We start from the raw sequence: 72089 nt of genomic DNA, 5'->3' as shown, positions 1-72089 counted from the left end.
CCCCGATTCAAACGGGGTATGTGTAAGTCATCGCGCGCTTACAGCTACATACCACGGCAAGCGAATGTAACAAAGTTCCCAAGTAACATCGCTATGTAGAAAAAAAAAAAAAGAAAAGAAACCTAGTCGAACTCTCTGAAATTCTGTAGTGTCCCACAAAGACTTAACGTTCGCTTTCTTGATGTCTCCATACAAAAAATTAATGCCCTATCATAAACTCTTTACCAAAACAGCCCAGAATTTCATCTTTTCTGCTGTACGCCATGCCTAAATACTAAAAACTCTCTATTTTATCGTCTCAAGACTATCGAAATGATTTGCTTCAGCGTTTACAAAGCTAAACTAAACATAACAAAGACTTGTCTTAATACCAGCAACCTAGAATTACATCTATATAGCACCACGTTCGAAAAAATCACTAAGCTCACAGACTTTGAGCGGGTTGCAATAAATCCTTGATCAAGAATGTATCCAACTGCATCCTCTTCAGATGAGTTCGTAATATACACGCATCCCTTCCGATTCAAAGGCTAAATTCAGTATCACACAGTGTGTATACCAAACAGCATAATCACTCGTAGTATGAATTATTTAGCTGTAAATTGATAAATTATCATAGGCTCAGTGCTCCTGGAGTTACTGGAAGCATCTGACTATTTCAGCGTTCAGTCACTAGGGGTGCCAGTGAGTCCATCCCCAAAATCCTCAACACCTATTGGTTCACGCTCAGATCACTTGATACTACGCCATCAAATCTACATAAGGAGTCACTCTGCGGCACTCTTTCTCAATCGTACTTTGTTCGTCACCTCGTTCACTTGTTCGTGTGTGAGGCAGCTACTTCGTTTTCCCTGTTTAGATTAAGAGAGTTGACAACAACACCTCGGAGTCTACTGGGAAGAGACGTAGAGTGCAGGATACGGGATGGGCAAGTGCGTAAATAATTTCTATTTTGAGTGCGAATTGTCGTGTTTATGTTAGATTCCCTTATTAATTATATCTCCTTGTTATAGTGAAACTCGTGGATTTCGTCCTCGAATGTGAGGAGCGGGCTGGACAACAACAGGCTATGGAGGTCCAGTCTCTTGTGCTCGATGCGCAGTCGGAAATGCCTTGTGAGTGTAATTTTCATTCTAATTTCTACTTCTTCTTTTATATTAGCCATTCAATTTTTTTTTCTATTTCGTACTTCTTATTTTTTTGTTTCTAGATCACTTAAGGCAAATTCAGATTCAGTTGGAGGCAGAGCTGGGGGATGTTCGACGCAGTGCTGCTGCACTACGTAACTGTGTTCAGCCCCCACCTCTAGATAACTGACAACAGCACTCACATAAGTATAGAGAAAAATATCCATGTGTATGATCTTTCAGTGTCACTAAATATTCAAAATAAATAAATATATATCTCATCCTGTTACAGGAACAGCTCTAGACGATTTGGATTTGGTGGATAGGCAGCTGGAGGCTGTTCATCGACGGATGCGGAAGCAGCCTCCAGCAAATAATAATGAGATGACCAAGCACCATTCTTGTAAGTTTAAAAAAATGTTACTTCTCTCTAGTAGTAATAGTGCTAGTTGTAGTAGTATAGGGAGATCTTTTTCTCTAACAAATTGATTTACATATCTTGTTTGTTCTAGGCGAAGATCCACATGATCAATCACTACTATTCGACCATTGTGACAATTTTTTTGACTGTGTGGTGGAGTTTCCCGAGGAATTGTTTGTGCCCTGGAGCCAGAGCGAAAACGATAATTACTCTCTCCTTTATATAGCCATGTGTGATCATTAGAATCCATTTTCCTCACCACGGCAGCAGCGGTAGACAATGTACTTATTTATTTTATCTCTACTTCTTCTTCTTCTACAGCGGTCGAGCCTCAACATAGCTTCACACGCGTATCGGCGGCAGCTAAACCCTCATCAAAGCAGCGTCCGGAAAGGCCCGAAAGGCACCCGTCACCTATCAAGGCACCGCTAGTCGCTGCGCAGCAAGCCTGCGCCACAGCGACCAGGGCCCCTGCACCGGAGCCCGACCCCGCTCCAGGATGCTCTCACTGGGGACCGGCTGCCACCCCACCGCTCAGGCCTCCACGGGCCGCTGCTCGCTCACCACCACTCGATTCGCAAGCGTCCTCTCCTGCACCATCATGCAAGGTACAGCACGTACCAGCTAGTTTTCGCTCTAGTTGTAGTAGTACTAGTGATGATCTTGTGGCTAGTGGTAGTTCTCTCCCACGTCCTTTTAGTGAAAGACATCGGGTCAGTGCCACCGTACCACAGTTGCAGTACTCGTTGATAGCTGACGCCTTTGAGGAGCGAATCTCGTTCACCAGGATCGAAAACCTCATAGGAGGGTACTGCGATCCTCTGGGATTTCCAAGCGCATGCTTTCCTGTCATGGAAACAGAACTCCTCAAGGTAGTCATTGATCCTTGGTATCCCGCCATTAAATGCTGGCAGTGCTTTGCATTGAATTATCGCACCCCCCCCCCCCCCAGCCCCTCAAAATGGCGAGGTAACGCGGAGCACATCAATCGCCGAGTGGTTTTGTAAACCCACCTTGAGTGCTATACTGGGCCATTTTTCAGAGATGGAAGTGAAGGCTCAGCTAAAGCAGTCAGTCGAATTCTACACCTGGACAGCCATATACATGTCTACGATCCGGTAAGTGGAGGGTCTAGCTATATCAAGCTCCCTAAAGATATAGCTAACAAGAGGGCATGCGTCAGTGTCCAAAATACAAGCGATCATGCTTGTTCTGCATGGTCAATCCCGGCTTACGAAAGAAAGTACAATTACAGAGATCATCCTGAGTGTTCCAGTACATACGATGTGGGTGATAATATTTGTGCATGCTATAACTTTGATGGTATAGAGTTCCCCGTCAGGATTCAGGACATACCAAAATTTGAGGCCCAGAATACCGGCATATCGGTTAATGTTTATGGCCTGGAGAAGAGAAGCAAGTCAGATAAGCAAGACAAGCATATCATCGTCGGCCCCTCCACTTCTCACAATTTGCCAGTGAGCACAAGCTGCATGTAAACATGCAGCTCTTCCCTGAAGGTGATAATTATGGCTATGTTTGGATCAAGGAAATGTTCAGCCTCCTTTGTTTCCAGTGAAGTGACAAACGGTGTAAAAAGCATATTTGTTTAAAGTGCCTCAATTACTTCTCCTCAGACAAGTTATTAGCGTCACATCTAGTAGACTGTGCTTCCAAGAATCTGGTAGGTGTTATTATGCCTACTGAGGAAATAAATTCATAAAGTTTAAGAATGCTCACCACCAGTAGCGATGCCCGTTTGTAGTGTACGCCAATTTTGAATGCCGCCTCGCTTCTGTGACCCACTGTGAAGGAAACCCTACAACCTGACACACCACCTTTACAGAGAAACATGTACCATATTTGGCAGCATACCAAATTGTATCGTCATATGACTCCAACCTTAACTGCTACAAATCTTACATCGGGGATAATCACGCTGTTTGGTTGCTCTCTGAGAGAAATTTTAATGGGAGGGCTTTACAGCGGCAAAGTTTCCTTGACCAAATCGAAGGAGAATCAAGATTTCTATAATAACATCACTGATTGTCATGCAGAGTATGAGCATGCCGAGAATGTCTGGAAGGAATTCAGTATTTCCACTTTAGGAGAGCACGGCTTTATACAGAAAAGCGGAAACTCCTCATAGGGACCACTGTCATCTTATGGGGAAGTTCTGTGGCGCAGCTCACAACCTATGCCAATTGAAGTACCAGTTACCTAGACACACACCAGTTTTCTTCCACAATTTAAGTGTGTATGATGCTCACTATCTAATTGAGTAGTTGCCTGATTTCGGTTTGGGGAAAGATCAGGTGAGTGTCCTACCTGAGAGTGTCGAGAAGTGTATTTGATTCTCCAAATGAATGACACCAAGAATTACTTTACTCTTCCTTGATACGCTACGTTTTATGCTGGCATCACTCCAGAAACTTGTTGAACCTCTACCTTGGGGGATATGCATATCACTCTAGCTGCATTTCGAGATGAGGAAAAGTTTTTACTTGCAACTAAGAAGGGGGTTTTCCCACATGAGTATGTGGATAGTATGGTAAAACTCAACGAACCCAGGCTACCCGACATAATCGCATTCTCTAGCAACCTCACAGGAGATGCCATAACGAATGCAGAGTATGAGCATGCCGAGAATGTCTGGAAGGAATTCAGTATTTCCACTTTAGGAGAGCACGGCTTTACATGGACACAGACGTGCACTTGTTTGCGGACGTTTTCGAGAAGTTCCGGAGTCTATGTATAACCATATATTCTCTGGATCCCGCCTTTTATTACAAAGCACCTGGGTTGTCTTGGGACGCAATGCTCAAGAAAACAAAGTGCAGCATCGAATTATTGACTGATCCTGACATGCTTCTTTTCTTTAAGCGAGGGATCCATGGAGGGTTTTGCCAATGCGTCCATAGGCACGTGAAAGCAAATAACCCACTGATGGGTGACAGGTTCAACGCATCCCTTGGTTCAAGGTGTATAATGTATCTCGACGTGAATGACTTACAAGGGCATGCCATGCAGCAATCACTGTCGATTCGCGAATTTCGATGACTGTCCAATGAGGAATGCAAGGGATTAGGTGGAAAAATCGTGGGGGTATGGCAGATGATTTTGATGTAGGGTATGTGGTAGAGGCAGAACTCACATACCCTATGCATGATGTGCATACAGATTTGCCGCTGTGTCCAGAGCAACTAGTTCCATGAGGAGGTTCTACACCAAAACTAATGACTACGCTGGGGGATAGGCAGAGGTATATTATTCAGTATCATAACCTCCAGAAATGCCTCAGCTTGGGTATGGAGTTGGTTAGAATCACCTGGACTACCTGCTTCAAGCAGTCCCCCTGGTTGAAGGAGTATATTGATTTGAACCTGAGACAGAGAGCTTCCGTGATGTGTTACTTTGAGAAAGTTTTTTTTTAAATTATTGAATAATGAAATTTTTGGTAAAGCTATGGAGAATTTGAGGGGGCGACGAGAAATTGTTATTAGAGTCGAGTAGAATGGGCGTTATGGCGTACGAAAATACACTGCCAGACCAAATTTTAAGCAGTTCACCATATTCAATAAAAACTTGGTTACCGCCGGCCGAAGTGGCCGTGCGGTTCTAGGCGCTGCAGTCTCGAACCGCGAGACAGCTACAGTCGCTGGTTCGAATCCTGCCTCGGGCATGGATGTGTGTGATGTCCTTAGGTGAGTTAGGTTTAACTATTTCTAAGTTCTAGGGGACTAATGACCTCAGCAGTTGAGTCCCATAGCCATTTTGAACTTGGTTACTGTAGAAGTGGCGAAATCTGCAGTAGAGTTCATAAACTTATCTATGTGGGGATGAGCGTACTAGACTATCCGAAGTCCACATATACCTCTGTCATTATGAGTTTGCGAAAACTCATTTCGCATATCCTAAATTACTTTATACGGATACAGATGGCTTCATCTACTGGGTGAAGAACTGCAATCCATAAGAAGTAATTAGGTGCCATGGCAATGAATTCGACACGTCCTCAAATGTGGCCGATAATCCTTTGCTATTATTCTGTAGAACAAAAAGGTTATCGGTCTTATAAAGGATGAGTCAAATTAATTGCTGATTGTGGAGTTTGTAGGGCAACGGTCAAAAATGTATGCAAATCACACATTTGATGGTGCCACCCAGAGGCGAGCTAAGGGTGTGCATAGCATGGCATTGAGAGCTCTACCTATCGAAGACTATTTGCAACGACTGCATGGAGGTGTTCGTGGTGCTGCACCACAGCCACCGAATATGGTATGGCAAACCAGTATTCGACCGATAGAGGTTTACATTGTACAACAGTCTAAAATCGGTCTGTCGCCTCATGATGATAAAAGGGTCAATTGTGATTATGGGACTGAAACTCGCCCATACTCACACTACTCACTTGTAGTGTGAGATGGGGGACTTTGATTGAGAGAGAGAGAGGGGGGGGGGGGGAGATAGAGAGAGAGTGTCTGCAGAGTAGTAGCATGACTCTTTTATCATAGTGTGTGTGAGTGATTATGTGTGATGCGTGTGTGTGTGTGTGTGCTTGTGTGTGTGTTTTGGTAAATATTTTTGTGTACAATGTACATGTGTATATATGTAGAGAATGTGTGTGGAAGAGAAAAGTATGCAGGGATTGTTAGCGAAGAAAATTATTTTATTTCTCATCCAACTTAAAACGAATTCTACATTTTCGTTAGCAGATTCAACAGCACTTTTCTGATACATGTTCTTGAGTCAATGGATAGAAGGACAGTCGTAGAATTCCAGGTCTTGAATAGTAGCGAATTTAAGTATTCGATGCGTCCACGAGATCTTCTCCTTTCCATTGACTTAGACGATGGTGTCCATGTGATCAAATAATTTAAGCACAGTCACCACATATTTATAGGGTATGCCAGGATCATCCCAGTGAATCCCATGGTAGAAATGTTTTAGCAACTTTGCGCTTGTCCTTGTCTTAGCATACCTCACTTGCTTGAAAGATCTTGGTGATGCAATGTTGCGGAGAATGTCTCTATTATTCCTGACTCCTCTGTGTGCGCTACAAACGTGACATCTTTAAATACAAACCTTCTACACTCACCGTCTTAGAAACCCTATGCATCTGCAATGATGTTCACACCATGAGATGTTTGATTTGAACGCTTTAGAGCCGCCCAATTAATTGTTATTATTAAAGTATTTCAGATGTCTGTGGTGGAAAATGTCTAGAGCCACCCAGTTCGAAAAAAAAATATTTGGAGCTACTCAGTTAAGTTAGAACCATGCAAATAAATGTCCATGTTATTAAAGTATTTCAATGAAATGCTCTAGGTATGGAGCAGTACCTATTCTCTGCACAACACCTGTGAGCGGACTGTAGTTGATCACACGGTCACGTAGAACTAAAGTATACACGTGGTGTGTTGTGAGATATTTGTCGATGACTCAAATTCAATCCGAACATCTATAGATCCAGACTTAATTATCTCCTTCTGTTTCGAGCAGTCTTTTACGATGATCGGTGAAAGTTCCATGAACTTACGCGGATCGAGTGGACACCATCCTTTCTCTCCTTCAGCAATTTCATAGGAAGAAGCGCGAAACCTTGCATACATGTCATACGCGAGACTGTATACATTTTGATTCCACTGCAGATGTAAATTGTCATATGGGTAGAATTCTGAATTGCGGTAGACTTTGGCATTAGTTAACTTGCAGTTATCGAACACGGTGGAATCATTTGCTATATTGCCTCTTCTATCAGTCTGAAACGCAAGTATGATGAATCTAGGTGTCTCTAAATGGCTGTAAGTTTCAGTAGCCCATGTTAGTCTGTTTGCTGTCGGTAACACTAGGTACTTCAAAATCTTCCAAGAGCAAATTGCCAGTGACAGAAATGTACCTGAATTCAGAACTTTTAAAAGCTTCGAACACTCCTCGTCGGATACACTGATGTGAGGCATTTTCTATATTATCTTGATGATTGTGATCACATTCTCCTCTTGAGTTCCTTGAATGTATGAGTTATTGTCCGTTTCACTCCACACCAGTATGAGTTCTTGTTTAGCGTTCATAAGAATCTGTCTGATGTCCTCAAAGTATCCCATATGCATTTTTAGAGCTATTCATGTAGTAAATCACTTGTAGTCTGCAACTGTTCATAAAAATGGTTCAAATAGCTCTGAGCACTATGGGACTTAACGTCTGAGGTCATCAGTCCCCTAGAACTTAGAACCACATAAACCTAACTAACCTAAGGACGTCACACACACCCATGCCCGAGGCAGGGTCTGAACTTGCCACCGTAGCGGTCGCGCGGTTCCGGACTGTAGCGCCTAGAACCGCTCGGTCACTACGGCCGGCTCTTGGTGCTGAATGACAATCCTGATTTCATCATTCTTGTTGAACACGGCTGAAGTGTAAGGTTTATGAGAGAAGTATTCCTGACGTATAATTCTCTCACCATACTCTACTGGGCTGATTATATCGAGTGAGGACGTCACTGCACGGCTTCAGGCCAACTGATTTAAGAAATTCGTAGTTCACAAGTGTTATCACTTTGCTCTTTGGTAGCGAAGTGGCATGCTGTGGATTGCGCGCTCTTGTTTTATACTGTACGCCCATCTTGCCTTAGATGCAATTGTACAATGATTTCCTTACCACAAAAGTCAACAAGATGATTATTCTGGTCAACAATATGCAGCTCCAAATAGTCCAATGTCTCAGCTGTCACTGGAAGGTATAATGCATTGGCAAGGGTCTCCACAATCTTATACCACGTAGCAACTGAGGGGAAGAATCCGTAAATTGTGTGAATCAGACTATCGTTGAGATAGGAGTTCGTTGCAATCTTACACTCGACACAGATTGTGCTGATGGGGAGTTTGTCCACTGCCTCATTTGACTTGTAAAATTTACTTGGATCCTTCTTCAACATCTTCCCTTTTGTGAAACCCAGCAGGCGCCATATTGACCCTTTTCTGGTTCAAGTCAATCATTGCATTTACAGTCCTTATTTCAGACTTAAGTGTATTGATGTTTGCACGTAGTTCAATACCTTTTCCAGACTGTTTTAAGACTTCATTTAAAATCGACGATATTGTATGCACCCAGTTCTATTTCCACAATATCTTTGTCACCATTAATATCCAGATGCAGTTTAATGTTAGCCTCAGTGACATTTGGGATGCTCTTGTATGTCTCCAGTCCAATCAATGCGATACTCCATTCACTAACACTCATATCAATTGGCAGGAAGTAGTTTGCACGCAATACAGATGATCGTCCTTTTAATGTCAAAAGTACGACATTGAATCTGAACCTCAACTGATGATTGAATGTTGGAACCTCCTCCTTATACAGCGTGATTCTTCTTCTTCTTTGTGAACTTCAAGATAAACATGATGCATAGGTGCCCACAGAAGTGTGTATTAAAGTCCTGATAGCGTCGATAATTGTAGAGCACATGTCTTCTGTGGGTGAAGTACCGTTGTAATTCTTCTGGTGGTTGCAGGTCACCAAATGAGTTGAAATAGTAGATGGTATGCGCAGTTTTCATAACATATGACACCCATGGGTGCCAGGGCCTCCAGCAACATCTAAATTCAGAATACTGCATTAACCAGTTTTCCACATACTCTTCGGTAATGTATCCTGCAAAACAGACCACGGAATCCTGGCATCTTGAATTTATCTCTAAAAAACTTAAGAATATCTTTATTCGTGAGTGGTTGATCTGATAGAACCGCTAATGATATTTTTATTTATGAATAGAACAAACCCTATCCCTTTTCTAGTCCGCTTCCAATGGCTGCGGCTTCGATTATTCGGCTATGTCTTCTCGCCTCTTCTAACTGTGCTTGGTAGTTTTTCGTGTTCTTGACTGTTCGAGCAATAGCTGCAGCACCACAATCAAGGGAACCTACAGCTCAGAGCGCAGAGAGGGCCAGGATGAGAAATGGAATAAATCCACCGCATGTCTTGGATATTGGTAGAACCCGAGGTGCTTTAACTGATCCTCTTCTTCTTCTTCCCGGTTCTGCTTCAGTGCGAGTTTAGCTGCTTACATCACTGTCAGGACACAGTTCTTCAAACAGCACTGCTTCCCGCCCTTCTTGTTCTTCTTCTTGTTTAGTGTACAACGTGCAGCATTCATAACTCGCTTGAAATTCATCACTCCTACACCTAACTTAATTTTCCCATGCACGGTTTTATCAACAGCAAATGCTGCAATGCATTGATCTATACCAATATCGTTTCTTCTCCGTATCACCTTAGCCTTATCAGCTAAAATCCTATCTACAATGTGAAGACTTGATAGACCTTCATTTGCAGCGTATGCAATGTCGTGTTCCACACACACTTCGTCGAGCGGATTAACTTCCTTATCACCTCGCGCCAAGCGTTTCTGAAGCTTTCTTCCAGGTCCGCAGCAGTTATACCCAGGAATGTATAATTCCACTGGCAGTTTCTATAGAATACCAGAACCTCCTCTAAGGCGTCTCCTAGTAAACATGTTATGCTACTGTCGTGGTTGTGGACAATGCACGCCCATTATGTAGCAAATCGCCAGCCATCAGTCCAAATGTTTTGTGTAGCAGGGAAACAAAGCCATTTTACTAGTGCTTTATTACCCCGACGTTATATGACTCTCTCCACAAGAAAAACATCCGGTTCAGAGCTTCTCTGCATCTCCTCGGTCTAGAGGCAGCCTGCAGTTTCTTCACCTTTACTGTACTTCAATATATAAGTTTTAGGATTCGTTCTTTGCACCTTTGAAACTGTAAATATCTCAGTTGACCAGTTCGGTAGGTATAATTTCACAAATTCCATCTTGTGTTTTGAGATAAACATCAAATCACCTACATAAAATTTCTGTTTGTGTGGATCCAGCATCTTAATGTGATAGTACACCATATCTATGAGTCAATTATCACAAACATCGAATGGTCTCATTCTTATTGTGCTATTTTTTGTTCCATTATACTGAGCAGTATTTCTGGGAGAATATCTATCCATTAGTATGAGCTGCGATGGCTAAAAGTCATCCACATTCGACCTGTTATTGTTTTGTTCGGACGCTCCATGATACTTGCGTTCAGGTGAGTGAATGTCGATTGGTGATGTATTCCATCCTGCAGCATCACGGTCTTGAAATACCTATTGTAGACCTCCCCACAGTGATCGGTTTGGAGGTTGTCTGGGCATCGATTAGTCCTGTCTGCAGCAAACGCTCAAAAACATCGACGCCATTTCAACCCTTTATTTTTGACAGGTAATGCCCAGGCAAATTTGGAGTATGTATCAATAACCATTAAAATATATTTGAATCCATTATTCTCATGTGAATATTCCCTCATATCTAGAGGATGAGCTTGCCATAAGTCATCCAACCCTTTAATCATAACATGTCAGCGGAGGTATGTTCTGTGTGCTAATTCGTGCGGTTCTCGAACTACTGTCTCCATACTTATTCGATGATACCTCTCTCTCTCTAACCTCTGAGATTATTGATACAACCTCATTCGAATGAGCTGTATTACCTGCAGCAGCTGATGCCATGAGCAGCCGTAGTCGCTGTATTAGTTCGTTGGGGTCGTCATAATATATATACTGAGGGATTATGCTCAATGCTTTATGCCCAATGTCAATACAATCGCCGCCGCTGCTGTTGTTGTTTTCGCCTTCAAGTATTGGTTTTATAAAGGTTTTATATTTCTTGTTGCTCAGACTTTTAGTGATCTTGTGTACTCCAATCATGTGCAGCATTTCACGGTACATTTCCCTATCATTAGATGAATAACTTATAGATTTTTGGGTAGGTCTTAAGAAAATAAGATTCATTAAGCTGGGTGTTCTCTAAAACGGACTATCACCAATATATATTGTTTCTTCAGTTACAATTATAGGATGCATACCGAATATGTATGGTTATCCCCTGCTAACGCCGAATGTTCTATCTATCTGACGGGGGTGTGACGAATAATGAATTCATTAATGGCAACACCCTCGTTATCGTGTGTTTTTGCTTTTGCTGAGAGCTGTGAGAGAGATTCAGTAACTGGCTTAAAGGTCTCTCTTAATGTTTGCTGTCGATTCACATCCTCTAACCTCAGCAGCTGTAATTTCTCACGAATTGATTTATGCACTTGAACCACTTTCTGCTTCGTCAACATCTAGGTGTATGCTAATCAGACATCTCCGCAGCGTGAGTCTTTGTATATCTGGTCATTTTCTTCCTCCCCTTATTATGATCCTGATCGCCTTTCTCTACAACAAGAAAGTCTATATCTATTTTCCCCTCAATAGCCCCCACCTCTCCAGTTTCATCGGTTACTTTCTTTCTGACTTGATTAACTAGCTCATTTAACGTATTCACCATTCTCAGAAGAGTCTGGTAATACGTCTCTAGTTCATTGCGCATACCTGAAAATTTATGCGTAATAGCCTGAATTTTTGCATCCATGGACAGGCGAATGTTCTGCCTGTGCACACCCATCCTCTCGGGTTGAGAGGTAGACATACGCGCGAATTTGTCCGTGGTGTAGCGTAGACTGATGTACTAACCCCTCTTACCATGTTATATATGCAAAATCTCTTGAAAGTTTCGCCTGTACGTACCATCACTCACTTTTCTTGTTCTGTCAATAACGAGAAACCCATACTGTGAATGATTCCAGCAATCTGCACTTATCGTTACAAAATCATCGAACGACATGTCCGTTCCGTGATGTGCCTGGTAGCTGTGTTTTAAATTCACGTTGTCTTGTCTGAAGGCTATAATCCCTAACCAACTGTCTGGGGATTCTGGAATATTGTAAAAAAATGGCTCTGAGCACTATGGGACTTAAAATCTGAGGTCATCAGTCCCATAGAACTTAGAACTACTTAAACCTAACTAACCTAAGGACATCACACACATCCATGCCCGAGGCAGGATTCGAAACTGCAACCGTAGCGGTCGCGCGGTTCCAGACTGAAACGCCTAGAAGCACTCAGCGACACCGCCCAGCTGGAATATTGTAGTGGCACCACCGTTGAGGATAGGGAAAGTTAGTTTTGTGCGATATTCGAAGCACGAGCTACAGCCAGGTGCAGGCTGGATTGCATTAAGTTACGCATACCAGCAGTCGCGAAGGCAAATAGAGGCCACGAGGGCATAGAACTGCAAGAGGGGGCGCCTACAGCAGTATTCATGGCGCAAGTCACAGGCAGAAGAGGGCCACTGGCCAACCTAAGTGTTATGCGTACATGAAGCGAAGTGGCGCACTTGGAAAAACAGAAGTGCAGAACCGAGTATAAATAGGTGCCGTTTTCTAACGAGATTTATTCAAGTGTGGCAGCTCTCCTGGAAGGCGGAGCGTGTCACACCGCCAGGCTACACGCAGCAATAGATGGAGCTATAGTGTTCCATGGCGGCATGGTTCGACCCTCTGAGGCCGACGCGGGGTCTGGAGACAGCCAGCGGCGGGCCACACTTCGGCTCGCTACTGTGGGCAGTCGTCTCGGCTCCTGACACATGTTGGAGACTACCGAGGCGAGGGCTGCAGATTCAGACACCGGATCGTGGGTGGTCGTTGCTGCCGCGTTCTCAGCTATGCCAGTGAGGAAGAAGCAGCAGCAGGACCGGCCTATGGCTCCCGACAGAGCAGCGTGCAAAAAACGAGGATGGTGGCAGCTGAGTTGGCTGCTGGCACAGCCATCCTGACGTAATCGGAACTCTGCAGCTGGCGTACCGGTCCGGCACGACACAGCAGGTTGCACTGGACCGCTGGGGTGGTGGCCTCAGCATTGAGGGACCCTGTAATGAGGACCAGGGTGAACAGGGCACTGTAGTGGAAGCAAATGAATCATTTGCAAAGCTCAGATGAGTTTTGATACGGCACCTCCTGCCACCCATCCACTAAATTTGGTGTCTTCCCACTACATTTGGTCATCCTGATACATTTGGCAGCTGACACACAACATTTCTGAGTTAAGTAAAATACATCACCACCCGTATGACGATTGAAGCAAAATTATTTTGGAATTGGGTCCTGGTTTTCCATAGCAACATCGTCAAATATGTAGATGGTATTTGGTTTTGCTTTTTAAAGGTGGAGGGACATCTCCACTTTCACTGACTGTCGAGTATGTAACACCATCTACTCTACGCAATATCTCCTGCAATAGCTGATACTTCGGTTGAAACAATGTTTTTGAGAATACACAAACATGTTCATATCTGACCCCATCTACATGTGATAGCAGAGTCATGAGGACATTAGTCTATCCACAACTGGATGAACCTACAATAATTGCTCATATACACTCCTGGAAATGGAAAAAAGAACACATTGACACCAGTGTGTCAGACCCACCATACTTGCTCCGGACACTGCGAGAGGGCTGTACAAGCAATGATCACACGCACGGCGCAGCGGACACACCAGGAACCGCGGTGTTGGCCGTCGAATGGCGCTAGCTGCGCAGCATTTGTGCACCGCCGCCGTCAGTGTCAACCAGTTTGCCTTGGCATACGGAGCTCCATCGCAGTCTTTAACACTGGTAGCATGCCGCGACAGCGTGGACGTGAACCGTATGTGCAGTTGACGGATTTTGAGCGAGGGCGTATAGTGGGCATGCGGGAGGCCGGGTGGATGTACCGCCGAATTGCTCAACACGTGGGGCGTGAGGTCTCCACAGTACATCGATGTTGTCGCCAGTGGTCGGCGGAAGGTGCACGTGCCCGTCGACCTGGGACCGGACCGCAGCGACGCACGGATGCACGCCAAGACCGTAGGATCCTACGCAGTGCCGTAGGGGACCGCACCGCCACTTCCCAGCAAATTAGGGACACTGTTGCTCCTGGGGTATCGGCGAGGACCATTCGCAACCGTCTCCATGAAGCTGGGCTAAGGTCCCGCACACCGTTAGGCCGTCTTCCGCTCACGCCCCAACATCGTGCAGCCCGCCTCCAGTGGTGTCGCGACAGGCGTGAATGGAGGGACGAATGGAGACGTGTCGTCTTCAGCGATGAGAGTCGCTTCTGCCTTGTTGCCAATGATGGTCGTATGCGTGTTTGGCGCCGTGCAGGTGAGCGCCACAATCAGGACTGCATACGACCGAGGCACACAGGGCCAACACCCGGCATCATGGTGTGGGGAGCGATCTCCTACACTGGCCGTACACCACTGGTGATCGTCGAGGGGACACTGAATAGTGCACGGTACTTCCAAACCGTCATCGAATCCATCGTTCTACCATTCCTAGACCGGCAAGGGAACTTGCTGTTCCAACAGGACAATGCACGTCCGCATGTATCCCGTGCCAGCCAACGTGCTCTAGAAGGTGTAAGTCAACTACCCTGGCCAGCAAGATCTCCGGATCTGTCCCCCATTGAGCATGTTTGGGATTGGATGAAGCGTCGTCTCACGCGGTCCGCACGTCCAGCACGAACGCTGGTCCAACTGAGGCGCCAGGTGGAAATGGCATGGCAAGCCGTTCCACAGGACTACATCCAGCATCTCTACGATCGTCTCCATGGGAGAATAGCAGCCTGCATTGCTGCGAAAGGTGGATATACACTGTATTAGTGCCGACATTGTGCATGCTCTGTTGCCTGTGTCTATGTGCCTGTGGTTCTGTCAGTGTGATCATGTGATGTATCTGACCCCAGGAATGTGTCAATAAAGTTTCCCCTTCCTGGGACAATGAATTCACGGTGTTCTTATTTCAATTTCCAGGAGTGTATTATCAGGAAGAGAATTCTGTTCTTATTTTTCTTCATCAGGTCTTCATTTGCATCTTCACAGGATGAGTCACCGACAACGAAGTCCTTGTGGTGTGGATGCTTCACTCGGCCCACCATGATACTAATTACGCCAGGTACAGACAAGTAGGACACATACAGAAAATTACACTTGAAAGGATAATAATAGTATGTGTAGCCAGTACCATTCCATCATTTAACCAGCTGAGCTATATTGACCACACAGAGAAAACACCTATATATCTTACCCATGAAGAGTAACTTGACCGATGATCATCTCAGCATCTCATTTAGCATTGAAAAAAAATTAATAATCGTAATACTTTGATTATAATGAGAGAGGTATGAAATAAATCACAAACACGGTTTGAGATCATACGTAAATTATTATTGATTTAAATATGATACATGGGGTGTAGTATTTCAGGAATATCGTTACAATCTGTATATATCTTCGTCTTTGGATCTGTACAGTATTTACCAAATAATGTTTTATGACAAGCAATAAATTCAGCATGTATGTCACTCAAGCCAATAGATGAATCACAGTACTCATGTTTCTCACACACACACATTTAATCTGTTTCTCTTTGGGTTTAGCGTTCATGTGCGAACAAAGGTGTTGCTTAAGACCATCAACATGCATACTACGAACACTTAGGGAGTTTACAACATCATTATATGCAGAGTCTATCCTAGGCAACCAACGATTTAGTTTGTCCAGTGCAAGACATATGGCAGTGTCCAGATCGTATAACTTCATAACTGAGGCTTGTCTTAGATAAATGTAGTTATCATCCGATTTCACGCATAATGCCCAGTCATCATACACTGTTGTAACAGAAAGTGCCACACCATTAAGGCGAATTTCTGGGTGAGAACGAGTTAGATAATTCTCTGTAGTCATCTGCTGATTGATGTAGAGCTCTGCATGGCATATATCATCCCAGTTGAACTCAGAAATTTGCACTTTAACACACTTGGATGCATTTTCAATCTAAATTCTCGCATGCAACGCCAAGACATGATGTGCTTCTATGGCAATGATCACACACTTCGATCCACTGGAAGTTTAATTGTTTGTGGAGTTGAAAAGCGTGGGTACACTCGATAGCTGCTTATCCACGGTATCTACACTCTGTGGTTGCACTATCACGGGGGTGTTATTCTGGGATGGGTTATATGTTGGTGACCAGTACTGACCTCCATCTTGTTGTTTCACGCTGCCAGCAGTATCATTCGGTGTGCTGCGGGGGGGGGGGGGGGGCGGGTCTCATGTCCTCACCACACAAATCGATGATTGGGATGGATAACAGCAACTCCCAGTCCTGTTGCATAAAGTATGCTATGTGCGCTACCACATCCCACATGGTCGCTACAGGTTCTGATGAGCTGGGTGCTGTTGCTGCAGGTCTCGATGAGATGGCATCCGAGGTTGCTACAGGCCTGAACGTGGCAGCAGACCTTGGCATGTTGGCGCTCGACCCTGTTGAACAAAGATGAGGAAGCATTAGACATGGATCAAGATGTGATATGGGATGCTTACTTTTCCGTTTAATCATGTTCTCCATGACTGTGCTGGAGTGTGACTGGTGTTGGCGCATCATGATTCTTCTTCTTCTGCTGACTGACTGCTGACTGGATAAGACTGAGGTCCCAGAGCTGCTGAGCCTCGCCTATATCTCCTACAATGACGTCACCAGATACTTCCAGCCTCCTGGCTGAAGTCGAGCACGTGACTGGATTAAGGGTTCATATCGGTTCCCGCCATCTTCTCCCACCATCTTGGATTACATCGTCGACGACAGTGCCCTCTGCTGGTGGTAGTGTGTACTAAGTTAGTTGGAGTCTGGAGCTCGTGGTGAACACAATGCATGCCGCCATCTTGATTAACACTAGTCACATCATCAAATGTCATCACGAATGACAGTGTCCTCTGGTGGTGATACTGTGTACTAGGTCAGTTGTGGTCTGGAGCTTGTGGTGAACACGCATACCAGATGGCTGTACTGCATGAAATAAAGACATCAGTCTGAGTCCTCTTCCCCCTCCAGTTCCTAGGAAGTGGTGAGTTAGGTTACTTCAACTGCCCTTTCTTCCTTGCCATTTTCTTAGTAGTTGTAGTGATACACCAAAATTCAAACTTCCCACCAGCCCCTAGGATGAGGTGACTTAGGTTAGTGGAGGTAGTCCAAGTGCCCTTTCATTCCTGCCATATACTTAGGTGTGCTGCACTGTCCTGATGGAACTTCCCGCCGTTTTATGGGGGAGGGGAGAAAGGGGTTAGGTTAGTGGAGGGAGCCCAATTGACCTATCTTCCCACCAAAATTCAAGCTTCCCACTAAAATCCGCCACCTTGGATAATGTCATCACATTACATCACGGACGCCATCTTGGATAAAGTCATCGCCACCATCTTGAATAACGGTACCTGTGGTGATGTGCCCCTTGTCCCATTACTTTGTCGGGCGCAGCCAAGGTGTGAAGCTTTGTGGCGTTTAGTCATTAAGGGTACACGAGTTGGCCTTTGGCTCAGAAAGCCCATATTGATGATGTTTCGTTAAATGGTTCGCATGCTGACACTTTTGGCCCAGCATTGATATCTGCAGCAATTTGAGGGATTGTTGCACTTCTGTCGCTTTGTACGATTTTCTTTAGTCGTATATGGTCCTGTTCTTGCAGGATCTTTTTCCAGCGACAGTGATGTCGGAGATGTGATGTTTTACTGGATTCCTGATATTCACAGTACACTTGTGAAATGGTCGTAAGGGGAAAATCCTCATTCCATCGCTACCTCGGAGATGCTGTGTCCTATCGCTCATGCACCGACTATAACATAACATGGAAACTTACTTAAATTTTGGTAACCTGTCATTATAGCCGCAGTAACTGATCCAACAACTGCGCCAGGCACTTTTTCCCTTATATAGGTGTTGATGATGGTAGTGCCGTATTCTGGCTGTTCACATATCTATGTATTTGAATATGCATGCCTGTACCAGTTTCCTTGGCCCTTCAATGTATATCTATGAAAGAAGGTAGTTGAAGAATATTAACTATTGTGTAATACGTCCGAAGGGTGTAAGAGGTCCGTGACTAAAGAATTTATTGCTAGAGCACTCGAGCAGATGTAATTGCGATGGATTGCTCACGCACTTCCTGCGATATGCAAACTATAAGAGAATCTCAGAGCAGAGAGCAGTGTTGACAGCAGTAGAAACTGTGTAGCAGTAGGAGTAAGTAGTAGCGAACAGTCTGGTGTATAGATGGGCTGGGCCGGTCGTGGGGAGCGACGGCAGTGCCTGAGCATTGTAGTATAGGGTAAAAGCAGCCTTGCACGTATGTAGTATTATTATATCAAGTCCTACGTAAATGTTTTAAAAAAATCTCTTGATAATAATCTTTCTCATAAAAAGTAACTTTTGAGAATCATTCATCTCAATTTAAAGAATTTACTAATTTCTCCAATCTAAGGTCATTCCGATTATCATAAAGAAAAGTCGGCTGTTTCGTTTTATACATGACAAATCTATCAGCCAGAATTGCACTGGGCTGTGCCACAAAAATTTCTTATGGGATCAGATATATATGCGTTATCCGGCGACTTCATGGAGGTAAGATTTTTCAATTTATTCAGAATTCATTTTCAGGGCCGTGACGCAGTGCTGCTACATCCAAAATTTTACCAGTTTAAATTCACAGTCAGTTATTGAAAGGTTATAAGTGAGCCACAATTTTATCGAGAGATTAGTCACGTTATTATACCAAGGTTACAGAAGTAAACAGTTGGGTAGTTACACTGAATGTGAATTATATAATAATATATACATTTTTTTACTCTTGGGAGGTTGTTATATTTTTTTCTGTTGGGAGGTTACACTAAATGTGAATGTTGTACATAATCTTTTTTTTTTGTTGGGAGGTTATAAGGGAGAATACAGCACATGTTTATACCCCAGGGAAATCGACTCGTATTAGTGGCATTTATGCAGTGACGAGTATCAGCTGTGTGGGAAGCTGAAGACTGGAAAGCACAATATAGTTTTTGCTCTATAGACTGTTGCAACTAAAACAATGCGTTACAGTATGTTTGAAAAGCAGTGATTAGTTATATTGAGAACAAGTAAGAAAGTACGCAGCTAGTGGGATAGGACACATCTTGGAATACCAGAGAATGTCTCATTTCATAAAGCAGAGATTTGAGAGGAATAAAATTTTAAACAGAGAGAAAATCTTGAATCCAACAAACAGGTTCAGTATTGTGTAGGTTTCAGTAGATATTCAGATATGATGAGATACATAAATGATAGATAAATGTGGAGAGCTGCATCAAATTAGTCTTTGCACTGAAGACTGTGGTAACAACAACAACACCAACAACAACAATACATCTTTGAAAAACTGATTAATTATGGTGAGAACAAGTATACTATAAATGTTCTGTCGCAAATGGAAACTGTTAACCATGAAACTTCTTTCTGATACATATATCACACACTGCGAATATTTTCGTCTCGTAACTTATGTTAATTGACTAAACTTCAATTGCAGTGGGAACTGACACCTATCGGCAACTTAACTGAGGTGTTGACCCCCTTCCTCATCACCTCACATGAGTGTGAGGTGTATTCATTTCACCATGGAAGCAAATAGCCTCCAAATATCATCACGAGCCAAATCTCCCCTTGCCTGAAATTCTTTCTTTGTCAGTTCTGAAGGCTGCTCGCTGATAGCTACTAAGAAGTAGTAAATTTTTCCGTGCGTGCCTTACATGCACTATGAGCACAGTTCAGGAGACTGTACATTTACGTTTGTAAAGTAGTTTTTGGTGCTGAACTGCAGTGTGGGGTATTGCATTATCTATCTGGAATGTGTTACTTTGTCAATATGTACCTGGAAGTTATAAGTGGCGGTTTCAATATAAGGGCATCAGAGCTTATAGGAAATTTTAAACAAAGAAATATAAATATCGGCATAATAAAAGAAACAAGGAAAAACTCAGAGAAACAAAAGATTTAAATGATTACATATTTAAATGATTACATATTAAATGAAAGGATACTAAATTGCTAGATTTAGAACTAATAGAAAGCATTTATGCCTCATACCAATATATGAAACTGAAGAAGGAAAACGCCAGATTCTCATATATTGTATGAAGAACTGCAAAAACCAGAAAATAAATATAATGAAACTGATCATTAGTTAATATCTGGAGACTTAATTGCGTGAATAGGGAAAAAACTAATTGTTGACTCAGTAGGGACCTTTACAACAATATCTTTAAATGAAAATGTTAAGACTTTAAGAGATTTTGCTACATTTAATCAATGGAAAATTATAAACACCTCCTTTAGAAAGAAAGTCAAAACTAAAGACAACTCAGATACAAGAGGTCTGCACTACATAATTTTTCACGTAATTGTTCACAAAAAAATAAGGTCTCAAATTTGAGATACTCATGCATTTTGAGATTACGATATAGACTCCGATCACTTCCTAGCGAATATTTAAAGTCCATCTTCTATAAAAAGAAAGCATAAGGAATTTAGATGAACGAAGGCTCACACAACAACTGCAATTGGCTGAAACTAAAGATCATATTGAAGAAAATTGGGAAAGATTACAACCCACAACACTGAAATTAATTAGCGAGGTACTTGGACAACGGAAGTGGTCTCAAAATATGGAATATAGATATAGCCAACAGTATTGAAGAAAAACAAAAAGCTTATATTGTCTATTTACAGCCATGAGTAACGAAGTTTGCGAATAATGCAAGCAGAAAAGAACTCAAGCACAAAATTAACAAACAGATATTATCTTAAACGCTGGGAAAGTTTCATTGCTAATCTTAAAAATGGCACTGATGGAAGACGTAATGTAGTGTATAAACTTACGAAACATACGAGTAAAATGGAGGAAGGTACTGCAAACATTGTTATAACTACCGAAAAACAATGGATACAACATTACAGAAATTAATACTTAGATGAAGATAGTGAATAATGTTGTTAAATAAAAACTGACACTAACATGTGGATAAAACAGACATCAAATAATTAATACAGCCATTAATGTTAATAAGAAATATAAAAGCTACAGGTTTCGATGGAATTGCTGCTGAATTAATCAAATATTGAATAAATATTTTAGAATTTTTCTTCTAAGTTTTTGTAAATGTGTGTTTGATGAACTGTTCCATATCTGAAGAATGGAACAAATCTAAATTTGTTTCCTTGTTTAACTCTCCAGTGAGCACATTCGAAAATTATGTGACTTGGCACTTTACATCTTTCAGTGCCTCAGTTCATTCTACTAGAGTAGTTTACTTCTTTATCGGTTAATTTGCAATTTGTTTGTTACAACATCACAGTGTTATAGTCTGCACTGTTTTTATTATTGGTGGATCATACACATCAAATGAGGATTTGTGTATTATGTAGTGTGGCAGAAAATTCAATATTATTATATACTAGGAGACATTTAGTTTTCCATTGCTTCTTGTTACAGTAAGTTGGTTACATTTAATGATGTACATGTTGTTGTTATTTTTTAATATCAAATATTTTCAGTCCACATGGTTTTAATTTGTTTTTCAAGGAGAACAAACTTCAATACAATGAAATACCTACTCTAGTCTTACTGTGCTTAGAAATGGTCACATCAACACAATATGCTTTCTCATTTTTATCTCAGTTAGCTGGGATGTGACCTGCAAACAAATTTTCCACAGTTACTACAGTTTTTTTATTTTTTGTGTAGATCTCTTCGACCCAAAGAAAACGATTGTCTTTCATTGTGTGCTGGTGATTCAGATGTGCACTGTGTCCTTTAGGCTTGTAGTCATATCCAAGGGCGAGACAATCACTTTTGCTCGCTTCTAGAGTCTTTTCCTCACCTCTCCTGATTTCAAGTCTGGCTTTGTGGGCGGTGCTACAACCGTATAATCATTGCAAACAGACCAATAATAGCAGTCACATGGAAGAATAGTTCAACGTTTGCTGTTGCATTTCATACTACAGCTGTCCACAAGGAGATCCATGGTGGCAACACCCCCCTCGTATTTACTGTAGCTTTATTACTTCTGGCTTCTTTGCATCACAAACTACAGTTCTTGATGAGTGTGGTGAGGATACGAGTTTTACTGCTGATGACTTCTTTACTACATAATATGATGGAAGTCATAAGGAACAAGGAAATCCAAAACTGATGAATTTACTTGTCTAGAAGGATGTTGCTTCACCTCCTTAGGAATTCCGACCATATATCTCCTTAGGGTTCCCACAACATGGATTTCACTGTCAGCTTACTGATGGTATGCTACTGAAATAAGTGTCAGCTATAATACTGCAGCCCAATTTAAACATTTTGTGGTTAGATCTTTTACAACTCGGAACCATGATTCACTTCACATTGTTGGTTGGATTGTTTCCCCAAGTAATTCATCCATTTGATGGATAGGAGTTTCTAGATTTGTATGCTCACCATATATTTATATCATATTTAGCAGACTTTCTGTTCGAGTATCGTCGAAATGGACATTCGCCTAGTGCTGATGAACAGCTTGTTACGTTTAGAGGTAAAGTCTATTTAGATAATACATGACCAGAAAGTCTGGTGAATATGATATAAATGTATACTGAGTATACGAATCTAGAATTGCCTTTCCACTGAATTTACAGATTACTTGGGAAAACTATAGACGAAAATGGAGACTGGAATACATCTGGCAAATAATTGAGGATGTAGGTTGCATTTAATAATCTGAGATGAAAAAGTTGGAATAGAAGAGGAATTCCGAATACTGATAACTCAAATAAATAAATAATAAAGTTCGGATAAGCTTCATTTCACTAGCTGTGCACTCTCTGAGCCTCTCTGTTAGTTTCCCTTACCATGACAGATACTATTTCTGGGGTAATTAGGAGTTTTATGGCCTCTGTTATGGAACTAATTAGGGGTGGCGCTTTAGGACCAGGTTTATCCCCAATTAAATCATGAAATGGAGTTTGGTTCTTAGATGGAGGCTTTTTATACCAGATCATTCAATTTTTTTTCCAGTGAGATAATCTTACATAGTGTTGTCTTTACTTACCATTACATATAATCACAATTAATGATGTCATATTCATTACCTTCCTCTTCTGTTACGTCACTGCCTTCCCTTTCTTCATTATCTGAGGACAATTATTCATCATCATTCAGGCCAACAATACTTTAATTTTTGACATCAGGATTATTTCACATGTGAAGGAGAATCTTATTGATCCCTTTACCCCAAACATGTGTCCCATCAACCCCTACCAAAAAATTATGTGGATATTTCAATTCTAACCCAAGTTAACAGACAATAGATCTTCCTGTAGTTCCCACAAATTTCGTTATTTATGACTTACTTACGTTATAATGAACTGACATGTTATTCTTTTTGTGAACTGTATCATACATAAATGAATGACATACTGAGCTTACCTAACAAAGCCAGTCATCATCTGCTTCCTTCACAACAATAATGCTGTCTAGAGTTCAACAAATGTGTAACCTTCACTATTAATAAGTTTTGGCAACTTCAGCCATTTTCTGGCAACATTGAATCGGTTAAATCAGCTGTGGACTTTGAAGACCTCAAGTTCCCAATTTCATTCACTCTTGAACTAAGGTATCAGAAATTGAAGATATTAGTTAACTTCATTTGTTTCTTTAGATAACAGCTAGGAAAGAGACGTCAGAGACTACGAACATAGCAGGACCAACTACTAATGAAGCACATAAAGTATAGGGTATAGGGGTTCTCGAAAGACCTCCATGTGCTCAGCAGAGGGCTCAAAAAGGCAATAGTGAAGACAGAGCAGATCATGGGGGAGTAAGTTTACTGAATGCAGTTGGCTCATATAAAATTTATGTGAAAATTCTAGGTCAAAGATTGAAAATTAACACTGAGACAGTAATTTCAGAACAACAATCAGAGTCAGCAAGGGACGTTTGTGAAATAATGTGCTAACGACACATCAAAATACTGAAAACATTGTGGGATTAGAAAGGCATTAATCATTTATTGATTACAAGAGAACCTTTGATAAGCTAAAAACATGCCGTTTCATTGATAATACTTGAAATAAAAGGTTGTCCTAATCACCTCATTGATGCTATGAGTCGATATGGAAATACAAAAACAATTATAAGTTAAGGTTTGAATATTTCAAATGAAATTTTAATGAACCAATGTGTTCAAAATGATGTAGTCTGCCTCTCATATTATTTAATTTACAAATATTGTTGACCTGCTTATGAAGTAGAAAGATGAAATACGGTTCGGAATTAAAATAGGACCTAGCAAACCACTAAATATTCTGTTATATGCTTATGAGCAGATAATTACACAGGAAACTGAACGTAATTTACAAAGAGCAGTACACAGATTGAGCCAAAACGCATAATACTATAATTTAACTGTTTCTGCAGGAAAGACGAAGATAATGGCTTTGGAAAGAAAGAATCCAATCGAATCGAAAATAATAATAAACGAGAAAATTTTAGAAAAAGTGTCCCACTTCAACTATCTGATATGTGCTATAAAGTTTACCTATGACAATGATATAAAAAAGAAGGTTAACAATTTTCAAAGCATCTACAGAACAATTGGGAGAACTTTGGGAAGAAAAACAAGAAAGGAAGCATCAATTAAATTCTGTAAATTTATTAATCTACATAAGCTTGCATACAACATAGGCAGTCAGCAGAGATGAAGTTAAACAGACAGGTAAGCGACTGTAACAAAATGGATCAAACAAGGAATGTAACAGTAAGATTAGATTAAAATAAATTTCCAGTTAATGAAAAAATGGAAGAAAACAGAATGGTATGGATGGATCACCTTGGTAGGACAGCAGAAAATAGGCTGACAAAAAAATTGAATTATCGTTAGACTGCAAAGAAAGGACTAGGTAGACATTATAAGAGATGGAAGTGCGACAGAGACCAGAAAATGTAACTATAACACCCAATCCATGGAAGGAGTAAATGACGAAGTGTCCTTGTTGAATTTCTGCGAATGATGTTCGACATGTAAGTGGCATTTCAGTTTGTTACAAAGAACAGTGCCGAACTATGGAGATATCCGAATGAGCGAAGCCTTAGTTAGTTAGGATTTACACTATAATTGAAGTTAGACCTTAACTATAACGTACATTCTACGATCATCAGTCAAAGAGATTGATTATGTACTGGAAATGTTAAAGTACAATACATTATTCATTTTTTGTTTGTTACCTGGTAAATCTTTGTAGTCGCGGTGCACAGTGATATCCACATGCCATAGTATCGTAGCACGCCGCTAGAGGAGACAAAACAACATGGCGAAGCCCATCTCTACTGTGCCAGTGTACTATGCTTTTATGTTTCGTTTCTCTTGTAGTGCTGTGATACTATGGCGCAGGAATTTTAGTGTATAGGGGGTAGTAGGACAGAACTGGGTATCCTAGCTTCTAATTCATGCAGGCTGTTTATAGTGATAGATAAGGTTGCAAATGAAGGCTATTCAGATTATCTTCAGTTTTAAATAATATAATGGTAAATTGATAACTTTTACCTTGGGACTGCTTATTAATTTTTACGCTGCTATGGTTTATTTAAAGCTGATACCGGACTGGTATCACGTTGTTGAATATGCAAAAGAACTGAATAAGATTACGGTTTGTTGATAATTTTTACATTAGGTTTGTCTAATCATAACTGAATGAAATACAGTTTTTGTGCCATACATGTCCGCCTTTATTCCTTGAGGATTTCAAAGATAAGCTACATGCTGTTTTGTTCCTGTGTTGCAGCTGTTCTCCTTTTAACTGCCATTTGAAATTTAGTTTTCATGCTACACAATAATAGTAACTGAACACTCGTTTTGGTTTTAATCACTGATGGCATGTCGATCAACATCCACGAAACCCGCCACCGAAGATGTCTTGTAAGGAATAAAGGAGAAATTGTGTTTCATTCAGTTGCGACGATACTGTCCCAAAGCAAAAATTATCAGCATACCGTAATGCAATTCATATTTCTTAAATGTTCAACAACATGAGTCCAGTCTAGTATCAGCTTAGGATAAACTGTGTCATCATAAAACTGAAACGTCCCCTTAGAAAAATTATATAAGTGACTGGGCTTAAACTGACATACAATGATTTTAGCGCAACGCAATCTGACTTTCAATAATCCCTACAAAAGAATGGCCCTGACTAACATTAACCTATACCTTTCACAAATCACTTACCTTACAAAAATCTTCGTTACTCGAACTACTGCAATATAGCGAGCGCCACTACTGCCAGCTAAATAAAAGATTCTAACTACTGAAGGCACTAACTACTGATAGGTATAGTTAGCAAATGAAAGATTTTGATAGAGAACAAATGATGTATTTACCTTAATAGTCATAATATATATAGCAGTTCATGACATCCAGTCTTACAAATTTCAAAACTCCGCCATTGCTCTCCCCACATCCACCACTGCCGGCGGCTAACCTCCAACTGCGCAACGCTACGTGTTGTTCACATGTAGCTGCCCAACACTACAATGGCAGACAACAATGCCAACTAGCCACAGACTGCACACAGCACAGCCAGTGATTTTCATACAGAGCGCTATGTGGCGTTACCAATAAGGAAACCTAAACAGCCTACTTACGTAGCCCCCATTCTTCCCACAAAAAATTTTACAAATTTTTTTTAGGCACTTGCCAATACAAATTTGTTAACATTTTTTTCACAATTACAATAGCAAAGATATCAAATGCACACACTTATTGATACTATGTTGGTCAAAAGCTAAAATTTTATCACTGTCCATAAAGACAGTCCTGATCCTACATCACAGTAAAATTGCAGTGTATTTTTTTTCTCAAAGTCTGAGCAGTAAAAGAAAATGCACACAGAAGTAGTGGATTTCCGTGCAATCTTGAAGAAGTAGTGTTGTCCTTCCAACGGAAAGACAGTGCTGACTCTTGACGTGCAGACATTTATTGGTCCACAACAGAGCAAACCCACAGCAGAGTCAGTCGAAATTTTGAAGAGTATTGGTAGGTAGGTCGTCACAGAGCAGACCCACTGTAGTCCTGGTAGAGATTATGGTATTGGTGGGCCACCAGAGGTGCAGACCCACTGCAGTCCTTGTAGAAATAATGGTACTGGTGAGTCAGCAAAGGTGTGTAAAAGAAAATGCACACGGAAGTAGTGGATTTCCATGCAGTCTTGAAGAAGTAGTGTTGTCCTTCCAATGGGAAGACAGTGCTGACTCTTTACATGCAGACAGGTAATGGGCCACAACAGAGCAAACCCACAGCAGAGTCATTCGACGTTTTGAGTGTTGTCCTTCCAATGGAAGGACAGTGCTGACTCTCGACATACAGACAGGTAATGGGCCACAACAGAGGAAACCCACAGCAGAGTCATTCGACGTTTTGAGGAATATTGGTAGGTAGGTCATCACAGAACAGACCCACTATAGTCTTGGTAGAGAGTATGGTATTGGTGGGCCACCAAAGGTGCAGACCCACTGTAGTCCTTGTAGAAATAATGGTATTGGTGGGTCATCAAAGATGCAGACCCACTGTAGTCCTTGTAGAGATGGCCAGCAGCCATCTGTTGTGACTGTGCAGGTGCAAAATCACAATTGAAGAGTCTTGCGGATAATATAGCAAGTCCATAACCACCATTTGTGCACTCACAAAGTTTTTGGAATTGTCCTTAGAACCAGCAATGCTGTTATCCAGTCCCTTGCTGAAATATTAACACTATCACTCCCTACTTCTCACATATTGTCCATATACCATGACCAACAGAAACGTGTGCAGTGAAATGTAACTTACAAGTTAATAATATGATGAACTGGTATCAATTTCAATTTTATAACATAACAATACAATAACAATGGTACAAAATACATCATTAAAAACATAAGAATACAGATAACATTTGTAGTAATAGGGGCTTTACAAAAGAGTAGAAATAAACGTATACATCAGTGTTACAGGAATGATGACATAAGTAAATACATAAAAGATCAGAATAATTATTGAAACATCATCTTCACACATGAGCATTAAAACAGAACAGAATTAATAATGTCTAACATCTTTACAAAGTAAATAACATATTATTAATGCAAATTATATTTGAGGATAACAGCATTCCTCATCATAGTTCATGTAGCTGAGTATTAGAAGAATTCTACAACATAAGTCTTATCAGATAAACACATAAAGACAGGAAGAACATAAATACACAAGGGTACACAAACACGTAGTGGGATAACACAAGGAAAGGACAAGATTTGTTTTACTGCAGCATTTTGCAAACATAACTTTCTTTACCTCTCGGAGATCTCCCTTCGTTCATCATTATTCCAAAAAGTCCTATCTATACTGGCTTTCTGTACGTTTTTCGTATAACTTCTCAATGCATTTCTTCCAATTCATTGCAACTCATTCTCTTATATAGTCTACCCCCTCTTAAGCTAACTTAAATCTACTGAGGTCAGATGCTAAACTAAGGGACGAGGCAATGCAGCAGCACAGAACAATTAACACAAACTGCAATGACAAAAAAAATAGAAATTGGCAAAGCAATTGCAATATTACAACTAATATAAGGCAATGTGCAGCAAACAAGAAAAATAAAGTAAAACTGGCTTAACAGAGTAACGTAAAGTGAAATTTAGTAGCACTATGCCTGGCAAACAGCAGCAGCAAATGCAATAACTTATATCTAAACATGACATAGCGCAAGCAGAAAAAATATTACACTAAAGTCAACAATGCAGACAAGAGAAATGTCTATTCACATCTTAATGTCTATGTAATTAAAGTGGTGCACCACAACTTATTCTACCATGAAAACTACCAAGTACATGAAAAGTGAATTATGTATGCAGTTCCTGTGAAGGGAAATGTCTTTGTGCTCCCTCATTTTTTGGGAAGTGTATTACAAAATTAGTATTTACTGGATCTGTGGACAGAAAATATTTATATTAGTACATCTATAAAATTCTATATTAACCAATGCTGCAGTGCAGCTAGAAACTAGATATTAAACAAAATGAGTAAATAAATACATAAAGCAAGCCATATGGCATTTCTCTCAACTAGCACAATAGCCGTGAAATGTTTCTCATCGTTTCATTAGGCATTTTATTAAATATCATAAATTAAGAGCTCCACAGTGTAATCATATGTTTTCAAGTTTGATGCTTTCTAGCAAGGAATGTCAATAGCGAGGATAATGGCCTCCCTTTTCTTATCTCCACCTGTGCCTCTGAAAGGCACACACTAATGGCTTTTTTCCAGGCGACTGTCGCGCAGGTGGGTGCCCACGACGCATTACGTGCAGGTGTTCACTTAACTTTCTCACTGAATTATTTGCGACACCAGTTTGCACTACAGTGAAAGTCTCATATAAATATTTCACAGTTCTAGAATTTACATTACAAATCTTTAGGAACAAAACCTGTAAATATAACAGTGTCCAAAAAATTTTCTTCGGCATTGTGGTACATTCACGCATTTACACACATTTCATAACTCTTAAAGTACGATTCTTGGTTTCCAACATCCTTTTTCACAAGTCAGAGTCCCTAACCACTACTCATTATTCCTTACCTTATTACACATATACATATTCATCGACACTTCTTCAATATTTCATCTTAATAAATACATAACATAATCAAATTCCTTATATAACATCAGCTTATTGATCACGAACATACCTCAACAGCATAATACACATCCTCGTCGTAAAAATAACATCATAACACCTCAGTCAAATCTCAAAATCGTCGTAGCTTTCTGCAATAATATCAAAATCTAAAAAAAATTTTCTACTCATTTAAATAGTGTCATCTACATCAAACGTACTTTAAAAACATGCTCCCTTACATAATACATCATTCAAAGCTCTCATAGTATCACAATGGTTCCGAAAAAATATGAACAGTTCACAAAGTACAGACAAAATACAATTTCATAAGTGTGAAGTTACCCAACTGTGTAATTGCGTAAACATGTGTCATTGATGTAGTAAAAAAAATGTTTATCTCTCAGTTAAATGATCAGATAGCTGTGTAATTTGTGTGTTAGAGAAATATGGTACCCATGTGTAAAGTTGTATAAGTCAATACCATATTAGCTAGGGCTCCTTGTGCTTGCCAAACACAGGGTACACAAAGTAAGCGTGTACCCCCCTGAGGATTAATGTAATTATACCCTCAGGTGTTCCAGATTACAGCAATGGAATGAAATGTATCACGAAAACTTTCTTTGTAATTCAAAAATCTTTAGAAATAAATGTTTTAAGTACAAAATTAATCACTCAAATGTGTGTCCTGTAGCGCTAAATGTGCGACTTGCTGTAAGATAATTCTGTTGAAGTGTCGTAGTTACCGTCCTCTGTAAGCAAAGTACTGCTGAAGTCAATGTACTCACCTCATCATAAACAAAAGTGAGATGCTTTGCGTATAGATATCGTACTTATTACATACCTTACCGTGATCAAGAAAGTACTATAATGTAACGTATTGTTGTGCTACGAAAAAGGCTGTCTCATTATAGCTATACCACAAAAGATAGTACTAAAATATGATTTACTTTCCAGAGTAATTCAGAAAAACTGTGCAGATATAAAACAGAAACACCACAAAGACAACAATGTAAATTGTGTCACACATTAGTAGCGTCGTTATATAATCGTGTGGCTGTCAAATAAACTAAATACTAAGTCATCTTTAATCTCACAAAAACTACCTCAAATTAGGAATGTCTTTTCAAGTAAACCAAAATGTTGCATTAAAATCTCATTAGTAGTATATGTTCTAAGTATGTAAGCCTTACAGTCGTTACATAATCGTGCAACTAACAAGCAAGAATGTACACACAGAGTAACACTGTGTCCTCTGTTCACTATCACAATGCAGTGGTAATTTCTGTTTAAATAAGTTCTCTTGGTTCTTGACTGGATATTTAACTTCAGACATTGTTGCATGTTAACAGATCTAAGTCTGACAAAGCACACTAGTAATGTAAAGTGAAAAATTTTATAGCAAAGAGTAGGTTAAAAATAACAGATTATCTTTCAATAAACGGTTTTACATGTGAAATGTGGTGTAAACCTTTACTCCTCATAGTACTCACAGTTTGATTTGAATGCTATTATCATGTTGTATACGTCGGTTAGGAATGCGAAAATTTTTCTCAAGGTTAGCATGTATGCTATTTTTCCCTGAGCCAGCCGGCGCAGGTGGCTGCCTGCAGTGCGAGTCATTGTCTGTTTCTTTGTTGCCGTGCGTCGCTATTGGGATTTGGAGACCTAACTTCTACTAATTCCCCTTGTCGAGAGGGCCCTACTCTGTTTGAATCCCGCCAGTTCTGATGCAATTCACCTCTGTCGTTACGATCATATTGTCTGTCTTCATGTTGGTAGATTCCATAGTTTCTTTCTTGTCGGTCACATGGTGGAAAATTTCTCCCTGAATTGTAACTGCGTGCTGGACCGTTGCATTTACAGTTATTCTGTCTCCCTTGACAATAATTGTTTTTGTTCCCATATTGTCTGTTTCTATGGTAATCTCTGTCATATTCATTACTACGGAAATGCGATCTTTCTCTGTAACTATTATTACTCTGCCAGTGGTTGTCATATGGGTGGTGTCTGTTTTGGTCACGATTTGTGTTGTGAGAATAGTCTTGTCGTGTCCAGTTATTTTTACGTTCATCGCGGAATTGCGATGGATATGACCTGTAATTGTTGTGCTCCTGTTTTCGCGTTCTGCGATTGTCAGTGTCAATTTACAGTTCTTGTAACAGTCCCTGAAAAGCTTCAATGTCGTCTTTGCAACGTCCTGCCAAAATAATATGTCGTAAATGTTCAGGTAATTTGATTAAGCAAATGTGGATGAGTTCTGAGGGGCTGTATGGGTTTGACAGGTACTGATTCATGTGCAACATGTCTTCAAAATATTTGACAAGACTGGAAAATTCAGATTGTTCGAAATGTTCCATCATTATGATGCTATGTTTTACTCGGTCTTGTGTAGCTTGAGACCAATATGCTGAGAGGAAGGCAAAATAAAATTCTCCTTCACTGTGACGATCGTGAATGACCGATCGCACTCTTACAGCTGGTTCATTCTCTAAGTAGCCACACATAAATTCTAATCTGTGTTCTAACGACCAGTTGGGAGGAAAACAATGAGAGAATTGAAGGAGCCATGTTTGTGGATGAATGTCGTTGCGAGAATTCTTAAATGTTTTGAATTTACTTGTAGTAATAAACAGCTTATAGTCAAAGTCATCATGTCGGAGAGTCGCACGTCAGTCATTATTACGTCGTTTCGGCGGTTCCATCTCAAAATTCGGTGCACCTTGCCAATTTCTTTCATAATTTCTGAAGTGTCCTATGTTATTATTTTGTGGTTGTACCGTATTTGCAAGTCCCTCTTCCGGTGTTGGAGCACGAGTGTCCTCTGAAATACGTAATTTTTGTATTACTCGTGCCAACTGATCTTGTACTTCCTGGATTTCTCTTTTGTGTTGCGTATTAATTTGATTCTGATTTTGGTTTGAGTTTCTTAATTTGTTCATACTCTTCTGTGTCAGTGATGGCTACAGGTCTTGTGTCACTCAGATCATCATCTACCTTTGTAGACTAGTTAGTGAACTGATCCGACAGTTCGGCTACTTTCTCCGATAGTGTACTTATTTCCTCAGTGTGTTTTTCTGAACCAAGTTTCAGAGTATCTACTGTGTCCTTTAAGTTTTCCTGAGTTTATGCAAGTTGTGTAACCGAATCGGTAGATGCAACTGAGTCAATTTTAGCTTGCACGGTGTCGTGATTTTCATGAACAATGGTTTGCAGTTCTTTTATGGCTGCTTCGTGATTCTGTAATGCATTTTCATGCCGCGAAAAAATAGGTTGAATATGCTCACAAATTTGTGTTTTTACGTCATTACAGACTTTGACATTTCGATTCAATGTTATGTAACTCAGTTGTTAAATCTTCAGGTGTTTGTTCAAGTGTGGTGTCTAACTTTTGAAGCTTTTGCTGTGTTTGTCTCTGATTTTGTTCCATTTGTTGCATTAGCTGTAATAACTATGCCTTAGTGTCTGGAATCTGTTCCTCTCCGCTTTTCGGCAGTGCATTTGCACCGGCAAAATTCACATTTTGACAAGCAAAAAATGTGTCTGGACTTATTTGAGAAAACGGTGAGGACGCAAAACCTGAATCTACAGTATTTGCAAAATTGTGTCCTGTCATTTCGGATTCCTGAGGCGAGCTGTTGCCGAGCGATCGATCGATAATGCTTCCCTGTTCACTAATTGTTTCACTGCCTACGCCATTGTTTGCCGCCCGCTCCATTTCCCTATGCACAATTACCAAATTACTACTTTGAACATTAGTTAATTCATTACACGGTGGTGCTAACACACTGCTTTCGTCTTCACTGTCATTTCTCAGTTTACTTTGGAGGCTAGTATTACGTTTTTCACACGCCATAATTGTCACAATATTTCACACGATAACACAGAACACAATTTGAAGTGCAAAATAAGATAACATAGCAATGGAAATAATGTCTACATAATTGCAAGCGCAGCTGCGAAATACTTGGTGCAAATCTACATGCATGTCACAACTGTTTTACTGTACAACAATGAAAAACTACAATTACGAAGGAAATTCTCTCTATGATTACGCGCTAGCAATAAACAAAGGCTACACTAATCACACAAACTACAAGAAAAAAATCAGAAGATTACAGTGAGGTATCTTCGGCTGAGGGTCGACATATGAAACGTCCCCTTAGAAAAATTATATACGTGACTGGGCTTAAACTGACACACAATGATTTTAGCGCAACGCAATGTGATTTTCAATAATCCCTACAAAAAAATGGCCCTGGCTAACATTAACCTACACCTTTCACAAATCACTTACCTCTCAAAATTCTTCGTTACTCGAACTACTGCAATATAGCGAGCGCCACTACTGCCAGCTAAATAAAAGATTCTAACTACTGAAGGCACTAACTACTGATAGGCATAGGTAGCAAATGAAAGATTTTGATAGAGAACAAATGATGTATTTACCTTAATAGTCATAATATATATAGCAGTTCATGACATCCGGTCGTACAAATTTCAGAACTCCGCCGTTTCTCTCCCCACATCTACCACCGTTGGGGGCTCACCTCCAACTGCGCAACGCTACGCGCTGTTCACATCCAGCTGCCCAACACTACAATGGCAGACAACAATGCAAACTAGCCACAGACTGCACACAGCACAGCCAGTGATTTTCATACAGAGCCCTATGTGGCGTTACGAATAAGAAAACATAAACGGCCTACTTACAAAACATAATAACCTCATTAGTTAAGAAATACTTGGTTTTGCCTCGCATGTGGTAAAACGAAAAAAAAACTTGGTCAACGGAAAATTGTATGAAACGTACAGAAATCCTTAAAAATACTACCAAGCGATACCATGAATTTATCTGAAGTACCGTAGTGGCCCAGGATGAATGGCACCTGCTGTCCAGGACTGGGTTGCCGAGGTGAGCTGTAACGAGGTTGTGGGCCAGTGGTAGCTCACACGAACAGTATCACAAAGTAAGATACATTATTGTGGTTGGTCTTACTACACTTGTAGCGCCGTGACTTCATAGTCACGCCTTTTAGTAGGTGGTGTGGATTATCTGCGATGTGCTGACGTTGGTGCCAAGTGTTGCTGATGCCCAGCCCGCTCAGTGGCACGTGACCCTTCCAGGCGCGGCGTGGCTCCTTGCGGTGCAGAACTGCACTAGAATTCTCACATGATATGATAGTCTCTGGTGGTTGAACTCGGCCCATTGGTGGAGGCGCGTGGCACCGGGGACGCCCACACCAGCGTTGGAGGGAGAGCTGCCAAACCACCCTGTTCACGTTCTGCTGCCCCCCCCCCCCCCCACCCTAAAAGCAGGAATTATGAGTGGTTTCTGCTGAAGTAGGCCCAGAGGCAGATCACCAGTAAATGTATACCAGGACCAGGGAAGAAGACTTGGTAGCAGTGGAGGTCCAAATTCGTGGTGGCTGTTTGCTGACCCATATCATTCCAGCACCTGGTGTAGTCCTCTTTTCATATTTTCACAGGTGGTTTGGCCAGACTGCAAATACCTCTGCTAGAACTGACAGGTATTTACGAGGGTGAGTCAAATGAAAACCTTAAATTTGTAATAACAAATCGAAATTTCGCGCCGTTATACTGTAAGTTGGTAAGCGTGCTACAAACAGCGTGCAGAATGGCCTATAGGTGGCAGCATAGTGCAAAAGTGCAGATGCACACATACTGTCGCAATATCAGTATAAAGATGGCCGCCCCACTTGCGACTTGCACCAGGGAAAAGCAGCGTTCTGTTATTCGGTTTTTGCGTAGTGAAGGTGTAAAACCTATTGAAATCCATCGGCGAATGAAGGTTCAGTACGGCGATGCATGTCTGTCACAGCAGCAAGTCTACAAATGGGTTAGGAAGTTCTCAAATGATGTGACTTCAGTGGAAGATGCTCCTCGTCCAGGTCAGGCACAACGAGCTGTGACTCCACAGAACATTGCAGCAGTTGAAGCCATAGTGAAGGAAAACCACCGAGTGACACTGAATGACATTGCAGCATGTTTACAGATTAGTCATGGGTCAGCACACCACATTGTGCATGATTTTCTCCAGTTTCACAAAGTGTCTGCAAGATGGGTGCGACGGCAGCTGACTCCTGAAATGAGAGAACGACATGTTGATGCTTGTGAAGAACTTCTTCGGTGCTTTGAACGAGAAGGTGATGGCTTCCTTGCAAGAATCGTTACTGGGGACGAAACCTGGGTTCACTTCCACCAACCGGAAACGAAGAGAGCGAGCAAGGAATGGCACCATTCCTCATCACCAAAACAAAGAAATTTCAAACAGAACCATCTGCTGGGAAGGTTATGCTGACTCTCTTTTGGAACGAAAAAGGCGTCATGTTGGATCATTACATGCCTAGGAGCACCATTGTCAGCGGTGCATCATACACATATCTCCTAAAAAATCATCTACGGGCTGCGTGGATTGCTGTCAGCAGGTGACCTTTTGCAACATGACAATGCCAGTACAACAGTTGCAACAATCACAGACCTGCATATTGAGTGTGTTCCTCACCCACTATACTCACCAGACCTTGCGCCAAGTGATTTCCATATGCTTGGACCATTCAAAGACGCAATGGGAGGAAAGAAGTTCCGTTCTGATGAAGAAATACGCCACACGGTGCATGAGTGGTTGCGCGGACTACCAAAAGAATTTCTTTCTAGAGTAATTTATGCACTTCGTAGGCGCTGGAGGACTTGCATTGAGCGTGGGGGAGATTGTGTTGAAAAGTATGGAATAACAAAATCACGTCTAGATGGTGTAGAAAGCTCCACAGTATGTAAACAGGCTTCTAGCTACAATAGGTATGTTGATGTCTTAGCGCCTGTCATCTGCTGGTGGCTTCTTCAATTGTTGTGACTGACCTGCCATTTTCCAAAGTAACGCCAAAAAAGTTATGAGATTGCTACAGTACCTTCCCACTTCGGAACAAACAGCCACCAGGTCCCTACACTGGGGCAGTCTGGGAACAACAACAGTATTTATAGTTTTCTTCCACAGTATTAGGCAGCTTGAACCGCAAGGTACAGAGCTTTGAACTTACTCTGCAGTTAAAGCTCTCTGGCTCCTCATTCATGTAAGCTCAGTAGCTCTCTCGAAATGTTCACCTAAAGAAACCTGTCAAACTTTCTAGTTCCTCTCTTTGTACGTTACGAACAACTGGTGAGCCAGTCTGCATCTATCTGGAACGCTGAGGGTCGCATGGCTGGATTGACTCTCTGCCAAAGTTAGATTAAGGCTACAAAGAGCACAGTCAGACATAACAACGCAGGATATTTAACAACCATACGGCGCTTTCTTTCCTGGTACTGCTACACATGCTGAAGCATCAATTCTGCAGAAATGTGCCACCCTTGGCCTCTACATGCTATTTAAGGGAGAGGACAGGTTAGGTTTCAGTGTATGATTAAGATAGGTCTAATTTTGTATTGGGAGCACTTGTACTGGGTTATGTGGTCAGAGTAACTGCGGCTGCGTCGAGTGTAACCTGGTAATTCCTGTAACAGTGGCTAACAGGTCGAATCTCGGTCCTATTATGTTAGAAACTGTTACATTGTTTAACAATCCACTGTTATGCAGTTCGTCGTCTTGGCACTGAGTATCTATCCTGATCATTGCTGCTACGACCACCACAGTCCTATAAACGGTGTTGCTCCAGTGCAGCTCTGTTTTTCTTCTTTTTTTTTTCTTTTTAAGTAGAACTGAGGATACAGGAAGTCAGATGGACAGCCCTGGCCGATGTGACTAAGAACAATCGAGCTCACATGTGTCCACGCCGGTATGAAAAGTAAACGATCGCCATCAGAAACGGACCCAGCCAGGTATGGAATCACAAATCCATGCCTCGGTAGTGTAGAAATCCCCACAGTATGTAAACAGCTCTTTAGCTACAATAGGGATGCTGATGTCCTAATTTGCACTATTGCTATGTGAGTCCTGCTCCGGCTCTGGTGCCATTGCCAGGTTGGCATCGTGTGTTGGGATTTTCACGTCTCTTATTGTTAGACTGTTCACTGGCGCCACTACGAGTGCTCGCTTTCTTTGTCCGTCAGTGGTAGCAGCAGCTCTTATCGATAGCAAGTACTTCCCTACTATCTTTGGAGCGAGTCATCGTGTGTCAGGCAGTTCACTTAGGACGGAGGAGCAGTGAGGTCCTCACAGCGCCAGTACTCGGCTGGACATCTGGCGATACATCCATCTGCTCGATCGAAGGGATGTGGTCTCTAGAGTGCACGACCACGTCGAGGTCTGGATTCAGCGAGTTTAAGTTGAACGCATCGTTATATTCTAATAGTGCAAACTTCACTTGTGTGTGTGTGTGTGTGTGTGTGTGTGTGTGTGTGTGTGTGTCCGTCGGTAGAAGTGACCTCATGGCAACAAGCTGTCAGTCGGCGATTCATGCTGGCATCTTTGCCCTCGCCTGACTCGAGTGGGGACGACCACTGGTTGGTCGTTCCGTCAGTCGTCTCATCGGACGACGTGTTTCTGTTCTTCCGACCGCTTCAGTGCCCTCTGTGTTGTTCGACTTGTGGTTCGTGCTGGTTGCTTGACAGTGACTGGTTTTGGCATCGTTTTGAGTTGCTGGTGGAATTATTTTCGCGGGTCCGTGTGTATATAGTGTGTTTGAATGAGCAGTTATTTTAACACTGTCTGCGTACTGTATTGATGGAGTGGTTCCATCTGCTTTTTGGTGTTTTAAAAGCCAGATTCTGCAGCCGCAGTGCTGTCTGTCATTTAGCCGTCGCCTGAATTATTCCATCGTTGTACTGGTTATCATACGTTAGGTGGACTTGCTAAGAGGGTTGGACGGCGTTTAAACTGTCCCTCGTTTGAGTTGGCATCCTGTTACGTGAGCATAACGATTGGCTGCCTGTCTCACCTCTTACGCAGCTTTATGGACTTTTCCCAGGTCGATCCAGGGAGCACTGTCTGTGTTTCACTCCGTCTTATTTGGTCAAGTGGTTTTAATTGTTTACAATTTAGCCTAATGCTATAACGTGTAATTGCCTTCATCACTTGTAATTCAGGCCTTCAGCCGTTAATTGTTTGTATTACTACTTGTGGCTTTCAGCCGACAAATAATTTTCAATTCTGTTCCAATAAGGCCTTCAGGCGTCGCTGTAGCCTGTTGCAGTTTGTTAAGATGGTTTAAAAAAGTTTTATTAGTTTTTTAACATGTAATTAACTCCTTACTTGGAATTCTGAAAAAAAAGTCAAAATTATTTGTCGCCTGAGAGCTCCAACCAATTTCAAAATACTCAATGGCTGAAGGCCTGAATTACAAGTAAGGAGACAATTACACGTTATAACATTAGGGTAAATTATAACCAATTGACCAAGTAAGACGGAGTGATCCACAGACAGTGGTCCCAGGATGGACATGGAAAAAGTCCATAAAGCTGCGTAAGCGGTAAGACAGGCAGCCAAGCGTTATGCTCACGTAACAGGATGCCAACTCAAACTAGGAACAGTTTAAACACCGACCAACCCTCTTACCAAATCCACCTGACTTCTTTTTACCAGTACAACGATGGAATAATTCAGGGGAGGGCGAACTGACAGACATCACTGCGTCAGCAGATCCGGCTTTTAAAACACCGAAAGGCAGAACGAGCCACTCCACCAATACAGTATGCAGACAGCGTTAAAATAACTCCTCATTCAAACACACTAGTTACACACGGACCCACGAAAACAATTCCACCAACACTCAAACAATGCTAAAACCAGTCACTGTGGGACAACAAGCATGAAACACCAGTCGACACCAACACGGAGGGTCCAGAAGCGGTCGGAAGACCAAAAACACATCGTCCGATGAGACGACCGACCGACCGACCAACCATCGGTCATTGGCAATCAAGTCAGCCAAGGGAAAGGTTTTGACTGACAGCTTATTGCCATGAAGTCACTTCCACGGACGGACACACACACACACACACACACACACACAAGTGAAGTTTGCACAATTCGAATATAACGATCCATTCAACTTATACTCATTGAATCCGGACCTCAACGTGGTCGTGCACTCTCTCGAACACACCACCCTTCTGTCGGGCAGTGCATGTATCGCCAGCCGTCCCTGCGAGTACTGGCACTGTGTGGACCTCAATGCTCCTCCATCCTAAGCGAACTTCCTGACACACGACGACCCGGAAATAGTCGAGGTCGCTTCATAGTACCGCAGTACTTGCTATCGATAAGCGCTGCTGCTCTCACCGACGGACAGACAAAGCGAGCAAACGTAGTGGCGCCAGTGAACAGACTAAGAAAACGAGACGTGACAATCCCAACACACGACGCCAACCTGGCAATGGCACTAAGGCGAGCCGGAGCACAGCTCACTACGATAGCATAGCAATAAATTCTGAATGTTTAGCTCTGCGACGAAACACAGTTCTGGTGGCAATTCCTCCTGTACCTCCCATAAGCCAATCAGGTGATGTTCTGGAGCTAACAGTGTTTGACTTACCTGTCCGTTCACTGCTTAGTGAACGGCTCGTTGTTGAAAGTCGCGTATGCCACCCGCTGAAGGCTGACGATTGTACGAGGGTGTGGTGAAAAGAAATATCTCCGAATTTCTTATACCGTTGTAAATATCTGTTGAGGTATTAGACGTCACGCATATGTCTCGGTCGACCTCATCGTGCGTGAAAAAGTTTGGAGTTGGCGACAGTGTATGGAAACTGACGTGACTCGTCGGAATCGGATTGAATGCTTCAGACAGACACAGCTCTCTGGTAGGTGAGAAATACCCAAGGTACGGCGACACTTATTAAATGTCAGTGCTGTCTTCGAAGTTAGATGAATAGTTGCGACATCATTATCTGTGAGTGTTGGAAATTAAATAGTGGCAACTAATTATTCACAACCGATACAAAAGAGTTACGTGTTAGCACCAGTTACTGTCCTTCAAAGTAGTCACCAGCGTTGTGTAGAAGCCGTTGCCAGCGGTGTGGAAGGTATAGTATAACATTAGCAGAACCTGTTCTGATGATGGTTCGAATGGAGCGGTCTACTGCCTGTCGAATCTCTGGAACAGTTCTGAAGCAAATGCCACCATCAATGCACAGTATTACTGTTAATTTTTGGAGCATCGCCAGCGACCAGCTTTGCGAAAGAAACGGCGACGCTTTCTGCGCAACCCATCTATCATTTTGCACGACAATGCGCAGACGCATACGTCGCAAGCTGTGGCTGCTCTGTTCGTTTGATGGGACTGGGAAGTACTGTACCATCCACCATACTCCCCGGAATTAAGTCCTTGTGACTTTGATTTGATTCCGAAGGTGAAGGAATCACTTCTTGGCATTCGCTTGGCTTTGTGTGATGTCCTTAGCTTAGATAGGTTTAAGTAGTTCTACGTTCTAGGGGACTGATGTCCTCAGATGTTAAGTCCCATAGTGCTTAGAGCGATGTGAACCATTTGAACGATTCTTTGTGCTGTAGCTTTCAGGGGCATTCTGAGATGCTCTCTATGTGCGGCATCCCTGTGCATCTCTGAGTCGCAGCCCCATTGTGTGACGCAACACTGCACTGTATACCTCGGCCAGTCTAGATCGTGATGGTTCACGGGCAACAGGTTGGAACTTCTGACGAGATGCATCGTTTTACGGTGAGTTCGGCGCTCACGCGCTAGTATTTATAAGGCCACTGATAATACTTACATTACTATTGTGGGGAAGGAGAAAAATAAAGTGAAGGTGAAAGGTGTCGGTTTCCATCCTGACCTTGACGTGCTTGTGTTTTTTTACGGGGATTTTTGAATTTTGCTCTCTTAAATAATGATAAGTTTAGCCGTGGTAATGGATAGCTTACTATGCTTATTGCCAACTGTGGAGATACTGAGAGTATTGGTGGCTTAAGAAAGTTTTAATAACCTTGAGGCCATTTCCTACTGTACTTTCAATATTGGTGGAGTATTTAGCATGGACAATGGTGTATCATATTATTATTACAGTAGCCATTTGTATTGAGGACCCGTAGAAAGAGAACTATTTTCAACTAGGCAAAACCGCAGCTTCAGGTCATGAAACTATGTACATCTGCATTTAAGGCACAGCTTAAGGTCTGTAAAGGAAATATGCCTATCTTACCAACAGTTGATGGGAGAGGTGGTCCCTTCGATAAAGTTGCCAGGATATCTCGCAATATTTAAAAAAAAAATAACGTTTTCATTATGGTAGGCAATATTCAATCAAAATAGCTGAGATTTGGCTAATAACATTTGTAAGATACCAATATCATCAGGCAGGAAATTTGTGTCGTTAGACATAGTATACTTATACAGGGTTATTACAAATGACTGAAGCGATTTCACAGCTCTACAATAACTTTATTATTTGAGTTATTTTCACAATGCTTTGCACACACTTACAAAAACTCAAAAAGTTTTTTTAGGCATTCACAAATGTTCGATATGTGCCCCTTTAGTGATTCGGCAGACATCAAGCCAATAATCAAGTTCCTCCCGCACTCGGCGCAGCATGTCCCCATCAATGAGTTCGAAAGCATCGTTGATGCGAGCTCGCAGTTCTGGCACGTTTCTTCGTAGAGGAGGTTTAAACACTGAATCTTTCACGTAACCCCACAGAAATAAATCGCATGGGGTTAAGTCGGGAGAGCGTGGAGGCCACGACATGAATTGCTGATCATGATCTCCACCACGACCGATCCATCGGTTTTCCAATCTCCTGTTTAAGAAATGCCGAACATCATGATGGAAGTGCGGTGGAGCACCATCCTGTTGAAAGATGAAGTCGGCGCTGTCGGTCTCCAGTTGTGGCATGAGCCAATTTTCCGGCATGTTGGTTGGTTGGTTGGTTGGTTGGTTTGGGGGAAGGAGAGCAGACAGCGTGGTCATCGGTCTCATCGGATGAGGGAAGGATGGGGAAGGAAGTCGGCCGTGCCCTTTCAGAGGAACCATCCCGGCATTTGCCTGGAGTGATTTAGGGAAATCACGGAAAACCTAAATCAGGATGGCCGGACGCGGGATTGAACCGTCGTCCTTCCGAATGCGAGTCCAGTGTGTAACCACTGCGCCACCTCGCTCGGTTTTCCGGCATGTCCAGATACACGTGTCCTGTAACGTTTTTTTCGCAGAAGAAAAAGGGGCCGTAAACTTTAAACCGTGAGATTGCACAAAACACGTTAACTTTTGGTGAATTGCGAATTTGCTGCACGAATGCGTGAGGATTCTCTACCGCCCAGATTCGCACATTGTGTCTGTTCACTTCAACATTAAGAAAAAATGTTGCTTCATCACTGAAAACAAGTTTCGCACTGAAGGCATCCTCTTCCATGAGCTGTTGCAACCGCGCCGAAAATTCAAAGCGTTTGACTTTGTCATCGGGTGTCAGGGCTTGTAGCAATTGTAAACGGTATGGCTTCTGCTTTAGCCTTTTCCTTAAGATTTTCCAAACCGTCGGCTGTGGTACGTTTAGCTCCCTGCTTGCTTTATTTGTCGACTTCCGCGGGCTACGCGTGAAACTTGCCCGCACGCGTTCGACCGTTTCTTCGCTCACTGCAGGCCGACGCGTTGATTTCCCCTTACAGAGGCATCCAGAAGCTTTAAACTGCGCATACCATCGCCGAATGGAGTTAGCAGTTGGTGAATCTTTGTTGAACTTCGTCTTGAAGTGTCGTTGCACTGTTATGACTGACTGATGTGAGTGCCTTTCAAGCACGACATACGCTTTCTTGGCTCCTGTCGCCATTTTGTCTCACTGCGCTCTCGAGCGCTCTGGCGGCAGAAACCTGAACTGCGGCTTCAGCCGAACAAAACTTCATGAGTTTTTCTACGTATCTGTAGTGTGTCGTGACCATATGTCAATGAATGGAGCTACAGTGAATTTATGAAATCGCTTCAATCATTTGTAATAGCCCTCTACATTTATATCCCAGTTAACAACAGCACTGAAATCGTTAAAAGGAATCTAATCGATCAGAACAGGCTTTCTAGATACGAAATTAATGATTTCATTAATAGGGTGTGGCTAATACTCGAGAATAAATATTTTAAACGTAACGTTGAATTATTCCTCCAAAACACAGACAAAGTGTGGGAAGCCCAATTTCTGGTCTGCTGGTCGATAATTTTATGAAGTATCTTGAAAATAAGTTTTTCATTGGAAATCCAAGTTTAACAGAAAAGATAGTATAGTATTTCATATATGTCGACGACAAGCTTTTGTTAGTCAAATGTAACGAAAACCAAATTTATATGTTTAGTGTATCTCAGTGGTCCCATTGATATTTTAGATCTTAATATCAGGAATAAATATGAAAAAGAAAGTTCTGGGATCTTCAGACAAAACACCTGCGCTGATGCTATTGTATGTTATTCAAACCATCCAAGCCAACATAATATTGCATTTTCCAGTTTTGCTTTTAATCGCCTATTCAAGCTCCAGTTCTCACAAACTGAGTGAGAAATAGAACTAACTACCATTAAATACATTGCTAACGCCATTAAATACCCTTCACATCGTGTAAATAGATTTTGTAGTAAAACTAGATGTAAGATAAATTTCAAGACAGAAACCGCAAATACAAGAGCAGCATCAGTTTTTAGGGAACATAACAGTGGTTCTACTGTCGACTACAAATAACACTGGTCGTATTTAAATAACAGTGTTAAGAAGAGGAGTATTTATTGCCAGTCAGATGTGTATAAAGTTGTATGAAGTTTTACTGTCGACTACAAATTACACTGGTCGTATTTAAATAACAGTGTTAAGAAGAGGAGTATTTATTGCCAGTCAGATGTGTATAAAGTTAAATGTTCAGACTGTGACGCCTCTTATGTGGGCAAGACAGGAAGAAGACTAGAAGTTTAATGAACATGTGGTCTTCGATAGGAGAGATGAAGTTGAAAAATCTAACTTAGGTGCCCACCTAACTAGGGGTGCACATAATACACGTCCTTCTAGTTACATGCGAAATTGCTTTATAGTGCAGAAAAAGGCCAATTTGTGGACGTTCTAGAGGAAATCGAGATATTTCGCCATCAGAGCTCTTCTGGTACCCGCCTGCTGAATGTGTATGTGTTGACGAGAAGCAACCGTCTTTGGGAGCTTTTCCATGGCCACCTACTCGGGGGCAGAAGACAACCCAGGAGGGTGGTAGCATGCCTACTTTCTCCTTTACTGTCATTTCGTTCTCCCATTCGGAGATGAGGAGACAGCACCAATTGAGCCGCTTCCCAGTCTGCAGTTTTAAAAACATAATAGTCGTAGTAATAAACATATAAAGATGAACAAAATGTGACATTAATGAAGAAATTACTAGGTGGTGCTGACGTGGTTGAGTTGACATTGTACTGCGAGCTACTCAGAAGTGGCAAGTTTCGGAGGACGGTGCTCATATCGTTTCTTCTTGACGGCCAGCTTCAGGTAATGGGTAAACGGAGGAGATTACGGTGGACGGTGAATGGAGGATGAAGATAGAGAACTTATGTCGAAGTTGTGGAAAGGGGAAAAGCTGTAGGGTGAGGATGGGAGGGGGTTGTGGTGACGGGAGATACCAAGCTATTCTCTGGCGTGTGGATGGATGCAATGAGGTTTGAGGGGGTTCTACGCGTTGGGGCTTGGTGTTTCAGTAGCTTGAAGGTGGTAGGCAAGCTAGAAAATATGAAATGCAAGGCACAATCTAGATATAATAGGGGTCCGTGAAGTGAAATGGAAAGGAGACACGAATTTCTGGTAAGATGAGAATAGGGTAACATCAACAGCAGCAGAAAATGGTATAACGGAAGTAAGATTCGTTATGAATAGGAACGTAGGACAGAGATCATTTTACAGTGAACTCTTAAGTGATAGGGTTGTTCTTATCAGAATCGACAGCAAACCAAAAGTGACAACAATAGTTCAGGTATATATGCCGACGTCACGAGCTGAAGATGAAAAGATCGAGAAAGTATATGAGTATACTGAAAGGACAACACAGTACGTAGGGAGAGATGAAAATCTAACAGTCGCGGGGGACTGAAATGCAGTTTTAGGAGAAGCAATAGAAGAAAAGGTTACAGGAGAATATAGGCTTGGGAGAAGGAATGAGAGAGGAGAAAGACTAATTGATATCTGCAATACATTTCCGCTCTTGACAGCGAATACGACGTTCAAGAACCACAAGAGGATGAGGTGTACTTGGTTAAGGCCGGGTGATACGGGAAGATCTCAGAAAACATCATGATCAGACAGAGATTCCGAAATCTTATATTGCATTGTGAAGTGTAACCAGCAAGAGATATAGACTCAGATCACAATATAGTAATGATAAAGAATAGGTTGAGGTTCAAGTGATTAGTCAGGAAGAATTGATACACAAAGAAGTGAGATACGGAAGTACTAAGTAATGACGAGATACACTTGAAGTTCTCTAAGGCTACAGATACAGTAATAAGGAATATCTCAATTGGCAGTAAATCTGAAGAGGAATGGACATCTCTAAAAAGGACCATCACAGAAGATGGGAAGGAAAACGTAGGTACAAAGTACGTAACTGCGAAGAAAACATGACTAACGGCAGAAATACTTTAGTTGATCGACGAAAGGAAGAAGTACAAACATGTTCCGGGAAACTCAGGAATACAGAAATACAAGTCGCTGAGGAACGAAATTAATAGCAAGTGCTGAGAAGCTAAGAAGAAATGGCTGCATGAAAAATTTGAAGAAATCGAAAAAGAAATGATTGTTGGAGTGACTCAATCAGCATACAGCTAAGTCAACACAACCTTCGGTGAAATAAAAGAAAATCAAGTTTGGTAACATTAAGAGTGCAACGGGAATTCCTCTGCTAAATGCAAAAAGAGGGAAATAGGTGGAAAGAGTACACTCCAGGTCTCCATGAGGGAGAAGATTTGTCAGATGTGATAGAAGAAGAAACAGGAGTCGATTTAGAAGGGGTAGGGGATCCAGTATTAGAATCAGAATTTAAGAGACCTTTGTGGAAGTTAAGACCAAATAAGGCAGAAGGGAAAGACAACATTCCAACAGAATTTCTAAAATCATTGGAGAAAGTGGCAACAAAATGACTATTTATGTTGGTCTGTAGAATGTCTAAGTCTGGCGACATGCGATCTGACTTTCGGAAAAATGTCATCCACACAGTTCCTAGCCGGCTGGGGTGGCCGAGCGGTTCTAGGCGCTACAGTCTGGAACCGCGCGACCGCTACGGTCGCAGTTTCGAATCCTGCCTCGGGCATGGATGTGTGTGATGTCCTTAGGTTAGTTAGGTTTAAGTAGTTCTAAGTTCTAGGGGACTGATGACCACAGATGTTAAGTCCCATAGTGCTCAGAGCCATTTGAACCATTTGTTCCACGTATTACCTATCAGAGCCAGTGGATTTCATCCTGTATAGTTTAGAGTTCTAGAATCTATTTTGCTTCGTTGAAGTCGGTCCTTGCATTAATCTATGCCCTATTTGCCCTTCAGTTTGAAACTCTACGGGTATATGTTTTGGAAAAACTTTATCAGTTCTCTCCGACACAAGCCCTTTGTATGTCAAAGTGATGAATTTCTTCTTAACTTCAATTATAAAATTCTCTATACTTGTACTGGAAAAGTTATTTTCAATTTTGTTAAAGACACGCATGACACCTCGTGTCCTATACCTGTTACCTATATCAACTTGTTTTATGATATCCATTTCTCTTTTTAATTCCTCTTCCTAAAAGGGCAGTTAGAGATCTGTTGCCAGTTAGTGGTCTGTTGCACATTGCATAAAATTACACTCTTTTTAAACTGGAATGGGCAGCGTGAGGTCGCTCCCATAATACTGACTGAGCAAGCATTATCTCTAAGGACATCGAAAGGGTGCCTTCTTTTCTCCTTTCTTACAGTCAGATCTAAAAAGATAACTGCACAATGCCCTTTTAAAATCCTGGTCATTTCCTTTACTCCTCTTGTTTCCCCTTTAAAGAGCAGAGCAGACTCCTCAACATAGCATATGTAATAGACCATCTTATCCTTAATTTCTGGAGAGGAGCTGAAAACTTTTGGCTAAAAGTCATTAACAAAAATCTCAACAATGATTTTTGACTGGAGGCTCTCCATGGCCAGTCCCTCATCTTGCATACAAACCTTGACGATGATGATAAAACTATTAAAATCCAACGTGAACTCTAGCATATCCTAAAGCTCAACGATCTCACCGATGCTCATTGACCTCTTTCTTATTAAGTTGTTCCTAATAGTTTCAGAAATTTCAGACATCGATATGTTTGTATAGAGGTTCAAAACGTCTAGTGGGACTAGGATTGCATCCTCTGGACTGGCTACACCTTTCACTTAATTTGCAAAACACATGTAAGAATGCTGGGAATTCTATGCTTACTTAAGATTACGATATAAAGCTTTATTCAGGAACTGTTTAACTACTTCCCTACCTTTGCAAATAAAGTACATTGATTTATTCTATATGTGCAACAAGTGGTGTTTTTGCGTTCATCCTAACAAATCTAGATTTTTCACTCCGAGAGAACAAAAACTGCACTACTTCTAATTTAAATTTCAGCTCCACCTCGAACTTCTTTGTCACATCATTCCCGATTTCTTTGATTCCGTTTGTCTTGCAAAAAATTGCTTGGTTTTACTTACCTAAATTTCTTATAAATTACGACGGAGATATTACCCTTACCTGAGTTGATCGTAGCAGCGTCAATGGATTCCTATTTTAAGTTAATTTCTTTGATAAGTCGCAGCTCTCTTTCAACACAGTTGCCTAATACCTTATCACGTTCAACAGCGTCCTTGACTTTATCTGTGATACGTGTTAAAGGGAATTCGTTTATTTTAACGTCGCCTCCCCCCCCCCCTCCCCCACCGCCAAACATTAACCGTGGACCTGGCCGTTGGCGGGGAGGCTTGCGTGCCTCGGAGATACAGATAGCCGTACCGTAGGTGCAACCACAACGTAGGGGTATCTGTTGAGAGGCCACATAAACGTGTGGTTCCTGAAGAGGGGCACCAGCCTTTTCCCTAGTTGCAGGGGCAACAGTCTGGATGACTGACTGACCAGGCCCTGTAACATTAACCAAAACGGCCTTGCTGTGTTGGTACTGCGAACGGCTGAAACAAGGGGAAACTATAGCCGTAATTTCTCCCGAGTGCATGCAGCTTTACTGTATGGTTAAATGATGATGACGTCCTCTTGGGTAAAATATTCCGGAGGTTAAAAAGGCCCCCATTCGGTTATCCGAGCGGGGTCTACTCAGGAGGACGTCGTTATCAGGAGAAAGAAAACTGGCGTTCTACGGATCGGAGCGTGGAATGTCAGACCTTTATTCGGGCAGGTACGTTAGAAAATTTAAAATGGGAAATGGATAGGTTAAAGTTAGTTATAGTGGGAATTAGTGAAGTTCGATGGCAGAAGGAAAAGGACTTCTGGTCAGGTGAATACAGGGTTATAAATACAAAGTCAAATAGGGCTAATGCTGGAGTAGGTTTAATAATGAATAAAAAAATAGGAATGCCGGTAAGCTACTAGATACAGCATTGTGACCGCATTATTGTAGACAAGGCAGACAAGATGCCCACGCCTACCACAGTAGTACAAGTATATATGCCAACTAGCTCCGCAGATGACGAAGAGGCTGAAGAAATGTCCGGTGAGCCGACAGAAATTATTCAGATAGTGAAGGGAGACGCAAATTTAATAGTCATGGGTGACTACAATTCTATAGAAGGAAAAGGAAGACAAAGAAACGTAGTAGGTGAATATGGAATGGGGGTAAGAAATGAAAGAGGAAGCCATCTGGTAGAATGCTGCACAGAGCATAACTTAATCATAGCTAACACTTGGTTCAAGAATCATGAAAGATGGTTGTATACATGGAAGAGGCCTGGAGATACTGGAAGGTTTCAGATAGATTATATAACGGTGAGACAGAGATTTAGGAACCAGGTTTTAAACTGTAAGACATTTCCAGGGGCAGATGTGGACTCTGGCCACAATCTATTGGTTATGAACTGTAGATTAAAACTGAAGAAACTGCAAGAAGGTGGGAATTTAAGGAGATGGGACCCGGATAAACTGACAGAAACACAGGTTGTAGAGAGTTTCAGGGAGAGCATAAAGGAACGATTGACAAGAATGGGGGAAAGAAATACAGTAGGATAAGAATGGGTAGCTTTGAGGGATAAAATAGTGAAGGCAGCAAAAGATAAAGTTGGTAAGACAATGAGGGCTAGTAGAAATATTTGGGTAACAGGCGAAATATCGAATTTCATTGATGAAAAGAAAAAATATAAAAATGCAGTATACAAAGCAGGCAAAAAGGAATACAAACGTCTCAAAAATGAAATCGAGAGGAAGTGCAAAATGGCTAATCAGGGGTGGCTAGAGGACAAATGTAAGGAGTTAGAGGCAAATTTCACTAGGGGTGAGATAGATACCGCCTACAGGAAAATTAAAGAAACGTTTGGAGATAAGAGAACCACTTGTATGAATATCAAGAGCCCAGATGGAAACCCAGTTCTATGCAAAGAAGGGAAAGCAGAAAGGTGGAAGGAGTATATAGAGGGTCTATACAAGGGCGATGAACTTGAGGAAAATATTATGGAAATGGAAGAGGATGTAGGTAAAGATGAAATGGGAATATGATACTGCATGCAGTCTGAAAGAGCGCTGAAAGACCTAAGTCAAAACAAGGCTCCGGGAATAGACAGCATTCCACTAGAAATACTGAGAGGCATGGCAGAACCAGCCCTGACCAAACTCTACAATTTGGAGATCTAGATGTATGAGACAGGCGAAATGCGCTTAGACTTCCAGAGAAATATAATGATTCCAATCCCAAAGAAAGCAGGTGTTGACAGATGTGAAAATTATAGAACTATCAGTTTAATAAATCACGGCTGCAAAATATTAACGCGAATTCTTTACAGACGAATGGAAAAACTGGTAGAAGTCGACCTAGGGGACAATCAGTTTGGATTCCTTAGAAATATTGGAACACACGAGGCAATACTAACTCTACGACTTATCTTTGAAGATCGATTAAGGAATGGAAAACCTACGTTTCTAGTATTTGTAGACTTAGAGAAAGCTTTCGACAATGTTGACTGGAATACTCTCTTTCAAATTCTGAATATGGCAGGGTAAAATACAGTGAGCGAAAGGCTATTTGTAATTTATACAGAAACAAGATGGCAGTTATAGGAGTCGAGGGGCATGAAAGGGAGGTAGTGGTTGGGGAAGGAGTGAGACAGGGTTTTAGCCTATTCCCGATGTTATTCTAACCATATATTAAGCAAGCAGTAAAGGAAACAAAAGAAAAATTCGGAGCAGGTATTAAAATCCATGGAGAAGCAATAAAAACTTTGAGGTTCGCCGATGACACTGTAATTCTGATAGAGACAGCAAAGGACTTGGAAGAGCAGTTGAATGGAATGGACAGTGTCTTCAAAGGAAGACAGAAAATGAACATCAACAAAAGTAAAATGAGTATAACGGAATATAGTCGAATTAAGTCGGGTGATGCCAAGGGAATTAGAGTAGGAATAGAGACACTTAAAGTAGTAAAGGAGATTTGCTATTTGGGGAGCAAAATAACTGATGATGGTCGAAGTATAGAGGATATAAAATATAGACTGGCAATAGCAAGGAAAGCGTTTCTGAAGAAGAGAAATTTGTTAACATTGGATATACACTCCTGGAAATTGAAATAAGAACACCGTGAATTCATTGTCCCAGGAAGGGGAAACTTTATTGACACATTCCTGGGATCAGATACATCACATGATCACACTGACAAAACCACAGGCACATAGACACAGGCAACAGAGCATGCACAATGTCGGCACTGGTACAGTGTATATCCACCTTTCGGCCAGGGTAGTTGACTTACACCTTCCAGAGCACGTTGGGTGGCACGGGATACATGCGGACGTGCATTGTCCTGTTGGAACAGCAAGTTCCCTTGCCGGTCTAGGAATGGTAGAACGATGGGTTCGATGACGGTTTGGATGTACCGTGCACTATTCAGTGTCCCCTCGACGATCACCAGTGGTGTACGGCCAGTGTAGGAGATCGCTCCCCACACCATGATGCCGGGTGTTGGCCCTGTGTGCCTCGGTCGTATGCAGTCCTGATTGTGGCGCTCACCTGCACGGCGCCAAACACGCATACGACCATCATTGGCACCAAGGCAGAAGCGACTCTCATCGCTGAAGACGACACGTCTCCATTCGTCCCTCCATTCATGCCTGTCGCGACACCACTGGAGGCGGGCTGCACGATGTTGGGGCGTGAGCGGAAGACGGCCTAACGGTGTGCGGAACCGTAGCCCAGCTTCATGGAGACGGTTGCGAATGGTCCTCGCCGATACCCCAGGAGCAACAGTGTCCCTAATTTGCTGGGAAGTGGCGGTGCGGTCCCCTATGGCACTGCGTAGGATCCTACGGTCTTGGCGTGCATCCGTGCGTCGCTGCGGTCCGGTCCCAGGTCGACGGGCACGTGCACCTTCCGCCGACCACTGGCGACAACATCGATGTACTGTGGAGACCTCACGCCCCACGTGTTGAACAATTCGGCGGTACGTCCACCCGGCCTCCCGCATGCCCACTATACGCCCTCGCTCAAAGTCCGTCAACTGCACATACGGTTCACGTCCACGCTGTCGCGGCATGCTACCAGTGTTAAAGACTGCGATGGAGCTCCGTATGCCACGGCAAACTGGCTGACACTGACGGCGGCGGTGCACAAATGCTGCGCAGCTAGCGCCATTCGACGGCCAACACCGCGGTTCCTGGTGTGTCCGCTGTGCCGTGCCTGTCATCATTGCTTGTACAGCCCTCTCGCAGTGTCCGGAGCAAGTATGGTGGGTCTGACACACCGGTGTCAATGTGTTCTTTTTTCCATTTCCAGGAGTGTAGATTTAAGTGTCAGGAAGGTAAAAATCGAAGAGGGTAAAACTCGAAGAGGGGTACCAAGAGATGAATACACTAAGCAGATTCCGAAGGATATAGGTTGCAGTAGGTACTGGGAGATGAAGAGGCTTGCACAGGATAGAGTACCAGGGATAGCTGCATCACACCACTCTCAGGACTGAAGACCCCAACAACAACAACGCCGCTAATTGGTACATTTTCTTACACGATATCTCTTTAGATGTATTTTTGTTGCATCTTCATCTGCGAAGTGTACTTAAGCCCCTTATTCAAATAAATATGTGTTTAGTTAACCGCCGGCCGCGGTGGCCGTGCGGTTCTAAGTGCTACAGTCCGGAGCCGCGCTGCTGCTACGGTCGCAGGTTCGAATCCTGCCTCGGGCATGGATGTGTGTGATGTCCTTAGGTTAGTTAAGTTTAAGTAGTTCTAAGTTCTAGGGGACTGGTGACCACAGCAGTTGAGTCCCATAGTGCTCAGAGCCATTTGAACTATTTTCTTAGCGTAAAAATTATGTACACGCGCTACTTCTCTGTTTCCTTCTCTGCTAATGTTGTTGCGTTACAAATGTTAGCAATATTTTCTCATTTTATGATTGTCTCCCCATGCTCCCCATTCTTCTCCTCACTTTCGTCTTCAATTGGTCTAAACCGTTGTGACGTCGCAAGTTATTTAATAACAAGTGTAATCCGGATATATGCTTATTAAATATATCGTTTGCAATGTAACCTCACTTTATCTTCTGTCTTACCCACAACTGTTCCGCTCGCTTCTATACTTTTCTTGCCGAAACAGTGTTATTGCTAATTTATGCTCTTGATTTCCTTGTCACTACACCTAACTGTAAACAATTTTTATTAATTTGTTTTCTAAACTGACTGACAAAATCTTTTAATTACTTTTAAAATCGTTTTCACTTGTCCCACACCCTGACTAGGCACTTATTTCTCAGAATTAGGCGTATTTGTCTTAATGGAGCTGCCGCCACAGTTACTTATAAAATAGCGACCTTATCACTGTCCTTCAGTATGTGTTACATCAGTCCTCAAAGGGAACTTCAGAGCTTTCCAGTCCCGTTAGGACCCTTTTATAATATTTTAAACAATTTTATGTTCTTTTAAAATATTTTATCATATTTAATTTCACATCAGAGTTCCATGAGATACTTAGGAGCATTGCTTATGAATTGTATTAGTCCAGTCTCTAAAAATAGGGGACACTTCTCAGAGTTATGAGAGTAACACCAATCATATTTTTAATTTTCTTATATAAAACCGCAACACGATAGTGTATGGCTAGTTATGACGAATTAGATTAGTCCACTCTCTGCAAATAGAATGCGCTTTCCAGCGCTATAGGAGTTACACCAACCAGATATTTCAATTTGTTTTGTATAAAGCCTCAGCAGGCTAGTGTACGGCTAGTTATGACAGTGAACGTTCAGATCCATATTCTAAAAGATACTCTGAAATAAATGGTATGTTACACAGTTTTGTATTACAACTAATTTCCTAAGAATATAGAAGCTTTTTAAATTGAAAACCATCTGTAATTTAAACGAACTGAGATTAAAATAATTTCTTAAGCAGATCTAATGATGGACAGCCGGTCCAAACCGGCCGCATGAAAATGAAGGAAAGCGATTTCGAGACTAAGTTTGGACTTTTATTGTAAGAGACGTTCGAGGTAACTTCATGAAGATGTGTAAGTTCAGTTTCGATGGTTTGCTTTGTGTAGGTGTGATAGATGTAGGCTCCATTCTGAAGCAGGTGATACGTGGTTGAGAGATCTTCAGGAAAGACACATATAACGAATGTAAGACCAGAATATTAGTGAATTCCAAGGGATCCTGGAATTCTGGATTGGTGCCATTACCTCACATCAGTGAGATTCGACAGATGATGGGGGCCAGAGGTGGGAAGAGGAGCGTCTGAGCTGAGTAGCAGCAAGGAGCCATGTGGACCAAAGGTGATGGAAGATAGTTGCAATAGGTGCCTTTGGAAATCAGGCTCAGAGGACCTGATGATTATAGTGTCTTTGTGAGTATGATCTGTGATACTTGTATGTTGAAGTATCAAAGGTACGTGGTATCTCGAGGTATTGCGTTTTAGGATTGAGGAAATTGACATGAGGATGTGATAGGATGAAAGAATGAATTGGATGATATGTTGGGGAAGGGATGGGAGTGAACTACATAGGTTCTGGTGTGAGAGGCTAGAGTGAGGGGTTTTGAGTGTTCGTGATGTCAGGGTATCTGTGCTAGGTGGTTTGCAGAGTTTACTTGATGATGAGGTGCCAGAGGATATTGAACGTGGAGTAGGATAGGATTTTGCATGCGTGTTCTTATTTTTCTTCCGTGGGACTGGTGGAGTAGAAGGTTACATAGATACAGCTGATGCAGTAACAGATGCAGCATATTAGGCTGGTGCAGGTCTGGTTGTTGCTGTAACGTGTGGTTGGTACTTTTTTTTCTGGACTCAGGTGTGGTGGAGACTCTGATGGGTAAGGATTGTTGACGCTGCTGGTCGTTGCATTTCTAACTTTAGTGCTGGAGGAGGTGGTGGTGGTTGTGATGGTGGTGGTGGTGGTGGCAGCGGCGCCAGCGGTGGCGCCTTTCGTAATGAAGCTGCAGCGCATGCCGAAGTGATGTCATCCACAAATAAGGAGTCAATTAAGTCAGGGTATGCAGTGTGTGTAGAGGGGTTGGGGTGGTGGAAGATGGCTGGAGTCATTCGAATAATGGGAAAAATGGGAGAGGTGGGAAAAGCAGGAGGGAACAATGAGTAGGGCGTAAAGGAACAAGTGCAAGGCGGAAGTGGAGTACAGATGTGATTGGATGATTGTCGACATGTAGGTGTGGGCTGATACATCGTTGATTGAGGGCAGCAGCGACAGTGATATGCAGCAGATGAAACAGTCGTCGTTAACCGATGGAGGCGATTACTATAGATGAATCAGCGACGAGGACGTGGTCTGGATTAGAAGGTGATGACTAGCAGCGAGGACTGGTAACAAAGGCTATGACTGGCAGCCAGGAACGACAGCAAAGACAATGACAGGCCGCAAAGGGACGACTGGCAGCAAAGGCAATGGCAGCGAAGACGATGAAGAGGAGCGAAACCTGCCGGACCATGTAGACAGCAGCGACTGGAAACTTTGCCCCATCGAGGTTCCAAACCTAATAGCAGCCCATGTAGTTGATAGTCCCAGGACGAAGATGAGTTCCATCCCTCTGTTGTAGCGTGCCTAACAGTTTTTCATCCCGTTATCTACCAGTAGGAACGTGGGTGCACGCAACGACTGTGATATAACTTTCAAATCTTGTCAGTCTTGAAGGAACTGTGATAGACGCCCGAACAACAGGAGACTGACGTACTAGGACATGCACTGAAACTGTGAAATGGCGCATTGATAATGAGTAGGCACTAGCAAAAATCTAAATTTGCCGAGTAAAACTTGCAAGAAAAGAGCGACTGATTGCTGTGCTCTATCATTAAAAGTTCTTTTCTTTACATGACAACACATTTGAATTCATCATGCAAAAACAAAGCTTATTATTGCTTTTGGTTGTCTTCTAAATTTTTGGTAGTATCTTGCTTGTTAATGTTTTACGCATCAATTGCACTCAATAAATCTCAATTGATATTCTAATAGTTAAAGTATAAGGCAGTTTTTATATATCTTTTCTTGTCTACAGCTAAGGTACTGCAATTCAAAAGATGTGTTTATGTTAATTAAGATGGGCATATTATTTTGACAGTGGCAGTGTAATAACAATAATCATTGTGTATGACTGGTTACTCAAGGCTTTTGTCAAAGTACCTTCTTTAAAAAAACGGTCTACAGTATTCTTAAATATTAATTACTTTTCTACAAACTAAATTTTAATTTTAATAGAGGATACTTGGTCTTAGTTTTTTTCATTTTAATATCACTTTTACAAATAATAGGCACTGGTAAACGTCACGGGCATAGAGGGATTACTTTATCCAAATGACATAAGCTGCTGCAATTTGTATTGCTCTGTAAACAACACCCTCGGTTATAGTCGTACAGTAACAAGTGCTGTCAAAATCTTGAGGAGTATATGAATCTGGGTCTGTATCAAAAATACAGATTGAGCTTATGACTGATTGCTGAATTCCTTTTCCCCTTTTTGATACTGAAAGAATATTTATTACGAATCGCTTACTACACTTCTGTTGTGCGTATTTTCAGTCATCACGTATACAATCTCAAGGGATTTCAGTTTGACAGATGACAAGAAATCAGAGATAGACTTCCTAATTTGAGTTCAAAGCGAGTACGTTTTTGTGATACAATCGGCTATGGAGGAAGAACAAGCGCTTGTCGAAGTACTTCAAGTTATAACTAAATGTGTAAAACTTGTTTCTCATTGTATAAATGAATAACTTTATGGACCGTATAATATAAGTTACCCTATTTTGGAGCAGAGGTATTTCTGTTTACTTTATGTGATTTGTTGTATCAATGATGGCGCCGATCAAATAACAGATTGCCGAGCTGTAATCAGCAGAACAGGACATTAAATGGTCCAGTGTTTGCAGCATTGGTGCATGTATTCAGAGCGCCGTTCAGGAACGTAAAGTTACGGTGACCCGTAGGCCAGGCTACGAGCCACAGATTGATTTACATTCGTTTAAATACCCGATTCGACAGTTCCCTGGAATTTCCAAATGGAAAATTAAACGCCGCGAATCACACTTCCAAAGGCTTTTACGCGCTATTTGTGCTGAGTTATTAATAGAACAGTGCTAAGGCGATGACTGTTTTAACAGACGGCAACCAACAAGAACTAAATTTATGCCGGACATACTTTTTGGCGATAAACGCAGGACGACAAACTGCTGTATCTAAACATCAAAATAATAAAGTAAAATGGAACACACAACATTTCTCGATAGTTAACAGCATAGGATGGAAAGTCACTGAAAGAAATTCCCTACTACACGGCCGCGCGTACGTTAATTGTTTTTTAATGCGACTATTTTTATTAGGATTCCAACGGGTCAAAATGTTAAGAAGCCAAAGAGAATCAGATGTACGTGAAATGTGGCAGTAACATGATAACGGAAGAGAAACCTGCATTACGCTGACCAGCCATGTACAGTATGTTCAGTCACAGTTCTGTGTCCGTCTGATACTTGGCCATTGAAAAGATAGATGCATCTCTTTATAAACGAACTATGTTTTGTATTTCAACGTTGAACTGACTCATGAAAGGTATGCACTGCGTTGTATTTATTAATTTCCCCACCTTTTTATTCTTCTTGTACTGAAATAACTAATGGAACTGCAGCTCAGTGAAACCTTTGGATGTGGCTCCTCCCCCTTGAAATTGTTTCATTCCCTTTGAATCGAGTTACGTGCTGGGAATTTGCAGGATTGACTGATTTTGTTCTGGGAACTCCAGCGAATTGTCTATGAGCAAGTGATAGTCCTATGCGTATTTTGGAATTCATAGGGTACACGCAACTGTATAAAATTTTGTAATTATAATGGAGTCTTCTTGGGTACAATATTCCGGAAGCATAATACAAACGTAAGGTCAACTCTGTCCCAGAGCCAATGTAATGGTTATCGAATACCAGCTGTGGGCCAACTTGACTCAGGAGGGGATAAAATGGCTTTATGAAATCCATCAGAACCGAATCTGTCGACAAATCCTAAGGTGGCGCAGTGGTTAGCACACTGGACTCGCATTCCAGGAAACGAAGGTTCAAACCCGCGTCTGGCAATCCAGATTTAGGTTTCCCGTGATTTCCCTAAATCGCTCCAGGCAAATGCTGGGATGATTTCTTTGTAATTGGACGGGCGATTTCCTTCACCATCCTTGACACAATCCGAGCTTGAGGTCCGTCTCTAATGACCTCGATGCCGACGGGACGTTAAACTCAATCTTCCTTCCTTTTAATTTCATTAGCAGATTCTATGAAAGTGTGCTGATTAAAGTTTACTTGTATTATCAAGTGCAACTTCTTTACCTTTCCAGTCCCCAAACTATTCAAATGTATGTCCTCAGTTTCCTTTCTTTTCTTGTGTTGAAACTTCCCCTTTGAATGCAAAGAGACTGTGCTGGTAAACTTCTACGTTATTTGGTACTGAAACAGTCTAGTAAAACTGAACGTACTCAGACATATTTCTCTTTACTTATTCTGATCATTTCTAAACTGAGACGGAATATTTTAGCGCAACGAAATCTGACTTTTAATCATCCCTTCAAAAGAGTAGCCCTGACTAACAATAATCTATACGATTCATGAATCACTTACCTCACAAAAATCTCCATTACTCGAACTACTGCAATACATCGAGCGCCAATACTGCCAGCTCAATAAAAGATTCTAACTACTGAAGGAACTAACTACTGATAGGCATATAGTTAGCAAATGAAAGATTTTGATAAAGAACAAACAATGTATTTACCTTAATAGTGTTCAAAAGTTGTAATATATATGACATCTAATTTGACAAACTTCATATTTCTGAAGGACACACGTCCAGATCGTCCGCTCATATTAACATCTCAAAACTCTGACATCTCTCTCCCTACATCCACCACTGCTGGCGGCTCACCTCCAACTTCCAAACGCTACGCGCTATTCACATCCAACAGCCCAATACTACACTAGCGAATATTCCAACAGTGAGTCCAACCAGCCACAGACTGCACACAGTGCAGTCAGCGGTTTTCATACAGAGCGTCACCAACATAAAAACCTAAACAGCCTACTTACATAGTCCCATGTTCTCCACAAAAAAATTTACAAATTGTTTTGGGCAGTGGCCACTACGGATTCGCTAAAATTTTTCATATTAACGAGAATAAATATATCAAATGCATACATTTATTAATACACTGTCGGTCAAAAGCAAAAATTGTCCTCAGAGTCCATAGACATTGCCCTGATCAATCATCACAGTAGTAATTACAGTTTTATGTAAAAAGTCTGAGCAGTAAAACAAAATTGCACACGGAAGTAGTGGATTTACATGCAGTCTTGAAGAAGTAGCGTTGTCCTTCTAACCGAAAGACAGTGCTGACAGGAAATGGGCCACAACAGAGCAAACCCACAGCAGAGTCAGTCGAAGTTTTGATGAATATTGGTAGGTAGGTCATCACTGAGCAGACTCACTGAAGTCCTGGTAGAGATTATGGTACTGGTGAGCCACCAAAGGTGCAGACCCAATGTAGCCCTTGTAGAGATAATGGTACTGGTGGGCCACCAAAGGTGCAGACCCACTGTAGTCCTTGTAGAGATGGCCAGCAGCCATCCATTGTGACTGTGCAGTTGCACAACCACCATCGAAGACTCTTGTGGATAATATAGCAAGTCCATCAACCATCATTCGTGCAATCACAAAAAAAAAAAAAAAAAAAAAAAAAAAAAATTGAAGAGACCTTAGAATCAGCAATGCTGTTAACCAGTCCCTTGCTGAATTATCAACACACATACGAGCACTAACAGTTCTTTTTTTAACTCCTCACTTATTGTGCATATATACCGTGACCAACAGAAGCGTGTGCAGTGTAATGAATCCCTACTATATACTTAATCTGAAGAACTGGTGTCTAATTTTATGACATGGAATATAATTACAAAGATCCAAAAAACCTCATTAAAATATAATTATAACATTATTAGTAAGCCAAGAATTACAAAAGGGCAGAAATAAGCATATACATCAGTATTATAGGAATTGTGATATAAGTTAATACATGAAAAAATGAGAATATTAATAGCACATCAAATTGACACATGAGCATAAAAAGGAAAACATAACAGAATAAGTTATATTAAAGTATTTTTTAAACTAAAGAACAGGTTGTAATTGAGAATAACAGTACTCCTCATCGTAGTAAATGGAGCTTAGTATTAGAAAAATTCTACAACATAACTCTTATCAGATAAACACATAAAGACAAGAAGAACATAGACACACAAGGGTACACACAAACACATAGCAGAATAACACAAAAGGAAAGGACAGGGTCTGTTTTCATTATATAATTTGGTACTGCAGTATTTATCGTATTTCATTTGCAAACAAAACTTTCTTTACTTCTCTGAGATCTCCCTTAATTGGCGTCACCAGCCGGCCGAAGTGGCCGTGCGGTTAAAGGCGCTGCAGTCTGGAACCGCAAGACCGCTACGGTCGCAGGTTCGAATCCTGCCTCGGGCATGGATGTTTGTGATGTCCTTAGGTTAGTTAGGTTTAACTAGTTCTAAATTCTAGGGGACTAATGACCTCAGCAGTTGAGTCCCATAGTGCTCAGAGCCATTTGAACCATTTTTTTTGGCGTCACCAACATAAAGAACTAAACAGCCTACTTACAGTGTATACTATTTTTGTCAGCAATTTGGATACGTGCGACATTAAGCATATTGTATGATGGTTTTTACATTTATCTACATTTTCTTTATTCAGAATTGTGTGCTATATCTACGGGTTCGTATCTTCTAGTGAGTAGTATATCTACAGTTTCATAGCTTCTGCTAGGCGACTTGAATCAGTAGTTTGCTTGCCACTTCCTCAGATGGAAACATATAGTTAGTTACACAGAACTTAATCAGTGTACTCCTAAGATGGTCTTTGCCAAGAACGTCCTCAGTCTGATTGATATTGGCCCCTCATCCACAGAAATGCGAGTTATGTGGCCTGTTTTATTCTAAGATAATAGGCTGCATTTCTCAAGAATTAATAGATAAAGAAAATAAATATTGGTTTTGTTTGCCTCCTTCCGATCATACCCTGTATATGTCCTAACGACCTCAACATACGTTTCTCAGTACTCGATAATACACTCACTCCTCAAATTAACATACTTCTCTTAAGTTTTTAAGTCTTAGTGAAGCAACGGCTACCTTACATATAGCTTGATATGATCGTTAATAACGATATTATTTACTAATAAAATTAAACTAAAAGGTATTCATAAAATTAAATCTTGGCAGTGACTGATAAACGCTAATGTGAACAGTGGTCTTGGAAGTTGAGTAAGTTTCTTTGTTGTAGTTTTTCATTTTAGGCACGATTTTAGGTACTAATCAATAAGACGACTTCTCAGTTTACTCCTGATACGGCTTGAAAATGATTGTTCACATTAACATGTAAACCTGAATAAGGTTAGAGCAGCAAACGCTAGTTTTTTCAACTGTTTATATGCGTTAGGAATACTATCCGTGATGTTAAAAACCAACATTTCCTTCTGCACGTCTTTAAAGAACACCGATTTTACTTTTAACGACGTTCACATTAGTTTTTCCCCGATATTACTATGTCAACACTAAGGCGTTCAGGTTCCTAGCTCCGCACTTTTTTAAGTCCAGAAATTTTATTTAAAAGCAGTCAGTGTCAGTATTAAAGGAAGAAAAATTTAGTTTGGTTTCAGTACCATTAACAGTTTTTTTAACGGAGGTTAACAGCAATTTACTATATGTGAACTCCTGAAACCTGTTGAGAAAACCTGCCCTCCTATATAAAAGGTCTTGAAACAGCAAATGTAAATATCATAGCAGTCTTGGAAATTGGATCAGAGTTTACCTTTCAAAATTTTGAGCAAAAGAGGTACTTTGTTTCCTGGTGAGATCTTCTAACATCGAAAAAGTTGTTTCCTTTCCTCTTAAATTTACAACTAAGTTTATTTAGGCGAGACTCAACGTCCACCACGAAATGAATTATTTGGATCCATTGATTGTTCGCTACTCTTTTACAGCGAACGCGCTTCTCAAGGAGAAATGCCTTAATTTCTGCAGCAAGGAAGCAAAACGTTTCTAAATATTTCCTCTTGATAACCAATGTACCTTTACGAGCAGTAGAGAATCTGGGTACTCATTCTCTATGCCAACGAGTAATTCTTTAAACTGTCGGTGGTTACGAGCTTTCGCTGTAATGGAGTTAATAATCTTAATCAGAAATTACGTAACCTCTGCAAATTTCTTCGGAAAATGTCTGTGCAAAATATGCTTCTTGATTAATAATGCACTGAAAAGCATGTATCCCATTATGAATTTTTTGTTTCAAACTAGAAACAAAACTATTCCTTACAACGCTCGTATTTTCTGCCCGTCGGTTGAAATTGGTACACATATGAAAAAAAGTTTTGCATCACCCCGGTTCCGAGAGTTCCGGACCCTGTATAGAAAATTGGAATGGAGATCAGCATAAACTTTCTTTTCCCCTTTTTATTAGTAGTGAAAACAACACATAGCATGTTGTTCCGCCATGCAGTGTGACCCTCAGAGGTGGTGTTCCAGATTACTGTATACACCGGTACCTCTAATACCCAGTAGCACGTTCTCTTGCATTGATGCAAGCCTGTTTTTGTCGGGGCATACTATCCACAAGTTCATCAAGGCGCTGTTGGTCCAGACTGTCCCACTCCGGGAGGCGGAGCGGTTCTAAGCGATTCAGTCTGGATCCGCGCGACCGCTACGGTCACAGGTTTGAATCCTGCCTCGGGCATGGTTGTGTGTGATGTCCTTCGGTTAGTTAGGTTTAAGTAGTTCTAAGTTCTAGTGGACTGATGGCCTCAGATATTAAGTCCCATAATGCTCAGAGCCATTTGTCCCGCTCCTCAACGGCGATTCAGCGTAGCCTCCTCAAGGTGGTTGGTGTGTCACGTGGTCCATAAAGAGCCTTTTTAAATTTATCCCAGGTATGTTCCATAGGGCTCATGTCTGGAGAATATGCTGGCCATTCTAGTGGAGCGATGTCGTTATCCTGAAAAAAGTAATTCACAAGATGTGCACGATGGGGGTGCGAATTGTCATTCATGAAGACGAATGCCTCTTCAGTACGCTGCCGATATGGTTGCACTATCGCTCGGAGGATGGCATTCACGTATCGTACAACCCTTACGGCGCCTCCAGTGACTACCAGCGGCGTACGTCGGCCCAACATAATGCTACCCCAAAACAGCAGGGAACCTCCACTTTGCTGCACTTGCTGGACATTGCGTCTAAGGTGTTCAGACTCATCGGGCTGCCCCAAACACGTCTCCGACGATTGTCTGGTGAGGGCATATGCGACACTCTTCAAGAACGTAATGCCAATGCTGAGCGATCCATTCGGCATGTGTTTGGGTCCATCTGTACCGCAATGCATGGTGTCGTGGTTGTAAAGATGGACCTCGCGATGGACGTCGGGAGTGAAGCAGCCTATTGCGCACAGTTTGAGTCGTAACACGACTGTCATGTGGCTGCACGAAAAGAATTATTCAACATGGTGGCGTTGCTGTCAGAGTTCCTCCGAGCCACAGTCCGTAGGTAGCAGTAATGTCCCTTGGGCGGCCTGAGCGAGGTGTGTCATCGACAGTTCCTGTCTCTCTGTATCTCCTCCATGTCCGAACAACATCGCTTTGGTTCACTCCGAGGCGCCTGGACACTTCCCTTGTTTCGAGCCCTTCCTGGCACAAAGTAAAAATGGGTATGCGATAGAACCGCAGTATTGTCCGTCCAGGCATGACTGAACTACAGACAACACGAGTGGTGTACCATGTTCCTGGTAAATGATTGGAAATGACCGGCCGTTGGATCCCCTTCGTCTAATAGGCGCTGCTTATGCATGACCGTTTACATCTTCGGGCGGCTTTAGTGACATCTCTGAACAGTCAAAGGGACTGTGTCTATGATACTACATCCACAGTCAACGTCTATCTTCAGGAGTATGGGAACAGGGATGATGCAAGACTTATTTTGATGTGTGTACAATTTTTTCGACAGTAATCGGATGTTTTTGAATGCATTCAGTTAGAGCAATTGCTATATCATCTTTGCGTAACACTAATCGTTCTGGTTTAGAATACGAAGATAAAATATATAGTACAGAAAGTGAAACTTTTACAGTGTCATTTGTGTTGCAAGATACATTAACTACTATCGATAAAGTTGAAATTAGTTTAAGATCTTAGACTTTCTGGTTGGCTGTATTCGAAGACATTTTTACTGTTTCAAGCTTCGCTGTTTCGGCAGAGAATGGTAGCTCTTTAATTTTTTATAATGTTTTGTTCTTAAATTCCCGAAAAAGCTGTTTGGATGCATTCATAAAACGTATTTTACTACGGGCCTAGTAACCTTCATTGAATGCTGCACTACACTTTGAAGTGAGAGTGATACAAGACACTGTACCTCAATGTAGTTACCAAGTGTCTGTAAGCAGAGGTCGGCACTTTGTACCAATCTTCCGGGTCTTTGGAGGGCGGAGCCGTTCGTGAACCGCGTTGTGAACCTACTCATCGCTAGAAAATCTGCGACTGCTCCGAATTACCCGGTTTTGTCATTTGTGGTCGACGTCGATGATGTTCCTTCCTAATCAGCATCTCTCACATATGCGCTCCATTCGTTAAATTGTTGACATCATTTTACTACGTCTGGGCGCGACACTGTGCTGGTCTACGTATGACAAGAACATAACGGTGAATCGGTGTGAAATTCAGAAGTAATGTCTGACGTACGTCAGCTTTGGTGTCGTTTCCAGTTGCAGCGCTATTTCACTCCCACACTGTGATGCACCTGTTGTCCTTACCGCAGCGGAACTGTGACTGCGCGAAACACAGAACATTCATTCCCTCCCGACATTGCGCGGTTATTGTTGCATAATGGTCTCATCGTGGTATGACATATGTATCTCACTTTCTAAAGTACCCTTGTGTATACTCGCCGTATGTATACGGTTTTTCTGTATTACTCGGAACAGCTTGAGTACGAGGTTGCTTTTGGGCAATGATGGTTACGGCAATCGGCGCCCACACACTGCCTACGACGCAAGCATACAATCGGCTGCTAATGTGAAAAGGGGGTGGGAGGGGAGGTATCAAATCATGAGCACATAGTGAGACCACGGAGCGCAATTGAACTGCGTGGTCAACGAGTAACAACGATGCTACAGTGCCAGTGGTGTTGATACAAAGCACAGCAATGATGGTTCAAATGGCTCTGAGCACTATGCGACTTGACTTCTGACGTCATCAGTCGCCTAGAACTTAGAACTAATTAAACCTAACTAACCTAAGGACATCACACACATCCATGCCCGAGGAAGGATTCGAACCTGCGACCGTAGCGGTCGCTCTGCTCCAGACTGTAGCGCCTAGAACCGCACGGCCACTCCTTCCGGCCACAGCAATGTCGACGGTTAACAAAGCATACATCGCATTACGTCTACAACAACAGTCGCCGAAGTTGACACTCAGACAGAAAGGAACCCAAGAAATTTCGCAGAGTGAGATAGAGTGGCAGATAAAATATTAGCGGTTCTGCAAGTTGAGTCAGTGGAATGTGTGGTGTCGTATACGCTTGACTGTGCAAACAATTTACACGAGGAGAACAATGATGACGATATACGCTTAGCAAGCGAAAGTGATAATGAAACAGTTGTCAAGCCATGTAATTCACCACCCTTGTCGGACAGGGAGCCACAAATTCCGTTGTCAGTGAAACGTAGTACAGGACAATCGTTGTCCAAGGAGCGGGTACTAAACGTAACTACGTACGTGGAAGACCATCCACAGCATAGTAAAAAAAATTATGAACAGATTTTGAAAAAGTCCGCTGCAATATGAACGTGTAGCGCATAAGGAAAAATACAGATATTCAAGGGAGGACAAGGCGCAATTAATACAAAAACTGCGCGTTTCAGGGATGGTTGATACAAGTTACAGGATATGCATGGTAGTGACCTTCTACGTTATGCACGTCAAATTGCGAGCGACATAGATTACAGTGATTTAAAGGGAAACGGGGGATGGCTGCATATCGACGAAAAGTTGTAACCTCCCCAATCCTAATCGGTCTATTGGATTGCTAAGTAAATGGCCGTGATCGCGTATGCCTAATGAAATTTTACAGTGAGTAAGGCTATCGTTACTGAAGGAAAATAATGACTGTTATTAAGAGGAAACTGTACAACAGATCCTTCTGAAGGAAGAATCTATTCTAAACCTAATCTCAATACTGACAATTTTGAAATGGTGGAATACAGTACAATCGCTCAAACACACACAGGGAGGAAAAGGATACCACGTAATATTTAATACAAAACGTTCTGCTTAGCAAAAAAAAAAGGGTTATTTAACGGTCGCCAGCCTATTAGGACAATGAATTTTCAAAACCCTAACAAAGACAGATGCAAAGAAACATACGCAAATAATCACTGGCGTGACAAGAGGAAGTTGTTACGCTCTTTCACAACACGACAGTTCACGAGAAAATAAATGAGTCGGAAAACAATGTGTCTGCAGTTACTTATTCAAAAATATTAAATTTTGAAAGTAAAGTTAAATGAAGTTGCTGGTTGAAGAAATGACTGGCTGAAACTGAAACTTTCTTACGTAAAAAAACGACTTTCAGGAAGCTCAGCGTAACGTAATGCAAAATTTACGTTAAGCAAATGAGCAACTGATTTATTTCTAACATAAGAACAATAAAACACATAGCAATCCAGCAGAAGTCACTCGCAAATATAAATACAGAATAGATGAAACTGCACACTCTTCATTTGTGTTGTATCTTTCTGTATTAGTTTCGCCAGTGAAATTTTACGTTAGTTTAATGCATGAAGTCAATACTCAAAACTGAAAATTACTTAAGCCTCTATTACGAACAGTTACCGAGGCAACAAAATTTAATTTTAAATTGCTCATTAGCCATAAAACAAAATTGGCAGTAAATAGTTAATCCATTTTCATATTTTTACGACACTCGGTGATTGCATGGGAAGGAAAGTCACCCTGCTTGGTAACAATGTCTGATGACAATGACAACACAGGTACCCTACCAGATTTAACTATTGCAAGTTATTATCCAATAAAGTTAGTTATTCAGGTTTATGAGAGAAATGGCACTAGGTAATGCCTGAACAATACTAGTTATACTTTGTGAGTTAACGGTCTGACGATTTTGTATTTGTGCGGACAACTGAAAATGTAGCCAACGACAATGTCGAACTGCTGCTGTTGCTGCTGGTTGTGAATCACGAGTCGTTCCCAGAGCCAAGGACAATTGTGAGATAGCTGTCCACTTCGACCGTGCTATCAATACTCGCATATTAACAAAGTAGGTGCGCCTACACTGGCGCGAGCATAGCTACACACCGTGTCTGCGGGAGCGCCCAATAAACACTTGCCCAATCTTTCAAAACTCAAGCTTGTCTGTCTTCTCTGTTCGCAGAACTACAGAGACCCTCCATACGCAAAGATAAGCAACTTCTCAGCTAATACAACTTCGTCGTTGTTATCGATACATTTAAATAAAGTTCCCTTGGCTATTACCCAGCACTTTATTTAAATTACAATTACAATATATTATATACATTCACAAATAAATACAGTATTACTTTTATTACGTATTAAATATACTTTCTGTAATAAAGCTTACAGATTCAGTATTAGCAGCATATTACAGTTTATCACCAAATATTGAATGGAGAAAACTTTGGACGGTGCAGAAGGAGCCCTATTGTATTTCCGGTGCCCGTATTCCATTTAAAGCCAAAATGCTTCTCTCCAAGATTATCCTCCACTACTTTTTCAAGTATCTTATTAATTATTGTTAATATAACTTTGGCTGCATGTGAAATAGTGCTGATTGTCCTGTGCTCACTACATTTCTTGGTTCCTTGTTTTGTCAGTAATTGTATCGTTACTGTTGTGAGAAAGTCGTCAGGCCATTCACCACTGTCATATATTTTACTACATAACCTCAATATTCCTCTTATTCCATCTCGGTTCAAGCATTTTAATATTTCCCCCGGTATCGTATCTGTACCTACTGCTTTGCCATTTTCCATTGCAGCTGTGGCAGATTTTACTTCTTCCATTATGATGGTTGGTCCTCTCGCGTCATAACTTACACTGTTGAGTGGTTCAAGTTCCAGAGTTTTGGTTTGCGAACAGTGTCATAGATATTCTTCCCATCTCAGGAGGACTTCGTCACGACCTATGTAGACTACCTCTTCGTTTTTACTCAAAATGTCCGTAGTAGCACTTCCTGCTCTGTTCTGATCTCATGTCATAGACTTTACACTTTTGTATAGTAAGTCGAATCTTCCCTTCCTGTCCAGTTCCTCAGTTGCATCACATTCCTAATTTAGCCATTATCTCCTAGCCTGCTCTGTCTCTCTTCGCCTTAAAGCATTCGTACACAATTATGCCGACTGTTAATCTGGATGGTAAATTGGCTGGGAAGTTATTTATAGTGATGCGAGAACTTAGAGGTGCTCTGCCCGCTATGATTCTTTCTCGTGTGCTTTGTCCAGCAAGAGCAGTAGGGAGTATTTAAGTCACAGCAAACAAGAGCGAGAAAATGGCGGTAAGATAACTATAACTCTGATATGAACACCTCAGAAGGTTTTGTACTATAGCTGGCCAAAATAATTTGCTTTTCTGTGTATAAAAATCATAATCCTTAAGGGGAAACTATCCCTCCTGAATAGTGTGTGACATTTCAGTTCATGCCACCTGGAACCACTGTACAAATTCAGCCTCTGGACGGTTGTTTTTTCGGTGTCTATAAAACATATTATGGCACTATCTGGAGAGACGCTATAAAGGACAGCCAGTTTCACGATACGCTCCTTGACAGACTGTTTTGCATTTGGTTGTTTACCATCACATTCCTTCAGTTCTCATCACCCCGTTACACCAATAAGTTTCTGTATGCTTTCTTTAAGAATGGGGACGTAGATGAATCTCCTGCACGATTTATTACTACCAAGGAGTTCGCCTTCGATCGTGATGGTGCGAACCTTTCTGATCACTACGGCGCGCCATTTTTCATTCGGTGTGCATGGTGCAAGTTAATAGTTAGTTTTGAACATTTCTTGAATGTCAACGATGTTCAATACATGCATTCCTTGGCAGATTTTTATCTAAACCTCCCGGAGCTCATTTTCCATTGCTCTCCTGGTGAACGTGATGAGACATTAGCATCTAATTTTTTTCCTGTCGTAACTGTTGACACAACACTTTCAAATGAGCCTTACTAAAGACTAAAATTGCGACGTCGCACTCAAGAGGTTCCTTGTTACCAATCTCTTCACCAACCATAAAAGTTGGATGTCAACATTATTTCGAGATTGCTTCAGCAATTAAGCATAAATACAGAAGTCAAAAGTATTCTTGAGTTTTCAGAAGTTCCCAAGCTGTGTTCTCCCTGGCATTATGGACAGGATATTGAGTACTAAATTGCCTGTGTTCCAGTCCGCCTGCTTAGCGGGGTGTTCCGCAGCTCATGGTCTAGTGGCTAGCGTTGCTGCCTATGGATCACGGGCTCCCGGGTTCGACTCCCGACCAGGTTGGAAATTTTCTTTGCCCGGGGGCTGGGTGATTGTGTTGTCCTCATCATTTATGCCGCAACGGTAGCTCAGCGTGTTCGGTCAGAGAGGTGGCTGCCCTCTGTAACAAAAAGACTGTGGCGGCCGCTAAAAAAGAAAACAGAATGGTGGTAACGTGTTCGCCTACCATGCAAGCGGGCGCGGGTTCGATTACCGACTGGGTTGTAGATTTTCTCCGCTCGGGGACTGGATGTTATGTTGACCTCCTCATCCTTTGATCCTCATCACTGGTGCGCAAGTCGCCCAATGTAGCGTCGCCAGAAATAAGATTTGCACTTGGCAGCCGAGCTTCCCCGGTTGGGGCCTCCCGGCCAAAGATGCCATGCGCTCCTTTCCTTTTTATTTTGCACATTTTCCGTTGTAAAGTGTCTATCCAAATTAGATTTCTTGCTGTGAGCCAATTTTCCTGACAGACAACACGTAACCGAAGGGCATTTATGTTGTGAATAAATACGAAATTCATAGCCCATTCAGTTTTAAATTTACTGTTTTCGTCATCAGTTTTTCTATGCTCGTTCTCTGTAACCATGTCACAGAGAGTACCTGAAACAGTATTTCATTTTGTTACACCAGAAAGTGGTATAATGTGTGAAGGATTCGTTAGGTAGAAGGTAGAATTCGTTATGAGTGGGTAAGTAGACTAGAGTGTGACTTACTGTGAACGGTTTAGCGATGGGGTTCTTCTCATCGGAATCGACATCGAACCAAGCAGAGTGTGAAGAGACAGAGAAAGTATATCATGAGATTTAATGAGTAATTCTTTACGTAAAGTCATAGGGAATTGGGATGCTGTTGCAGGGGAGGGAGGAGAAGTAAGGATTACGTGAGAGTGTGGGTATGGTAGGAGGAATGAGAAAGGAGAAAACTTAGCTGACTTCTGCAATAAATGTTGTGAGTAATAACAAATACTCTGTTCAAGAATCACAAAAGGAGGAGGTATACTTGGAAAATATCGGGAGGTACGGGAAGAATCACTGTAGATTAGATCATCATCAGGCAGCGATTGCGATATCACATTGTAAGTCTTACTCAGGAGAAGATAAGGAATCAGATCACAATTTCGTAATGATAGAGAGTAAGTTGAAGAAGCTTAAGAGACTAGCCATGAAGAACCAGGGCACAAGGAAGTTTGATACGGAAATACTAAATGAGGAAATGAAAAAAGAAAGTTTTAAGAGTAGAATTAAAAATCAGGGTGAACGGACATTAATGATTAGATTCTCTGATGACGTTGCTATCGTCAGGGAAAGCGAAGAAGAATTACAAATGGTTCAAATGGCTCTGAGCACTATGGGACTCAACTGCTGAGGTCATTAGTCCCTTGAACTTAGAACTAGTTAAACCTAACTAACCTAAGGACATCACAAACATCCATGCCCGAGGCAGGATTCGAACCTGCGACCGTAGCGGTCTTGCGGTTCCAGACTGCAGCGCCTTTAACCGCACGGCCACTTCGGCCGGCTAGAAGAATTACAGGCTGAGCTGAATGGAATGAACAGTCTAAGGATTACAGACTACAGATTGAGACTAAACCGAAGAAAGACGAAAGCAATGACAAGTAGCATAAACGAGAACAGCCAGAAATTTAACATCAGGATTGATGGTCACGAAGCAAATGAAGTTAAGGAATTCTGCTACCTAAGCAGCAAAAAAACAATGCCAGACGGAGCAAGGAGGGCACCAAAAGCAGACTAGCAATGGGAGAAACGTCATTCCTGGCCAAGAGGTCTCCTAGTATCAAACATAGGAGTGACATAGGCCTCAAATTGAGGAAGAAATCTCTGTGAATGTACATTTGGATCACAACATTGTATGGCTGTGGGAAAACTGGAGCAGAAGGGAA

The sequence above is a fragment of the Schistocerca americana genome, chromosome 5 (assembly GCF_021461395.2).
Source record: "Schistocerca americana isolate TAMUIC-IGC-003095 chromosome 5, iqSchAmer2.1, whole genome shotgun sequence".
Lineage (NCBI taxonomy): Eukaryota > Metazoa > Arthropoda > Insecta > Orthoptera > Acrididae > Schistocerca > Schistocerca americana.
This window is presented reverse-complemented; position numbering follows the sequence as displayed.